A 72,089-nucleotide genomic window follows, 5' to 3' on the forward strand; every position below is an offset into this window, starting at 1 on the left:
CACAACAGAGAAGATCTCACAGGATTTTCCGCCTCATATTCTGTGCTATTCAGGTTCCACATAAACTGCCCAGAGGCAGATAAACATCTAAGACAGACAGTGGCTGGCCAGCAAAGCAGGGAGCTGCCTGAGGTTGAAAAGAATAGCAAGAAAGCAGCTGCATGCACAAAAAAAATCGAGGTTCCTGAGGCCTTGAGAAGGCAACACAAGTAAGTATGCTGTGCTGCAGCCTAGCAGTCAGGGCACCTAGTGAAGGTGGATGAAAGGTCTCTTCTTCCCACCACTGTTGGTCCCTGCCAAGGGCTGTAAAGATGGTCCAATACTCTCTCTGTGCTGGTCGACTACGGAGTGCCAGGGATCCTCTAGGGAAACTGTAATTCAGTTGTGTGCACTTTTAAATCATCCAAATGTTTCCTGGAAACTTTTTTGGCTCGTGCCACCTCTTGGTCTGCCAAAGTGCATCTAGTCACAACCTGGGAGCAGGAATGGTCCAGAGCCTCTCCGATGAGGCAGTCTGCATGTGGCTTCCTGCCTCTGTGAAAGCTTCAGTGCCAGCCAGCCCTTGTGCCAGCATGCTTCTGGGTATGTTTAATTTACCAGGATGGCTGTGATCTCTGTATTCCCGCTCTTATTTTGGGTTCTGCACCAGGGAGGTCTAAAAGCTAGGTGTTGTGGTGCCTCAGTTGTCGTTGCATGAGTCTTGCTCTTAACTGGCAAATACATGAATATCACTGAAAGCTTGGCACCCTTGAAGATCCATCTGGGCCTTGGATTTTAGATTGCACAGATATTAAGCACCTAAGGACCTAAACAGATATTTAGCACTTGCAGATATAAATGCAACATCACAGCATTTATTGAAAAATTGCTGATGAAGATTTAGCAAACATCAATGTTGCGCACTTTGGTACTTTCTAAACTTGCACTTGGTGTCATACATCTACCCAGGTATCCTTGAAAACCCATCTTTGGTTCCCAGTAGGATCAGATTTGGAATGAGTTTTGGTGTCTGAAAAGATATCTAAGTCCATTCTGAGGACATTCCCAAGATCCTCCAGCTCAGGCACTGGGCAACCTCCAGTCTCCACCAGTCAGACCGTTTGTGAGCCATGGTGTGGCTCAGCCAGCGCCCCTGGGGAGGGCCAGCAAAGCCCAAGGGACTGGCCGTGCTCCCTGTAGCTGCAGCACCAATGGTCTGAACACCACCAAGGAGAGAAGACACAGAGCACCAAAACAAGCAAGAATGAAGAACAACTTTCCAAGTTGTGCTGAGTGCATCAGAGCAATGCCGCTCGTATTTCTTTCTCTGATCAAGCCATGTGGACAGTCTTTTTTGCTTCCTTCCAGGATCAGGGTTGGAAACAGGCTCCTCAGCTGGAGGGGGTGTTAGTCTCTGAGCCCGAGCCCGCTCAGGCAGTCCCAGCTCTACCCTGGCTTTACCTGCTGTATGTCCCACCCTCCAGCTTTTTAATCAGAGGCCCTCTGCTTGCCTCAGACAAGCCAGCTTTGCCTGTGTGCCCCTTGTGCACATACAGTTATGTGTTTTCCTTGCTTTCCTTACACCGGGAAACTACAGCACACAATATAATGGCATAATGTGCTAAAATGAGATGCCAGGGCTGTCTTTTCAGAGGACTAGGCTGCCAAACATTACACCCACTGGATGTTAAATGAAGGCGATGACTAAGTGTTCACACAGCGGCTTGCTTTTGCTGAAGAGTTTGGCAGACTGACGTAAATTGAAAGTCTGCTGCAGGCAGATTTCCTCCTACTGTATTTGATTTCATGCAAATAAGAACTGCAGGACGCCAGGCAATTTCTACCTGTGACTGACATCTTCAGTGTTGACAGTCCCACACTGTTTTTATATCTAAAAGTGCAGATTTAATAATGCATGTGGGGCAGTTGCAGATTGCAACATCTCAGCCCAGATCCATCTCCAGTTTCCCTCCCTTCCCTACTCCCAGCAGGCTGCATCCAGCCTCGCGGCATGGCTTGCTTTGACATACGCATGTCTATAAAGTGTTGCAGTCTGCCGCTGAGCTGCCAAAGAAAACACAACGGTGCAATATTTTCTGCTAACAAGCCTTTGTCCTGTGTGTTTCACTCCCCGGTTATGCCAGATAAAAGCTTCCTGTTAAAGGATTAAGGGGTAGCTTAGTGAAACAAGCATTCCCCGTCTTCCGACTGATTTAAGCAAGGAAGCATCTACTGCCCAAAAGCATTTAGGCTAATCTAAAGGAGTCTGGGAGGGAGGCTTAACAGGTGCAGGGCTGCTGGGAGAGGAGCAGGGGCATCAGCTTTTGGAGTGATGGGGAGGCAGTAGGAAGCAGCTGCACATTGGCAGCAGTGAGCCCCACCAGAGCAAAAACCAGGACGTGTGTCTGAAACGTCTAAAGCACCAAGTGTGCATGTGGTTACATCCTGTCAGCTTTGGGCTGTGTGTGCATGCCACAAAAAGTGCTGGGAAAGGACCACAGTAACATCCTGGATATGAAGAGCCCTGCCACCTGTGAGCAGCAGTGCTGCCCCCAAAGCCAGGATGCCCTGCCTGGGGATGGAAGCTGGCTGCAAAGACCTTCAGTAAAGCTACTTTTGGGTAAGTAGCCTGAGAGGTTCTTTCTGCTTGTCCCTGCCAGCCCAGAAATCTTCCTCCATGTGTTTTAGCACACTGTCCAGCCACCATGAAATATGATGGTTTCACAACCTCTTTTCCCCGACAGCCATGAAACCAAAATCTTGAGGAGGAAAGAAGACTAGGGAGTCAGGTTGCTGATCAGAGTAGGCATCAGAGGATAATGTTTCAGCTCCCATCACTACCTCATTCAGATCCAGACCTTGCACCCCAGCAACTGCCCGTTTGGAGGTGTGTGCCCTCCCCTTGCAGCTATTCTGCAGTAGATACCGGCCTTTCCCCATCATGTTTTAAACTAGGCTTAGGCTGCACCTACCTGCCTACAGGCATTTGCAACAGGGAACACACAACCTGGCCAGTGGCATGGTGTGGACTACAGCCCAACAGCTCAGGGCTTGTCCTGCAGGCATCTGGCAATCCATAAGTCTAGCATACAGCCTCAGTTTCCCCCAGGCTCCCCGTGGAGTATCTAATGCATAATGGTTTTTGGTGGTTTTCATCCCAAACATTTTGAACTGATGTGAGACTGTTTTTCACAGTGCTGTTTTGGTATGGTGTGGTCTGTGGCTTGAGGAGAAGGGAAGCTTCAAGGCTTTCTGGGACAGTGGTAATGAATGGATGATGGACAGATCTAAACTTCAGGGAATCTTGTCCACACTGCCTGCAGAAAAGTGTCTCTGAATGAACTATCCTTAGATAGCTATTTAGTAGTGCACATACGTCTGTGGGAAGCTGACTGGAAAGGGACCTGCGGGTCACACTTCCAGCAGAATGTGCATCCTGGGTACCTAACCTCTTACTCCATAATTTACACAGGCTCTTGAGGTATCTCATCCCTCCAGGAATGGGAAAGCAGGTCCCAAAGCAGGCTAAAGGTGTCAGTCTCAATTTTTGTGCTTCAGAAATAGCCCTGGCATTAACCTTGTAGTTAGCATAACGGCCCATGATGCTGTATTCACAGTGATATGCTCACAAGACTACCCTTTTCCGTGAACTTTCCAGCTCCACTAGGGGAAAACAAGTAGAACAAAAGCGAGAAAACTCATGAGTTGAAATAAAGATAGTTTAACAGGTGAGGGAAAGAGAGAAAAAACCAAGTGGGACAAAGGAGATCACTCACACTCTCCCACAGGCAGAGCAGCTGAGCAATGGCCGCCTTGGAAGCTGAAACTCCACTGTCTTCTTCCTCTACCCAGCTGTTATTCCTGAGCATGGCATGCATTATACAGTGAGGAATATCCCTTTCCCCAGAGCTGAGCCTGCTTCACCTAAAGCCAGCCAGCTCTGAGCACTGGAGTTCAGCTCATGGATGCAGGACTTCAGCGATCAACACCCCGTGTGTGAAAGAAAAGGGCAAACCAACTAATGGTCAAACTACCTCTGCCTGGGCGCTGGCTACAGCGTCTTATTCATGGCTTCATATTTCATAGGATAGTTTTTTCTTATATGTTTGAGCTGTTCAACCTACAACAGTGACTCAGGGCTATGATACTGAGGCCAAAGACCTTCAGTAAGTGTTTGTGTTTACAGTCCAGCTTCTGTGCATTCTTTCTTTCAGCAGCTGACATCTAAGTGGGAAAGAGAAATGGGTGGCCTGTCATGAGGCTGGTACTAATTATTGCAATTAGGAAGCTTCATAAGAATACATCCAACATTCAAATAGAGCATCCAGTGTTTTGTAGCTTTACTAAGGAATTTTGAGTGTTAATTTAACTAAAAATGCTTGACCTGTCTTTTATCACAAACATCCAGTTGGTTTAGGACTTTGTGGATTTTCAAGAGCTCGTGAACAACAACCACCACCACCCCCCCAAAAAAGGTGCATTGGATCTATCATGTTCATTATTTCTTCTAATCCACCGATTTTAAGTTTCTTCAAGAAAACAGAACATCATTTGAGCCCATTGCATGCATCACACCAGTGAGAAAACACAGCTGCATTCTGCCATTGTGCCTCTGCCTGTTTGTGCAAACTGCCTCCCTCTTTATTGACATTCAAAGCATCAACAGGAATCAGCCCACCTTGCCTCAGCTGTGCCCACTAGTTCATAAACTTCATTCTTTAGTATCTCTTCTAGTGCCTGCTGCTTATTTTCCATGCTCCTTGCATCCATGTATAGACATTTCAGTACATTAATATTCTTCATCTTCTCTTGCTGAACTACTCCAGCTTCAGTCTTATTTGTAGGCTGGCAGTACATGTCAGATTATTTGAGTTAGGTGAAAATTTCTCCTCTTTCCTTCACACTGAGTTTTATAGCTATCCAATAAACTTGCCTGGTTCTGAAACCGGGAGTTTGGTACCCTGTTTTGGCAGAGAAACATTAACCACAAATTGCTTGCATCTAAAAATAATCCACGATAATTTTGTTCTCTTTCAGAAACTGGCGCACTGCATTCTCTAAAGGGAGATAATGAATATGTGAAAACATTTCTGGAACAGTTGGTTGTCTATAGCAAGTCAATATGAAATCAAGATAGAATTTATATTTTATCTCTTCGTAAAGGTTTATTGAGCTATGTTTCAGACATCATTCAGAGCAAACCCTCTGGAGGCCCAAGAAACAAGGACTTGATCTTTCTAGAGCTTTCTATCCATAGGGAGACAACAGATCTGAATATTCATCACCTGGACAGCAAGCACAGATTACCACTCTTGCAGAATTTCTTTTTGAAATCAGGGAATCGTGATCATCATTCATTTTGCTTTCTATTTCTTGAGAAACTTCTGGGCATAGCAACACTTAGCAATTTCCTACAGGGAGTCCTGCATGTTAATTAAACCTCCTGAGACTCATCTCTCCCAGTCTGACACAAGAGCCAAAGATTTGCCAAATTACCCCATTTCACCATGTGCAACTTCTCTAAAGGTCACCCTTGTCAGCCATGCAACAAAAATTGTGGTCATGCCCTGATCATTTCTCCTCAAGACTACTAGAGCCTCCTCTTCATTTTCATCTTTTTCCTTTGCAATGTACTCCAAATGCTTCAGTAAATCATCTGCCTCAACAGCAGCACCTCTGAATTCTTCCATCATTTTCCTTTGGCCTCCTGCATTAAATTTCAACTACTTGTGCTTCCTTTCAAGGCTCCCCAGAACACTGCTCCCACCTACAGCATCAGCTGCAATATTTTCTGCTCCTGTTCCCACTCATCCAGTCCATCACACCTTGGTGATGCCTTTTTCATCTCCTCCATGCTCCAGACCACCCTCAACAACTGAAAGCTTCTTTTATGCAATTTAGATAGGAATGCACCTCTGTTTCCATACATCATTTCTCAAGGCACACCTTCCTCTGATGATCAGTGCTCCTACAGCCCTCCCTGCTCCAATACAACATTGCCATTCAGACAAGGCCAAGCATTGCCAATGTTATGGAGGTTATCACACTTTGGCCACTGATGAGCTCCAGGCTTGTGTTTATAACTCATTGGTTAAAAGCCCCTGGAGGCAGTAGCATTTGTCATGCCTTGCACAGTGCCAACCTTCTTCTAGACATCAATAACTAATAAAGCTAAGAGGCCTGCAACTAAGTTTTATTACCCTAGTCATTTTACAGGTAGAGAGGAGTTACATTTTTCAAATTACAGCCCCTTCGCAGGTACAAAAAAAGTCAGAGTGAAGATCCGGGTTTCCTGAGAACTCCTCTATCCTTAACTGGCCGGCTGAGGCTAAGCCCAGGACACTTCTGTTCTCCTGCCATAAAGTGCCTTCTCATATTCAGTCCTAACTATCATCCTCCTTACTTAGAGAAGACCTAGAAGTAGCACTGCAGGCTCACCGTTCCAAAGAGTGGTGTGGGATCTCACCTGGCTACTGGAGTGCCGTCAGGTGAGAAGCTTTTCAGATCTAGTGGCTTAGCCAAGAAATCTTATTGCCATCAGAAAAGGAATTTATTTCCATAAAAATGGGAATAATGGGAGCTTAGGTTTGCAATTTTATGTGTGCAGCTGGTGGTTTACAGGTGTGTTTGTAGTGAGAAGAATTACGGGACTCTTTCTTATGTACCATTTACAAGTGCTTGAAGAGAGCATAAGGAAGAGGGTGTATTATGCATTTTCTCTAATGGAGTATTACCTTGCAATTTTGCAAAGATCTGGTGAGAAGGTATTGCAACCGTGTCTCACATTCAAGCCCATAACTGCAAATACACTGTTATCACAGAAGCAGCATTAGAGGATTAAATGCAATGCTAACGGATTTCCAAAGACTGCAGGAAAAGCCCCTGCTGCTGCTTGAGCTGTAACATATGTTTAAGGGCCAACACATCTGAACCATTCCTTGACCAGGGAAGCAGTTTGCTGTAGCTGGAGACATAACCTGATGGCAACAATACCACGTGCACCTTGCTTCAGTGGGCCTCCTTACACAATACTGCCACGCTCTTCATCCTTCATCCTTTGTTGCTGTAGCTAAGGGGAGTATGTGCTTGGTTCTCATTGTGTGACTGTGGTGGGCTGACCCCGGCTGGGTGCCAGGCGCCCACCAAGGCCGCTCCATCACTGCCCTCCTCAGCTGGGCAGGGGGAGAGAATGTATAACGGGAGGCGCATGGGTCGGGGTGAGGGCAGGGAGAGATCACTCACCACCTGCTGCCGTGGCCAGAACAGACCTGGCTTGGGGAAAACAGTTTAATTTATTTCCGATCGAATCAGAGTAGGATAATGAGAAATAAAGCTAAATCTTGCAACCTCCTTCCCCCCACCTCTCCCTTCTTCCCGCGCACAACGTCACTCCCCATTTTCTCTCCCCGCTCCCGCCAGTGACACAGGGGACAGGAACGGGGCTGGGCCAGTCCCTGACGCTGCCTCTGCCGCCCCTGCCCCTCAGGGGGAGGCTCCTCACACCCTGCCCCGCTCCCGCCTGGGGTCCCTCCCACGGGACACGGTCCCCCGTGGGCTTCTCCAACGGGAGCCCTGCCCAGGGGCTGCGGTTCTTCACAGACTGCCCCGGCGTGGGGCCCTGCACGGGCTGCAGGTGGGGATCTGCTCCCCCGCCACCCTCCATGGGCTGAGGGGCACAGCCTGCCTCAGCGGGGGCTGCACCACGGGCTGGGGGGGAACCTCTGCTCCGGCGCCTGGGGCACCTCCTGCCTCCTGCGCTGACCCGGCGGTCGGCAGGGCTGTTCCTCTCACACAGCCTCACTCCTCTCTCCAGCTGCAGTTGTGCAGGGCTTTTTCCCCCTTCTTAAATATGTTACCACAAAGGTGCTACCACCGTCACTGACGGGCTTGGCCTTGGCCAGTGGTGGGTCCGGCCTGGAGCTGGCTGGCATTGGCTCTGTCAGACATCAGGGAAGCTTCCAGGATCTTCTCACAGAAGCCACCCCTGTACTGCCCACTGATACCAAAATCTTGCCACAAACCCAATACAGTAATATTTTTCACTCATCCCTTTTCTGAACGCAGCTGTTTGATTTGTACTCAGGAGCTCCATCTTCCAACAAATGTAAGTTATGTACGTACTCTGTGTCATCTCTGTTTCCATGAAATACGTTTGCTTTCTCTTTCTGCAGTGAGGCTTCTATGTATGCAACAAAAGACTTGCATACGAGAGAGCACCTTGTTGCAACAAAGAGTTGCATACGAGAGAGACATAAAGTTGGCTCCTTTCAGGCCCGACTCATGGTGCTGAGTCTGATGTTCTACCAAAGGTTGAAGACCTGAATTTGGGACTTTGAAGGAAGTGCTTTAATCACCAGTGGGATGGGTGTTGCATCTCCTTGTGTAGTCCCTTGTGCCTCACTTACAAAATGCCTACTAGCCCCAGCCCTCAAGAGTGAGAAGTGATGAAAGGGTCAGTATGGGAGTTTTGCCAACACTTAGATGCTATCTAGGGATCACAGCAGCTGAGATGCATCAAGGCTTAAAAAGCCTGTGATTTCCTGTAAGCAAAACCTAGGCTTCATTACAGTAATACAGACCTCTACAGGTTGAGATGGGATTTGAACACAAGATTTGCAACAAGTACCAGTGTCACCTTAGTTACGGGACACAGCACTCAAAGCAGCAATAGCTCTTTGAGTACTCAGGGTTCCAAGTACCCAACAGTTTAACAACTAAGTAACTGCACGTGTAAATAGCCAGAATTACCCAGGCTTCATTACTTGCTGTGTTATGTACTGATGCAGCACAACATCACATCACAGTTACTGTATTTAATAAACTGGTCCCTTTACAGTTTCTCCAGTGAGATGCAGGTTAATGAAGCAACTTTCTTTCATGGACCCAAGAGGCAGAGACTTCTCTGTAGCTAGTAAAGAAGGCTCTTCCATGAAGGATTAATGTTTATAGAGTAAAATGAAGATCAGAACATGCCCTCTAGTCAAGGAACTCTTCCTATCACAGCTATCCTTTATAAATCATATATATGCTCCCTAAGCTGTGCCCTTCTAGAAATTTTGAGGAAATTTATGGGCCTTAAAAGTCGATGTTCTTAGACATTGTTAGACCCAGGAGGGAGGCAAAATCTGGAACAGAAGACTATTTCAATTAAACACTAAGTGTTCTAGTAACAAACTCCCTCATATTAAACTAGAAGGCAACTAACCAGGGCATTCCTGATGCTCTCAGGTGCTTTGATGCCACAAGCAGATCATGTCTAAAATGTACAAGATTCAGCTTACAAAGGCCACTTTGCACAGCCTCTCTGAAACAATTCTTTATAGTAAATATTTGGTAATTAAGTTCTACTGCATTTTCCATCAGCTTCAGTGGAACCAGCCTTTCACCCATTTCCTATCAGCTTTAGGGTTTCTTTTCTGGTTTCCCATTTCTGGTATAATCCAGTCCAGAGAGCAGCTGCAATCTGTCATATGGTAGTAGACACTGAAGGGGGTTGGGTGGGGTGGCGAGGAGCGGGCAGGGAAGACAAAAAAAACCAACAAAAAACAGCTTGCCAAGTCTTGCAGCCTTAAACCTTTGGTGCAGTACAAGGTTTACAAGATGATTTAAAATCTGCACGTGTAGGAAATAAGGAAGACGGGCTGACTCTACACAGAAAATGGGTTTGGGACAGACTGAATTGATGGCTTTGTGACAATGACAGTAAAGTTAATAGCTGATATAGGCAGACAAGAGACTCCATTTTAAATTTAAAATTGAAGTGTGTGTCACTGACAGCATCATACTGACCATTCATTGCTAGACCTAATTTCTCTCTGGTAATGACTATAAGAAGCTGAATAGATAATGATGTACATTGCAGAACATTTGGGAAATGGGATTTACTGCTTTGCAATATTTTTTTTTTGTTTTAAAAACAACTATTTAATGATTAGTAGAGGTGGCTATCCTTGAACACTCCTGAAGGGTAAAGATTAGTCACTCCTATGGGAACATCTCTGTTGCCTCTATTTCTTTTCCTCTTAGGAGACAGAAGGGGTGTAAATTGTGCTTGCAACAGACTGAGAAGGCTGACACTGTTAAAATATAAGACCTCGACAAAACCTCTGGAGATGATGTATCACCAGTCTCCTGGGCAGTTGCACTCCACATTCACATTTGCACACTGCAGATAATTCCTGCCTTTCAACAGCCTGAACCCAAACTTGAAATGCAAATGGTCTTGGAGCTGGAAATGGAAACCTGCATGCACTGAAAGGAGACAGTTTTTCACATATTCAATAAAAAACTGACAAACAAAAAAATGTGAAACAAAGGGAAAACAAAGTTTTCAGTCCTTGGGGAAGGAACCCTTTGCTCTCTATTTCTGTCATTACTCCCTCCTGTTTATCTAGCCAGCACTTCAGGCACAGAGATCCCCATTGGTTTTGTACATCTTCACCCATACAAACAGAGATCTTTATTGGCGTATCCATATAGGGTTGATCACCAGAGACTCGACTTCACTATGTGTCAGTGAAAGGCCTTTAAAAGTACACAAGCCATAACACAAAGGGCTTCAGAAATATTACACACATGGCACACAGAAGTAATCAATTTCAGGAATAAATAAACACTTGTGCCTCAAAGCTGAACGCTGCCAGCGCATGTGGGTGAGGGTGAATGTTGCTGGCCTTGTGCCATCAGTTTGGGCTGCCCCTGTAACAACCTTTTTTTGGTAGGTGTCATACTAAAGTATAGCAAAATGGTAGTAGCACATTCCATAATCTGCTCCATAACTGTAATGCAGAATATCAGCGGGCTGACATTTCCACCTGTTTTCCTTACTCCTGCCTGTGACAAGGGTTTGCACAACTGAAGGATTTATTGTTTCTCTGCTTGGTTTTGTGTCCAGCAGGAAAACTAGCTGAATTGTTCGAGTTCAAAAGCTCAAATCTGAAGGCCATATACTCTTTGCATGAATTAATTCCAACTCCACCCTGGCTTTGTAAAGCTAATTTAAATTACAGTGGTCTGCAACTTCACAAAGCTGTAAAATAAATAAATCTAATTGTATTTGGCTTAACTACCGTGAATCTGCTTATTACTTTCAAAGTGGTACAGGGAGGCTCATAGTTTTTATAAAATCTAAGCTACCAAATGATTATGATGAGAAATTGGGACTGTGGCGATAGTAATTAAACACACGTAAAAACCTATTTTCTTCTCTGTGAGAAAATGCAATGTCTATGTTCTATTTCCATTCCTTCCTTCTGTGATTGCTGGAGGGCATTTTAGATGTGGTTGCTCAGACTATTCAAGACCTTTAAAAAAGTTCACATTCCCTAGAAAGTAATTAAAAACTCCCACACTGAACAAAAATATATGTAATATATGCAAATGCAATAAAAGTAGCGTGGAGTTTACATAATAATTTTTAATGCTACTTTATATCCGAGGCAAAATACTACCAAGTTTTCCATACTTAGATCATCCCTCTGTGTCTATGCTGGAACAAACATGCTCCCTCAGTGCAGACTGTGACATGAGCTCATGCTGCAAGGCATGCAAGCACTGCGGTTGGTTTTAGTATCAGCTGGGGAAGGATGGATAAATAGCATCACGTTTCCCATTAGTAAAAGGCTTCCTAAATTCTACTGAGTCAACAGACAGTAATCAGGTATCAGCCAGTAGTTCAGCTTTGCAGCAAGATCACAGAGCAAGATCACAGAGCAGCTCTTCACTAGGAAATGAACCAAAACTAAGGGTAGGAGGCTGGGGACTGTGGAGTGGGGAGGCAGGGAGGGAGAAAAAACAAACTGCTTCATTTCCTTTTCTGCTCCGATTCCTCTGATAGAAATTCCATGAAGGCATATTAACCTGAAAAGGAATTTCAGCAGCAAATAATCAGAAACCATGAAACCTGCTTAATACTTGCAGGTGGCATCTAGTCCAGGTGCTCTCAGGAGCTCATTATCTGACAAATAGTCATCTGATAAACAGATGCTTTACAACCATAAAATCTAAAGGTGGAAAACAGTCAAGGCAGTTTAGTCCACCTCTTGGTCCACTAATGCAAGATAGGATTAATTTTTGCCTTTTCCCAATGCATTCGCCTAGCCTTTTCATGCTGTTTAGTTTTAAATTTTCCAAGTAACCCAAGAGACATCTAAACCGCTAGGGAAGTTAGCATTTCATATCTTAACATTAAGAGGTTTCCTCTACCCACACCCCTCTTCATTGCTGTTCTGTGAAATAAGTTCTTGCTTACCTTCTTTCACGGTCCTGTACTACAGCCACTTCAAATCACTCTAGTTACCTTCCTGGTGCATCTGCCCAAGAATTTCTACATTTAAGACTCATCTTTGCTTTCACAAGTTATCCTAATGATTATTCATATGGTAGCACATCAGTATTCTTCTCTTTCACTGTGTTAGCAACATGCTGAAGCCAAAACTAATGCAGTATTTCATGCAGAATTACTGTATCAGAATTACTGCTCTCGGAGCAAGAGCTCTCACACTTGTACTCCCTACTATGCAGTATTTGGTTGTGCACCCCAAAACTGCAGTGCCTTTTTTTCCTTCACTGCATCCCAATTATCTCTTTAATGCATGTTTAAAATGTGTTTTCCCAAATCGTCTTTCCTTGCCTCTATCTTATGGCCAGTTCATGCTCAATGAAGTTTTGATTGTTGCTGTTGTATTTCTTTGTATTTTCCCCTTACTGTTTGAAAGTCTTCCCACTTCAACAATGTATTTCAGTAATGGACTGTCTTCATGACCGTCTTCCTCCCTCTCCAGGACTGTAAATACCACTAAAATATCTACATGGCTATAAAAACAACTGCATTGCTGTCAATTGCTACTCAGACAACTTTAAAACCACATATCTTTCTTCCTATTTAGGCAAATCTGGATTTATTTTTCAAGCAAGACTTCATGAGAAAGCACATGCAGACCTAGGAAAGGATTTTATCACAGATGTGTATTTAGTTAATTCCTTTCAGACACTCATTTTCAATTCTATTCCAGAACATTGCTCCACAGCTTTGTAGCAGGGGCAGTCAGCTAAGAAGGGAAAGTGAGAAAACGAGAGGCCAAAGAGGGCATAGCAGCTCAGGCCTTATATAGGACTTGGACAGAAAAATCACAGAGTTTATACCTCAGCAGTGATTATCAGATACCATCAGCTGCTGGGAACATGTGCAGAAGCAGAACTCTAAGTAATTAGGTAGCTTACAAGTTGAACATGAACAAATACGAGCCGAGATGCTTCCAGATTAAGCGCAGGCTTGAAAATGTGCCTCTGCTTATTTGCCTCAAATACGCCTATGGTCTTTGCTGGGCATAGTCCAGTAAGAAGTGCTGTAAACCATGTATTCTGCAGCTGTATATTAAAACATGGTCTGAATATCAGAATCCAGATCTCCAGCTTTTCTTCATATCTACTCTTCTGCCTATGGCCGTTACTTCAATCATTTGTTTATTCCTATTAAACACCACTTATTTTGAGTCCCTGTAGCAACTTGAAAGATGACTTACCTACATTTTTCATTTACGTTTATTCGAGTGTGTCCAGAGGAGGGCAACCAAGATGGTGAAAGGTCTCCAGGGCAAGACTTACGAGGAGGGGCTGAGGTCACTCAGTTTGTTCAGCCTGGAGAACAGAAGGCTGAGAGGTGCCCTCATGATAGTCCACAGCTTCTTCAAGGGGAGCAGCAGAGCCAGAGGTGCTGATCTCCTCTGCCTGGTGACCAGCAATAGGACACGTGGAAATGGAATGAAGTTGTGTGAGGGGAAGTTCACATTAGGCATTAGGAAAAGGCGCTTTGCTGAGAGGGTGGTCAGTCACTGGAACAGGCTCCCCTGGGCAGTGGTCACAGCACCAACCCTGTCAGAGTACAAGGACCGTCTGGACAATGCTCTTAGTCACATGATTTCATTTTAGGCTCTCCTGAGAAGCAGGGAGTTGGAATCAATGGTTCTTATGGGTCCCTTCCAACTTGAAATGACTTGAAAAGAACTCCTATGATTCTATGACTACATTCACATCTACACAAACACTATTCCTGGCTTTTAGTAGTGTTATTTGTTGTGTAGTGTAACAGATGCTAGAATGCATCCCTTGTGCAATGCCAGTAAGAAAAATCCTTAAAATATACACAGAAGTTAGATTTAACAAGCCAAAAGTTTCACTATATTGCATTTATTTACCTCTTATGTTCCAGTTACCCATTTACATTTTCTTACGCAAAACCTGGCATTGGTACATATTTTTTGTCACTTTCATTAGTAACCTGCAATACATATCAGGCAGCTTGTTATTTTATGTATACAGTAACCTTCCATCTCAGCAAAAAATGTCCTCTTTTAAAGCCCTGATGCTCCACCATATCAGTCTTCTTTACTATTAAATAAGGAAAGTGAGCAAACTACTCATCTTCTTCCCCAAATATTTTTTTTCTGCACTGATGTATTTGTAATTCCTTTATAATTCCCCATGTCCTTTGTTAGCAAGAAGTAATTAAACTAATCCATCCTCTCTAAACCTCAGTTGACTCACAGCGTCCTTGGGTGTCATTGCATCTTGTTTTTGATTTCAGACCTTCAGACCTACATCTGCAGTTTACTGTTTTCCACAGCAGTTGTCAGTCATTCTTCAGCTGTGGTCTTTTTGGTTTGTGCAGCCATCTTGCACACCGATGAAATCTTGCTTCCTATGAGACCAGAATCCTTGTCCGACTGCACCTAAATCCATTCTTTACAGTGATTAATTTAAGTAGCACTTGTGCACAAGTTCCAGTTTCTCCAACAGTAAGAAATACTATAATTGGAGCAGGTTTTTTTCTTCAGGACAACAAAAACGGTCACGGTTTATTACAGCACTCATGATGTAGCCTTGCCGCCTCTATGGGTGACGAGGAAAGGTAAACTCCTTGTGTCTTTCCTCCTTACTTAGAGAAGACCTAGAATCTGCTCCCCGCTCTTGTCAATATAAAAAACCTTGGACCTTTGCATACTGACTAGCAGGCATCTCCAGCATTGTGACACTGCAAACATTCAGTATCTGTTACATTGTCCACAAAGGTGTTGGATTAATGGTTTCATTTTGAGAACGGGTGTTAACTTGGGGTGCCCCCACAAGCATGCTACAAAGTATTCAGTATCCCAGCTCCACTGCCGCAAGTCCTTTCCAAGCAAAATAGAGCCCTGAGAACCCAAAACCCCTCAAATATTTTTATATTCCAAAAATGGAACCATCCTAGGTTCTGGTATCAGCTGCTGGGAATGTCTGTATTTTTATCCAGCTTCTGCCTAATAATAAATACAGAAATAGTCAATGATATATAAACGAAACATTTAAACATCTCTGTTGGTACTGCTTTGCATATTTGTAAATACTTAATTTGGTGCCATTGCATTAACCAGCAGTTAAAGTTCTGTTAGCATTAACTAAAATACTAAATTTCAGCACATGCTGATGCCCAGTAATTCCTCTAAAAGTGTTTCACAGCTGAGGAATTGCCGCTTTTCTTAAAACTGTCATCTTCTTGGCTAAATCCTATACTTATTCATGGATCTGGTAGCATATGAATTATGTTCACTACCCCTGCTTTCATCTGTGTAACTCAAAGTGTATGGTTTTGGTCCAACATCTTGCAAAGTTCCTGTTTTGACGGTATTTACTGTGATAATTTACAATTCTGTCAGTTTCTGCACTTTGCAATTTAGCTACCGCGCCATCTACTCTGGTAGTGGTTTGAAGCGTTTTCTCTGCTCTCCCAGATGAAAAACTGTAGAATAAACCTTGGCTACTGCTAGCAGCTGCACAGAGTAAGCTGAATATTGTATCAGTCAGTTATCTACTTGCAATATTTGCACTCTTATTCACATTTCAGGTTACTTTTGTACTGTTTATATGCAATTAAAAAGTCAAAAAACTTTGAAGACATTTAGTAAGATTACATAGATAATATACAGGCAGTAAAGCAAAGTCTAGACTTATCTCCATGTTCTATAATTGTTCCAAAAATAAAACAAAATAGTAAGTACTGAGAATTTTACGCTCACAATTAAGATGTTGGTGCCATTTCAAAATCCACTTAAAATACTTCTTGGTTAGATCCATGCTTATACATACACTAAACAGAAAGCTGCCACTACACCTTGCAAATACAAAAATGCACCTGCATTTCAAACAAACAACAAAAGAAAAACCCTACTTGTAGTCTTCATCTCCTTTTTCAAAAGCTTTGTAAATAAAAGTTATCTCTCTCACAGCTGCAGAAACAGACCATTATTTCTGACTAACAAGTCTGCCATAGTGGTCAATCTAAATGGGAAACAAACAGTTCTGCTGCTAGCTTTACCACTGAGTAAACCAGCCATTTGTAACATGGCAGAAAAAGAGTCCAACTTCATTTGTAAGGTGTTTTGACATCTACTCATATTGAGGTATTGTCATAGTTCCATATGACTTTCAACACTGTGTAAACTAATAAAAATGAATGTTTTCTGTTTATTTGCAATTATAAGATTGGGCATCCCTTCATCTGTTAAGGTTTAAAACCTTCAAAAGGAGTAATACAAGACCATTATATTGTACCTAACTCAGGGGAAAGTCATATATTGTTAACCAGGTGTGATCAGATCTATTACATACCAGTGATTTTTGCCTCAAGGAGTAGACAAATGGATTGAAATTATTAAAAACCAAAATAAAACAGACTGACAGAACAACAAAACCAGTGTAACATTTTTTAAACCGCGTATCTCAAATCCATAAACATTCAGTATCAAACCCCTATATTGTAAAAAAGGTATCTTAAAAGGATACCATTTAACTGGACTCTTCAGAAGGTTCTGAGCAAATCTTTCACACAGAACTATTAAGGAATCTGACTGGGCATGGGACGAAAGTTAAAAGTAATACCCAAGAAGCAGATCGTGAGCATGGTCAGTTTTCAACTTGACAAATATTAACAGTAGAGTGCCCTAGGGATTTGTACTGAAACAGTGTTATTTTACATATTCTTTCATCTGGAAAAAGGTACACATAGTCAACTGGCAGCTTCTGTGGATAACAAAAATTATTAAGACTACTTTCAGAGCTAATAAAAATTGCGAGGAATACCAGAGGTAGAACAAAGAAAGATTAAGGTCGATGATTAACTCAAAATAATGAACTGCTTGCATACTCTGAAGTTTTCTAGGACTGACAGTCATAGGGAAAAAATTAATGAGCCATTTATTCAGTGCATTCTGGCAAACAAAACCAAAGTATTCCAACCACACACAATGCTACAGCAATACTACACCATACAATAGCTGCAGCAGTACTCAAGAAATTATAACGCATAGTTACAGGACAAGGTTATGTTGAGGATAAATGTATGCAGTCTTCACTTAAAAAATACTTAACTATGTCCATAGGGATATAGGAGTAATTTAATGCACATTTTGAATTTTGCTCCAATTTATCTAATATAACATATATCCAGAGGTACAATATGGAATAAGATGAACTTACATGGCACAGTAGCCTGTAGTATATATTCCCACAATGGGCAAACACTGCATTGTAATACGTGATCACTTATTTCAGTCCTGCAGCTTACTAGAGTGACTTTTCCTTATTGCAACTTTTCCAGCCTGTAGAGCTGTTTTGCACTGCAGAATCAGATGAAAATACTTATTTCTAACATGGTGTTAACTGTATTATAAAAAAAAATCATAATCCAGAAAGACTTCACTTATAAAAACCCCCATTTGCATAGCAAAGCCAATTATTACTGTAAGATACTTAGCCTGTATTATATTTAGGCTAAGCAAGTCACTCAGGTAAAACCTGTAGGATGAATCTTCTATAAGAACACAGCCAACACCATTTACATTATTACAAAAAACCTAACATTTTAATCTTGAAGAGTTTTAAAACATTATTACAATGGGGTTGTGGGAAAGCATGTTATTTCTTAGAAATTAAGTATATCCAAACAATTTTGTGTCTTTTCCAGCTACAAGGTTTGATTTTCCTTGTTCAGTTCCGCATTGCCAACATGGCATTTATGTCCCAGATAAGATTCCGTAACTGATCCATGATCTGCTTCAGCTGCTGATTCTTCTGTTTCAGTTTCTGTGGGAAGAGTTTATTGTAAGATTTTTTAAAAAAATTGGTTCAAATAGTGCACTCAGAAATTCAACTAAAGTTACAGTGTTATCAAATGCTAGATCAATCTTTTTCTCAGTCACCTGTAAGCAGTATTAGTAGGATAATACATCCTCTTTAAAGCACACTCTAAAAATACAAGAAAGCCTCAAAAATTATGGATCATTGCTCTGTGTGTGTGTGTTTCTTTTCACAGCAGTCTTTCTATCAAAAAAGTGATCCCCTCAAAAAACAGAGGCTTGTGAGGATTGGTCCTCTCTTTCCCAAGTCCAAAATATAGCACTCTAAATAGGAAGAAAGAATTCAGGGAACAGGTAAATTTATGTGAATATATGTTGTATAACTTGGATGCACAGAAAAATGAGGGATTAACAGCAGAAATTTGAACAAAGCACAAGGTACAGGTGAAGCCAATCCAGCCCTTCAGGTCAACCCTGATGTGCTAAGGGGTCCCATCTTGAAACAGATAATCCCAAGCATGCTGTATTCTTTGCAATTATGTATTTGTTTTTGTGAACTGCAGAAGCATTTGAAGGAACAGAATAGCAAGCTCACTTTCATTTGGGTGCATAACCAAAAGAAGACTATGTCTTTAGAGAAGAAAGTTCAGCGTGTTAAGACAGGGGTCCTCAAACTGCAGCCCGTGGGCCGGATATGGCACCCCAGGGTCCTCAATCCGGCCCCCAGTATTTACAGACACACACACACCTGGCTGGGGTTGGGGGGGAGAAACCAAGCAGCCGCAGATGACTGCTTGCCACTGCATCCGCGCGCTGGCCCCCTGGTTAAAAAGTTTGAGGACCCCTGTGTTAAGACGTTACACAATCTTCCTAATCTTCCATGTTTCAGAATAATACATGTACTTATTGTCTAATTAATTCATTTTCCTGCTCAAATCAAAGCTGTCAAAAACTAAAGTTACTGTGTATTGTTAGCAGCAACCTACGTCCTTCCGATTTGATAAGATGTCCATCTTCTCACATTAAGAGATCAAACTACTTATTCGTTAGGCAAGTCCCGAGTTCCAAGTAAGGTGAAAGCACAGGGAAGACTTACTACCATCAAAAGAGGACAAATTATTCAAAATGTTTCAGGTTTGACATAACTTTGTTATTTGCACTACACAAATGGCAATACATTTAAAAAGTGACTCAGATCAGTAACATGACCAAAGTAACTGGAACAGTGATAAAAGCAAGCAACAAAAGCAGCAATATCCTAAAAATCAGTCTTCTGAGTTTTGATGCCAACAACACACCAACATTTTTGTCTAGCTGGTCAGCGGGGAAAGGAGTCCAGAGGAAAGCCTGTTCACTTCAGACCCGAAAAAATGGTCTGAAGTAAAATGGTAATTAGGCTTACATTACATGGGAGCATAGTATTTTGAGTAAGGGAAATACTCCTGAACACAGACTTTGGTGGACACATTCCCTGAAGCAGAGACAACACTCAATTCCAGACTCCTGAGAAGGATGGAAAAACAGGTGTAGGACAGTTCACATGCATCTGTAAAGACAAGTAGTATACGATTGTTACTTTATCTGAAGATAATTTTAGATCCTTGTCTTCAGTGAAGAGCTATTTTCTTAGCTCTTCTATTCTACTTTTTCTAGAGACAGAAAAAACATCTAAGTACTATCTCTGGATTGCTAGGCTGAAAAAAGAATAAAGAGAGGGGGAAAATACCCACTTCAGAGAGCATGGTCTCCTAATTGAAATGCATATAGTGATCTCTGTTACCAATCTTTGACAGGCAGTGGTCCACACCACAAAGTACTACATAATTAATATGTTCTGCACCACTGGCAGTGCTGGCCTCTCCTTAAGACTTTGCTGAGCCAGTAAGAACATCTCAACTCAGGTCTAACCTTGGAAAGGTAAGTGAAATGGTCTTCTTGGGAAACGGGCAAGTTCTGTAAGCAGCTTCTGCAGCAACAACAAATTTTCATTTGAACAGATTGCTTGCAAGTTGTCTCCCACTCTTTCCTCCTTTTACTGAAATGACTTGGTTGAACTCTGGACTGCTTCTCAGGATTGACAGTTGTATGAAACAAGAAAAGGTACTTCAACCTACATATATGCTACCGTTTCTGACTATCTGTTCTATGACAGCACAGGAAAATTATCTTATATGAGGCAGTTTATAATGAATTTAAGAGACCTAAATTCACCTTAGATGTGACAGGCATGTTTCTGTTAGTCCCTCTTTGTCAGAAAAATGTTCTGACTGAAAACCAATCCCAAGGGGTCTTTGGTGATATTAATTTTCAATGTGACTAACTATCCATTTTGCCTGACACTGCAAGTACTATGACCAGCATGATGGAGTCAGCAAGGACTGCACCTTCCAGTAACAGACCTTAGCAGGCTTAGGTCAGGTAGGACATTTATAAAAACATGTACAGAAGTACAAAACCTGCATAAATGAAACAGAGTGGGAGAACCATAACATATATCCAGAAAACAGCTGTGTTCCAAGGAACGTCCCATAAAGAACTTGACATGTTTCATACAGATTTGGGTTCAGTAGGACACAGTAACTTCAACTTTGACTGAAAGCAATTTTTTACCTAAACTCATTTTTGGTTCACTTTCATTTCATTTGAAGTCAGTGCTGTCTAGACCAATCCACAACTTTCTATCAGAAACGTGTAAGAACTTTACTTTGCATGCTGCTCCCATCTCTCTCCTCATCTTAAGCCCATCTATCTTTCACATTTTAAAATCGAAACATGACTATGAGTCATTATCCTGCATTCAATCCATTTGTTAAAAGTCCCTTCTTCAGGCAAAGGTAATAGTGTAAATCCTGTGGAAGAGTAAGATTACATTCCAACTGATGCCTGTAAAACCATCCAGAGTACTTGCCTATGTTGACACTCAAGACATTTCTACAGAAACACAATGCTTGTGATAGGCAAGAAAAAATCAAGCCTGCCCCGGCAATTTATACTGTTCTTTTTTAAAGTAAGTCCTTCATAATGAAATCTCTGAAGTAAGAAGGTAGAAAATCCCTTTTTCCTCCTTCAGTTTTACAGTCAAAGGACTTACAACATTACATGCACACAGCAGGAAAAAAAAATTTAGGAAAAATGCCAGGTGATGTTCTAACTTATGGCTACTCAATTGATACCAATGCACAACTTTTGTCATAGTAAATTCACACATCCATCTATTTATAATATTTTTTCAAATTGATAAAAAGTATTCATCACTAATACATTAACTGCTGTGCAATTGAACATTAACAGACTTACTGTTCAGTAACTACAGGTTTTCCTGATGTCCTTCACATGCATAACTGTTCTACCCCTTACTCTGAGATTTTATGAGTTTTCTGCCTCCCTCCTCACCTGACAGCTGAAAGAAAACCCGCTCCTTCTGCGTACGTAACTGTTTGTTCCTGAAACAAGCAGAGACACCAGCGACAGCCTGTGCTCCACTGCACGCTCAATACTTTTCACACACTGAACCAGACAGCAATTGCACGTATCCACTGCTCTTTTGTTCAAAGAGAATAAGCACGTTCATTAAAATAGATGGATGTTTGCTTCATACCGCTTATATACCATTCAACAATGAAGTCTGAGGTCATATTTACTGCGCATCCTCTATGCTATGTAGCTTGTAATGGCATTATCCGTTCCCCAAGGTGCTTCTCCACCAGGCTCCTCAGTGTTACATCCCCATTCTTAACATGAAAATCACACATGTATGATCCTCAGTTACAGATGGCAAACTAAGTCACAGGAACACTAGGGATAAAACCAGAATGCCTACCAACTTTGTTCAGAGATATCTAAGATTCAAGCCCACCCCTAAACTTCGCAAATTAATAGCTGCCCACATACTGAAAGGACAGCTATCACAAGCCATAAGGGGAAGAATAAACAACCACCACAGACATTTTGTGGCAAAGACAAGCATAAAAATCCAGTTCTCAAGAGCAGCTTTCAGTTACTTTCTCCCTACTCACATTAAATCCCTCCTTCTCATTCCCAAATTCTGTTCTTATTCAATACCCTCATGCAAGTTACACGACACATAAACCAGGATTCTTATAATTTTACTTATCGTAATACTGATTCAACATAAAGAGTGCTTATCTGCAACAAAAGCAGAATAGCTCAAGGACTCTTCCAGAAAAGAAAGGAGGAGGAGATGGGAGGAAGAGGAACCAAATGTGAATGTGATAATGTAATAAAGGTTGTATAATAGGCATTTATACAAGGACAAAAGGGGACAATTGGGGTAGCATGGACAGCTTTAAGTCAGTGCTCCCTAACATTTCTCAACTTTGTAACCATGATACTGTTTTGATACAAGAAGCAACATGAAAACTTTGCATGCAACATGTTATATGAAACTGAAAGGAATTATTTCATTATATAGAATAAAATGCATCTGAGTGCTGAGAGAGCTGGCTAATGACATTACAAGACCACTCTACGTAATTTTCTATTGAAGATGGGAAGAGGCTCCTGATGAAAAAAGAAACATCTGAACTCATCTTCAAGAAAGGCAAGGAGCGGGATCCAGAAAGATATAGAAATTACAGGCTGGTCAGCCTAACCCCTGACCCCAGAAAGACTATATACCAAATCCTTCTGCAAGTCATGTCCAGACACATGAATGATAAGGTGACTGGGAACAGTCATCTCTGATTTATCAAAGATGTGTTGTGCTTGACCAACATGACAGCCTTCTATCAAGAAATGACTGGCTCTGTGGCCAAGGGGAGAGCAGGGCATTTTCTTTACTTTCATGTTAGTCAGGCTTTTGACATAGGCTTTTGACACAGTTGCAGGGTTGATGGAAAGCTGACCAGACTATTGGATTCTAAATGTTGTGATCATCAGCATCAAGACCAAGCGGCAGCTGGTCACTCTTGATGTTTCTCAGGTCAATATTCTTAATATCCTCATTAATGACTTATCCATACTTAATGACCTATTCACTGTATCGAAGTATCAAATTTGTTGACATTATCAAATGGGGGGAAGTGGTCGATATACTCAGTGGTAGGATGTCCAACTCAGAGGGGCCTCAACAGGTGGGAAAGGCAGGCCAAAACCTATCCCAGGAACTTCAATTAAAGCAACATCCTACAACTGAAACCAGAATAAACTCACACAACAGCACAAGCAGAGGGCTGACTGAACAGAAAGCAGATTTGCAGAAAAGGACCTGAGATCCTTTTTGAAACTTTCTGACAAGTTGAATGTGAGTCAGCAGTGGACCTTTTTCCAACAATGAAGACAAACTGTACATTGTGCTATATTAGTAAGAGCATGCCTATCAGGTCAAGTGAAATTATTATTCTCCTCTATTTGGCTCTGGAGAACGATTGTCCAATTTGAGGCTCAACAGAAAACACTAACATACTAGAGAACGTCTAGTGGAAGGCCACCAAGATGATTAAAGCTGTATTTGTTCGGTCTCAGGCAGAGAAGGCTAAGGCAGGATCATGATGCTGTCTTCAGTTACCTGATGAAGATCATAGAAAAGACAAAGCTGGACTTCCCTTGAATGTACACAGCAAAAGGATGAGGGGCAGCTGACATGAGTTACAACAAAGAAAATTCCAATGTAACATAAGGAAAACTTTCATAGTGAAAGCTGACATTTAAGAAGGGCTCAGAAAGGGTGACATTTCCATCCTTACAGTTAATTCAAAATGCTACTGGATATAAGCCTGAGCAACTGGATCTAACCTTGCTCATCGGCCCTGCTTTGAGCTGGGGGTTGAATCAGATAATCTCCAGACCTGCCACTGAGCCTAAATTCCTCTATGATTCTATCATTGCAGACACCCAGTTTTGGTACCCAAAACAGGATAGAACTGCTCCCAGTGCAGATTAATTTGCTTAGAATGTGTCCAAATCAAAAACTCTTCCCCTCTTGTTAAAGTGTTCTTTGGTGCAAATTCATAGTTTAGGTGAAAAAGGACTCTACAAATAGAAAACAAATTAAAAATACGTGCAAATAGTTTGAAAAACAGTTTAAAAGGAATTTAGGTTTTCAGCATTGTCAAAAGTAGTTTCCAGGTGAATTTCCCTAAAGAGAAAGACTAATTGCAAATTGCTGTCATTTTAAGGACTACTTCACTAAACAACACCAGCTGCAGTGCACAATGCTTTTGCTATCAAAAAAGCCCAGAGCTAAACTCTTAAAACTAAACAGCTTAACTTAAAAGCCTGTCATGTAGATTGCCTTTTCCTCTCTTAGCAAGATTACTGTTAACCAGTTAGCAAAGATTAATTAAGAATATCAAACATGATTGTTTTCTAAAGAGTCACCTGGAACGTCCTAATGCTATTTCACATAGTTTCATTTTCACCCAAATGAGCTGAGATGGCTAATTATGTGATGATTTTCCTAAGTGCCTCATTTGAAATGAGACCTACAGCAACTGAAAAACCAAAGCTGTACTTGCTCCATTTCTAAAAACAAGTGGTAAAGAAAACTGCTGATATGGCAGCAACACAAGATTAAAGTGTTCTCAGTTTGTGATTTTATATGTTCTGTTGTAAGTTCTGTCACCATGGGCCCAAGGTGAGCCTGACATCTTGAAAATACTACAGATGATGCTATATTTAGAAGGTAAAAAGCCTGTAGACAGAATATTAAAAGACTCAAAAAACATGAAGACAAGCGAGTAAATTTTGGTAATGGCTTCCAAGTGTTGCAAATAGTAATTATGTTCAGTGGAAACTGTATTGGAACTTGTATTAGTAGACTAATGCAAATGCTAAACTGATTCTGGAACAGTAAATTATTTATCCCAGAGAAAGAGTTACCACCTCAACAATTTACCACCCCAGAAAACAAATAGAGATAAAAGCAATAAGCAACATTTTTTGGAACTGCAGGAGAGGATTGTTTGGTATGGAAGGTAGAAGTAGTCAGTGCTCAATAAATGGTTTGTTTGGTTATGTCATAGTAAGAATGCACTCTTCTTAGTGCTGGCAAAAATCCCTTTTGTTTTTAAGCTTAATAGGTTTCACTTAAACTTACAATTGCTAAACATTACTGAATTGCTAGAACATAAATTCATTACCTCATGAACTGATCTGTGTTTTAAATTAATGGGTAAGTACTTCTTAACCAAGGTGAGCACATTAAACTTTCTGACCTAGAAGATAAGTCTAATATAGCAGAATAAATAAATAAATAAGACCAGAAGACGTCACTGTAGTGTAAACTGACATCAAAGCCTACTGGTATTTGGGAACTCTGCTACATCAACAGGTTCTCCTGCCCCATGAGTGACATGGTGAGTATCAGAAGTACGTGATGTGACACTCCTCCACTGAGGATGCTCCCTTCCCAGACAACTGTGGTAGCAAAGCAGAGTTGCTATGTATTGAAATCAGCGGCTTCTGGAAGGAGGGGTGCTTTTCTGTGAGAATATATGATCCACAAGGTTTATATGATCTACTAGCTTCGGCTGTGCTCCACATGGCAGGGCAGTTAGTGTTTTTCACATACATTCAGAGCCACCGAAGAGGTCAGACTGGCTGGGTATCACAGCAAGAAGGGCGAAATTAAGAGACCCATGAAAGGTCTAAGAATCCAAATGTCTCAACAGCGTCAAAGTATTGGGTTATCGCAATACTGCTTTTTTGGCACCAGTAACATGCAAGACTGAAAAAATACTGCCTATCACAGCAAAAAGGACTAGGTGAGAGAAGGACAATCAGCTGAAGGAAGAAAAGATAGTGGGTCAAGAATCTTAATCTGTCATGTTGGCTTCACTGTCACAGCATTTTTGTCAACATTTTGTATTACTGAAATTTTGCTAAACTAAATTAAGCAAAACCGAGTTGGGAGGCGGACATTACATACTACAGAGGACTGAAAAGCTGTAGAACCATAGAGGGCTATTTGAGCCCAGCAGCCACTGTCAGAAATTAGACCAATTAATCTGTGTTTTTTTCTTTGCAAAAATAAGGATTTATTTATTTCTAGTCATAAAACCCAAAGCATTTCCTATTCTGCAATGTATTAAAATTTGCACTCTGAAAGTGGTAGTGGGTGTGCTTATACAGCTGGAGGGAAACAAAAGAAAAAAATTTTTTCAGAATTTTTTCGGATACAAGAAGTTTAAATTTCTTTTGCAGCAGTTACTAAGTATTTGTCCACAGAATACTAGAGAAAGTTCAACTACCTTGTGAAGATTTACTGTGGAAAATCTGGAAATTTGCTCTAGGCATTTAAGTGTAAATACAGGATTTCAGACCAGATTTAAGTGAAGGTTTTAACACATTCTTAATTACCAGTTTGCTACCAATGTTCCTGTAACACCATCAACCTTTTTAAGGTTCAGAACTCATCATAAACATTTATGAAATTCTTCTCACAAGATCACACCAAGGATGTTTAAAAACATATTAGCATACTAGTACAACAACAAGGGCAAAAACATGTCATAGAACTATTAAAAACACAGCAAATACGGACAGTTAAGCTTATTAACACTTAAAGACTGGAAATAAATGTGCATAAATTCACAGTATAGCATTACATATAATATAATATATACAACCGTGCCACATCAGCACTGAACAGAAAGATATAACAGGAAAGCTGGCAAGTGCTTTTTTCTAAATTCACAGAGTCCTAATTTTCTCCTGTAAAATATGCATGCATTTTTCTAAATAAATGGGTTATGAAAAATTCAGTACACCTGATTGTTGAAGACAAACTAAAATATCGGAAGTATTTAAAAGCTGAAAATCCACCAATTATTCTCTCCATAAAGAAATATTTTACTCATTTATTTCCTTTGTTCAGTTATTTTTGTAGATCGTGCCTCCTTTTTGCTAAGCATTTACAGAAATTACAGCAACAGAAATATTTAATTAATCCTATCTTTGCACTTTACAGATTGAAGAAACAATATTCAAAACTGTGGTCTGGTAAAACTACGTATTTTTAATCTCATTATATTAGCATTTACTACAGCACATTTATTTTAAAATTTGAATCCATCTTTAGTAATTGTACTCAATTGCATACTGCCACTCAAACTGAAAATTTAACAGCACCTTTATCATACATAGTATATTTTTTCTGAATGTGTCAAGATTCGCTAAATGCTACACTTAACAAATGGAACGGTCTTCCTCAAACTGTCAAAATACAGAAGGTAGCTCTGGAAATCCCTTACCAACTACATTACTGCAATAATATTTACAAATTTGATGTTGAATATCCATTTTTTTAACACCCTGAAGGTAAGTTTTGAAGAGAAGTAAGTTCCAACAGGCACCTTACCTCAACCTGTGCTGCCAATATCTAGTGGGTTAAGCATAAACATAATACACCATATTCAGAAGAATATGTGTTGGTTTAAAAAGAGGAACAAGTTTAAATTGTCAGGAAACCTAAACTCTACTGTACCACAGGTACAGCTAAAAAGACCCTGCTTACTAAAACTCTGAAATAGTTACATGCGAGAAGTATTTATTACCAGGTTTGATGGTAGTCATCACACATACTGCATTTAGTACAGCAATCTAGAAATTTAAGCTTTGTAATGACAAAGTGACAGTCTCAGTTTTAGGCAAATTAATTTCAACTTTGTTACCTTATTTACTTCCATGATTTCCCTTCTCTCTTCACTAGCAAAACGGAGCTGACTTGCAGCACCACGATCATCATGCTTGGAGCTGTCCTCTTCAACATATGGAATAAGTTGCTGTGAAGACAAGAAACATTAGCTTGGGGTGGGGAATAGAAGGGGAGGGGGAGAAAAAAAAAGAAAACAAAACCAGGAGATACATACGGTGCTACCATTTTCTCCGAAGGTTCAAACTTCCCAAGAGGAAGTGGAGACAAGATTACTTTGTCACCTCAACCCAAAGACCTTGGAATGATCTCAGTCAGTTCTCCAGGAAAACAGTGTGCTTCAAAAAGACACAACCCCACATATTACCATGCCCAGACCTAAGCAATTTCACAACTGTGGGCAGAACCCGGTCTTTACATTATAAGATGTTTATCATAGATAATCCTTTTATTCTTGAATTCTGCAGATTGCGATTTTAAAATTTACTATTCCACACTGTGAAATACCACAAACATGAAGTTATTATTATAAAGTATTTCAGTGATATGTGAAACACAATTATGACTGGCTTTATATAGCTACTTGGTTAATACCCTAATTATGACTATGGTAGTGAGCCTCTGATTGGCTGTTCTTACAGTCAGGCCCACAGTTACCTAATAGGAGTTTTTCCGTAAGAATTTCCCACTGTGATCTCCTCAGGGACACAGAATCATAGATTTGTTTTCGTTGGAAAAGATCATAGGGTACTCCTTCCCTGTAAGCTTCTACAAAACCCAAAATCTTTGATTTCTAAACAAATACTAATGCGTGTTCCCTTCCTAAAAAAAAATAAATTAAAAAGCATCAGTAATACTACATACAAAACAAATATTTGCTTCTGTGTCAGAATATTCCCAAGCTACTAGCATCTTATTAAAAAATAATTATAAGCTGTAGCATTTTATACATGTGTATCCAGAAAGTCTACAATAGTCTGTTGTAGATTTTTCTGTCCGAACTGAGAAAAGCTAAAGCTGACAGCAAAATTACATACTTGTTCACATACACATTACAGATAAATGAGCATATAGTAATTGATGTAATTGAGCAAGAAGACATTAAAAGTCTTGGAGCAAGTTGTTCATCGAATGCATGTTAACTTGTTACTTAGCTTGGGGTATGATCTTATGAAGCATGCAGCAGCATTCTTCAGCATTTTGATGGAAAACTTACTTCGGTTTAACCCCCTGAAAATTTAATTTCCTTCTATACGAAAACTTCCATAGGTCATTCTTATTAAGCTTATCAAAATGGACAAAAACTACCACACTAAACTCTTCCATGAAAACATAGTAAAGGTTAACAACTTACTACATTTGCATACCATAAAGACGCAGTAGTGTGGCTGCTAAATACTCTTGGAAAGAACTCCTCTCTGATGGAAAAATCAAGTACCACTCAAAGCAGAACATTTCCTTTTGAAACCTCCCATCTTTCAGAAAAGCTAGTAGAAAAATAAAAAAAAAAAAAGCAAAGAACTAAACCTAACACATAAATGAAGTAGGAAATTCAATCAGTTAGAGAACTCTGTAGCCAGATCTGCTTCACAATTATCTCAGGCCTTGATACGTTGCTTAACAGAAAGTTGGTAAGAATACCTATTACATTGCTAGTACACATTAACGAAAAAATATGAAAACATTTGTATCAATAATGATAGGCTAGGGAATTTTAGTAGATACTGACTTCTCTTGACTGTGTAAAAATAATAATTGATATTCTTTAAAGATATGGTTAGAATGTTCAGTCATTAAATGTCTGAGAATATTCCTGAAAAGCTGAAATAAGAATTTAAGATAACTGATCCAAAAGGAATGGTGTGCCACTCTCATTCACTCTAACCAATAAAACATGAGAAGGCAGGCATTCTATTAACTTCAGAGAAGAAAAGACTAAGTAAATGAAAGAAAAAGAATTCCAACTATCGATACAAAATTACGCTGTCCTTTAGGTATCAGTGAGACACTGAGTTAAAAAAAAAAAGCTTAAAGTGACTACTCCTTTCTCTATGGAAATTCTTTTTCCATCCTGATAACAAGAAAAAAAACTGTGAAAAGTGAAAAAAGAAAAAAAAAAACAAAACTACCAACGCTACCTCATCCCAACCCTATGGGAAAACCAGACACATCAAAAGCTTTTAAAGGGGACACAAGTATTCAACTACTGCAAACAACTCAACAAACCATGCAAAAAGTTTTATTTTTTTTAAAGGGAAAGTTCTCTTACTCCCTTGCTTGCTGTAAGGTTTCCAGGTACCTTTCTCTGAAATACATGGCAGTGACTGCTGTCAGAAGTAGATTAGTAGTTTAGAACGGACTATACAGAAAGGACTTCTTAATTTCTTTATTTTCAACTACTCAGTGAAGAGACTCAAATACAAAAGATAATGCTTATATTATTAAAACTCAATGGACAATCAGAAGTTCATTAATGGAGTTGCCTCAGAGGCAGTATTTAAAGAACTTCATAGTTCTGGTTAATATAGAACAGTAATAACTCAAACCATAACACAAAACAGGCTTTAAGGGTATTACTAGGAATTAGAAACAGCTTATGTGGGGGGAAAATAAACTTTTGACTTTACTAGGAATAGCATCTTTATTAGGCAAAAACTTTGGACGATCCTCCCTCCTGGAAGTCCTACACCGCTAACTTTTCCATCACCACTGCATGTTCAGGTTTGGTTCATCCTGGCTAAGCAGGTTACGAGTAGCTGACTGAGGGAACCATGGAGGCACAGACTGATGGCCAGAGCAACAGAATAAAGCATTATTACTCAGGGAGCCAGGCTGGAAGGTGAGAGCTTAAAGCAGACTTTTACCCACTGTAACTGCTTTTTTAAAAAAACTTGCCCTGACCCTTTTTTCCCTAGGGGAAACAAATCGGTGAATGTGCCAAGAAGCCTCAGGAAAAAGGCTAAAATTTTAGATGAAGTTTGATTTCAAAACTGGATCCCTCCCAGCTGGTAAGAATTGTTGATATTAGTGTGAAAATTTCAAAATCTTTCAACCAGCTCCACATAATAAACAGAATGAAGTCCACCAAATAATTCTAGTTTCATTTAAAACTTGTTATCAGTCTCTGACAACTCAGGAGAGTGGATGATATGCTAAGGAGAGTTCAGTTATTCTGATTTGTAATTTATATATGAATAAAGATACTTACTTCTATGGGAACAGGATCAAGCCCAGCACAGTTTTCATTGCATTTGTCATAAACTAATCTCAGTTTTCTGAAGAGTATTGATAGCTGACGGAGATGTTCCTGCAGCTTTCCCAGTCTGTCTTGATACGTTCCAGTATGGTAAGTAACACCATTCGGTAACTTAAGAGAACCAAAACCCCAAAACATTAAGAATATTATGTTCAAGTTTCTGTCACACAAAATAAATTAACTAAAATAAATCTGAGGGGGTGTGTGTACATTTAAAAATAAGACAATCACACTATCCCCACAGAAATCACTGAAACTTCTATCTTTTTTATCAGCAAAATTCTGTATTTTATCTGCTCATCTGATGTGCCAAATCACTTCTGTCAAACAGCTTCATGTATTCAACGCTTTAGTCATTCTCAATCCTTCTGTAACTCTTTTCAGTTAATGTCTTCAAAGTGCTTAAGCATGGTTCTGTTGTTATCTGAGTATTATACTTCCAGACTTTGTGTCTCAACCGCAGGTCACAATTCAGACACAAAGTGAATTCACTCAGCGTGAAAACACTTAAGAGTTGGCAAACTCTAACTACATATATATATATGTGTGTATATATATATATGTATATGTACACACACCTAAGATAACTACAGAAGGAAACTGTCAGAGCCATGAAAACACAGAGAAAATGGAAGTGATGATTTATTTTCTGCTCTCAACAGAGAAACACAACAAAAGTTTGTACATTTTCTCAGTAAGTAGACACAAATAAGGATTATGTCTGCTTTATTAACAAAAAGAAATGTCAAAAAGTCCTAGACTGAAAATATATAAGGAAAAGATCAATGAAAATTTCTCTGAAATTATGACCCAGATGCTATCAAAACCAGAGAAACATAACCAGCATTTAAACAGACCTCACTATTCATAAAGGAAAACACAGATACTAAGTGTATTTAGAGTATATTTATTGTGGGGGCAATAACAAATCAGCATTCTTTAATTTTTCCCATCTTCACTTAATATACAGGAGTAATCAAACATATTAAGAGTAGTATTCACTTCTCCAGTCAATCCCTCTTTTCAAAGCCGTTTGATCAAGTTATGTATTTAAATGTCCTAAGCTCCTATATCTCCCGTGCCCATATATATATTGGCAAAAACATGGCAAGTTGAGGACCATAAAAAGAAGTTATTTCTCACCTGCATGTTCCTCAGTAACTGGAAGATTTCCATCGTTCGAAACACAATATCCTGCACAGTCTCTTGGCCAATACGACAGAGTGAAGCTGTATTTACCTCCCGAGCTGCTTGAGCCTGTGCCCCTGAGAAGGCACCAGGCGGCATTCCTGTCCCAGCGAGAGGGGGAGTTGACATCCCTTGACATTAACTGGTCCCACTGAGTCAAGCTGCACAAAGAAGTTAAGATGAATGATTAAGTACTTGTTTGAGTGTATCATAACAACTTCCATATGGCGGTTATACCATCCCTTTTCCCCCTACGTGGCCCTATCCAAGATAAAACTGTTCGACTGAGGAGAAGATTGCTCAGCGCATCACCCTTTGGTTTGGACACCAGTCCCGTAACCACTGCAGCTTCGCTGGGCAGCTGAACAGGGGGTGCTTCTCGCACCCCTCCCCTCACAGCGCCCACCAGGAGGGCCCCTGCCCCGACCTGTCGTCAGGGGACACGAGAAGCTCTTTTGCCCGGCTCCAGCACGGAAAATCGCATCCCCGCTCCCGAGCTCCGGGCCCAGCACCTGCCCAGCGCTCCTCCCTCCGCTGCCGGGCACGGCCCGAGGCGCCGCTCGCCCGCCCCGCAGGCCGGGAGGGGCCAGGGCACAGGCGGTGTCCCGGGACCCCGCAGGCCGGCCCCCACGGCCCCGCCGGCCCGCTCCGGGGCTGCGGGCCCCCCAGACGAGCAGGCCCCCCGCTACCTCCCCACTTAGCGCGGCCGCCCGAGGAGCCGCGCCGCGCTGCCGGGACGGGGCGCGACCCGTCCTTCGCCTGCCGGGGGCCGCCCCGCGCTCCGCAGCCCCTCCCCGGGGACGCCCGGCTGGTAACGGGAGCACGGGAGGCAGCGAGACCCCCCGGGGGGAGGGCGAAGCACCCCCAGGCCTCCCCCGCGGGCGGTGGCCGGTACTCACGGGGCACCGGGGCGCCGCGTCGCCCTGGAAACGCGCAGGCGGAAGCGCTCGGGCTTCCCGGGCGGAAGGCGGGCGCCCCGGCGGCGGAAGGGACGTCACGGGAGGCGCCGGGAGCGGCGGCGGCGGTAGGGGTTAGCGCCGCGGGCCGCATGGATATGTGTAGGTTGAGCAGTCAGGGCAGAGTCGCAGCAGGTGTCTGCGAAGTGACACCCCCCCGTAATGAAGGTGGGGATTGAGACATACCAGTTTTGTAATTTATTTTTTTTTTTAGATCATGCTGATAAATTGCTGAGTATCTGTTTTCGGGTGTGCGTGTACACATGCACGCCTATATTAATTTTATAGCTTTATAGGTGTACTACTACTACGGCTACTGATTGCATAGAAGCATTTTTGCCAGTATAGACGAGCCTTCCGCTTTGGCCTTCCGATATCACTGGACTGGCGTGGGTTTGAAGCGCTTTGGTGTTCCCCACCCCGAGTGCTTGTGCTAACACCATTCAGCTGGTGCTGTTCCGAAGTACAGAGAAGGCCTCCTGTGTGATGGAGAAGGAATATCCTCAGAAAGAAACCACACAGCGTCTGTGAGGGCCGATAGATAACAGACTGTACAATAGTTTGTGCTTACTGGCTGGCTGTATAAAGAAAAAATTATTCATATGCAAAAACTAAAAAAAAAAATTTTTCCAGTTGGTGGTGTACTGTGAGTGATTTTGACAATTAAGTACCTGAAAATACAGAAGAGGACATTTATATACTTGCAGCTTCTTACGCATTCTTAGGAAGTACGGTCTTCAGGTAGTTGTGCTGTATTAAAACTCATCTTTTGTACAAAATGCGTCGTGTTTGTAATGCTGTAAAAATAAATCAGAAGTTTGACACATCGTATACAGCCTTTATTAAAGAAGAAAGGAGTCAAGGAACATTCAGAACCATACAAACTTGCTGTCAGAGGCATCATGCTGTAGAAAACATTTTTTACTTGAGATTAATGAGGGGAAACACCACCCCTTTACCTAAATTGAAGCTTTTTGCTAACTGGCTGAATTCTCTCTAGCAGGCTGCTTTTGCCAAGGCGCAGGGTAAATAATTACGTTTTAACAAAGACCTTAGAAACCACTTTTGTATCTTTTATACTTAAACAGATAGAAAAAAGTGTTTATGAAAGCAAGAGAGGGATATTTTCAGACCATAAAAGAACATCCCATGGTGTCTGGCTAGAGAAAGCTTGGGAATAAAAGCTCCCAAAGATTTTCTAAGGGCTTTTTTGAAGGCTTACATCTTGGTTCACTGTTCATTAAGGAAATGATGCAACTGTTCGAGAGTTGAACACAAAGGATAACGTTTTCCTTTTCTGATTGCATGCCCATGAGCTGTGTTCACACTGCTTGACTTGCTGCCCCAAATCTGATGACTTGAGAGTAATGAGTGATTCAGACCACATACTGTTCAGGGCTGCCAGACACGGACTCCATATACAGTCATATCCTGAAGTGTATGACTGCCACGTACAGTAGGCAGTTGAAATACAGAGCCAAGTCTGCATGTGAAGGGTGCTGAAGAATGTTGCTAGGAGGCCTGATGTTATTCATTGCCAATCTGTGGAACCATCTAAATCTGATTTTTTGCTCCTAGACAAAGGAATCTCCTCTTTTTAGATAAGGAATGTTTTCTTGGTTGAATGGGAAAATGATGAATATAGGTTTTGCTTTTTAAAAGCAATCCGTTAAGCAGCCATTGTCTGACTTCAGTTTGGGCCAAGTGCTTTCATCTGGAAGGTGTCCAAATCAGAGTTCATCTCTCACATCCATTTCAATTTCTGTGGCATCAGTTCAAGCAGTGTGATAGGATGCTGCAGCCTTTGTTGCTGGGTTGTAGAGAAGCTACCAAAAAACTAACAAAGCCTGTGTCTACACGTAGTATTCTAGTCCAACCAACTGTAACCCAGATTGGAAATCGGGACTGAGTAGCTACTTCAATGATTATAATTTTCACAGTAATAATGATTATTGTGATTTTTATGTGATTTATTTTGTATTTCGAGAAGTTCTCACTCATATATGCTGAGCAGCTCCAAAGATGGTATGGCTATCCTCTATCAGGAAAGCAAAAATCCTCAGAAGTGAGGCAAGAGGATAATTGTTACTTTTGTTTAAACAATTTTCTGTAAATCGGTTGATATGCTTGCAAGGCAATATGAATCATTGTATTTAAAAATAAACAACTGGTGGAATTCCTGAATCACCCTCTGTTTTCCTTGAATAGAAGAGCGTACTCCCTCCCAAGCCTCCTCAGGCTATTCCTTAGCAGCGATGCTTTGATACTGCTCGGAGGGTAACAGATGGGCTTAGGGGAAATGCGTTAACCAGGAAAGGACTTTCATTCTCAGTCCTGTCCCATTCAGTGTTTATGTGTGGATTCAAGGAGAAATAATGGGACTTGGTGGAACCTCTGCCAACAATAAACAGACAAGGCACAATTTTACTGTTACCAAGCTGTGATAGATAACAGCACAGCAGGTAACTTTTTTAGTATGTGGCCAACACAGACAGTTAAGCTGGGTGGAGTTTAATTCAGCAGAGATTACATTTATAGGCCAGAGGAAACAGTTAATGACTGTGTTTAGGTGAGGCAGATTGTGGGTTTGGGTTTTTTTCTGCGGTGTGGTTTTTTTGTGAGTGTTTTCCCCATCCAGACAGGTATTTTCATGAATTATGAAGGCAGCCATTTAAAGGCAAGCAGGATCATCCATAGTAATGCTAGATAAAATGTTATAAGTTAGATAGGATTGGAGCCCAAAGCATCAGAGCAGAGGGCAGTACTCCATGCCTTTGCTCGGCTAAGGATGGATACAGCTGTTTTCTGGACCAAGAGGAAGCTGGGGTTGAGCAATTATAACCTCTCTGTCATTACATGATTGTCTTGCACAGCCCTTTGGTGCTGCAGGTAGAAGGACAGCAAGAGAGCAAGACAGAAGAGGTTCAGCTTTCCACCTTGCTGCTTTTCTCCTTCATCCTCTATATACCCATAAGCAAACTTGTCTGTACTTGCTGTGTGTTACTGACAGCTTCTGCTGGGGCACAGAGGAGCAGGCTAAGCAGGTAGTAACCAGCTGCAGTGGTTTACCATAGCCCAGCCTCTGAATGTTCACAGAGTAGTCAGAAAAAATAATCTGTACAACTAATTTCAGAAAGGCCTTATCTGGTGGGGTGGCTGCCAGGTGCCCACCAAGCCACTCCCTCACCCCCCCTCCTCAGCAGGACAGGGGGAGAAAATATGATGGAAAACTCATGGGTTGAGATAAAAGCAGTTTAATGAAAGAAAGCAAAGGCTGCATGTGGAAGCACAGTCCTGCCATAGACTGATCCAAACGGCACTGGAACAAGTGTCTTCTTACAGTATAGGTACTGTTGGGACCTGCGTTGCCTGCCTAACGTGGAGGCATGTTATTCATGCTGAGTCACATCCATTTCCCATAATATGAAAACAAGCATTAACAGATGATAGGGAGGTAGTTCAGTGTACATTTGGGGGGCTTAAAGCGTGTTGTAGCTTTTCATTTCTTGTTTTGAAGTGGGTTCTATGTACCCATTTCTTGATCTTGACAGCTTTTTTACATCATCAGTTCTCTACTTCTCTAAAGTTTGCTTCTTGACCTTCAGCTCAGAAATGTTGTACTTGGCCCATTTTGTGTTCCTTTAAATGCCAAAGAACTAGTTTCACTGCTTTCTGGCATAAAGATTGCTTGAAATGTCCTTCCTCACGTTTTGCATGATGGGCCATTATGCCCAGCAGTTGGTGCTCTCACTGTAACTGTTACAGAAGAAAAAGGAAGAAATAACGAGTCCCCAGACTTCTACTAGGGTGTCCAAATGCAGAAGTCTTATCCTTATAATCTTTCTGCTTTTGCAGTCATTCAGTTTCTTGTCTCCAAAGAGACATCTGGGAGTCCCAACATAATCTCAACACTGTGACATTAGACCCAAGCCCACAAGCAGAGGTATCGTGTTTCCTTTTGGTCTCTCGCTATCCAGTCCCTCTCCTGCAGCGTCCCACTGTACTGTGTTCCAAATGCCGACACTGAAAATTATTCAAACACAACAGCACCAAGTTTTTCTTCTTACCCCAAAATAGCTGTGGGCAGTCTGTGACTTGTTGTACTGGACATTCAGATATTTCCCCTGGTCCTGTTTTTCCTGAGCAAATGGTATCTTGTGGGACTAGCTCTTTGGAAGAGGAGGCATTCCACATTGCAGTTTACATGAACTATACGTCTTCATCAGACAGATGTGCGTTAATGATGCCTGTGGATAAATTTTCAGCGTGCTTGTCTGATGGCTTCTCCTGGGGCTTGCACAAAAATGGCTTGGAAATGGAACATTTGCAAGGAAGCGGATGCTGGCAAAAGAAAGCATTACAATGAGATGTAAAATATGTGCACTGTAATTTATACAGGCAACTAGCTTCTGGAAAACTTGACCTCTGGCCAGTAGAGGACAGAAGCATATCCAAAGAGACCACCGAAGCAGCGACTGCTACCCGGTGGGACAGAGATGGAGGGACTAATTATATTTTTGCAGCTGTTATACCAGTGCTGGAAGCATGTTGGTGATAAATGACTTTATGGTGGACAGCACAGTAGTTAATACTGGAGAAAAGCTAGTCTGCCCTGTGGTTTGCCTGCTTATGTGCTATTAGCTTTATAAGCAAGAGTGCAAGGGTGGGTTTTCCCTTCAGGGGTCAATGCTGGTATGCAGTTTCTCACTGTTGATCCACAGTTGGAGACACAGTTCTCATTAAGGTGTTGACAGATGATATTCCTGTGACTCACTCTATAGTAGGGGAGAGAGAGAGATGTCCTGTGCTCTTTTCCAAAACATGTCGTAGTTGTGTGAGGGGATCCATGCTGTGCTCTGTAGTATGTGGGGTTTTGTCCTAGATCCTGATCCTGAAAGGCACAGCAGCCTGGGGTTTCTCTCTTCATCTGCCTCTATTAATGTTTTATTTCTCTCTCTAACTATAAATCCCCAGTAGCTGATGAAAACTTTGACTTTAAAGGAAGAATCCCACTGCTCTCATTGGAGGGGCACTGGCCAGCTGTCAGCTGACTGCAAAGAATATCTGTATTCTTGAAGTATTGTAAGCCTCATTGTTGTTTCTTATATCTGTGGCAAGAGATGTTTTCTTTCACTTTACTTTCATTATTAGGAGCAAAATTAATTGTGATTTATTCAGTGTCAATCAATTTACATTCTCTAGTCTCCTTTCTTATTTACATGTTCCACAACCCTTCCTGCATTTGAATCAGATATTGCATGCAAACATGGATGGCATGTAAAACAGGTACTAACAAGGTGGTAAGATTAGCCCTTCTGGTGCTACAGATCTGGTCCTGGGCATTTTTTGCATTCTGGTCAGTATCTCCCCTATGCGTGTAGCTATTCATTGACTCATTCTGTCTCCTTCACTCCCTCATTTGGACATTCATTCACATAATCTATTCATCCCAAGGTGCATTTTGCTCGTCTTATTTTCTTGTTGGTAGCTTTAGAATGATTTAACAAAACTGGAAATACATATTTTAGTAGTGTCAGATACATTATGGTAGCAGCAGAAGACTCCAGGCAAGAGTATAACCTCATTCTGCAGTGTGAATGCAGAGGAAAACAGTCCTTGCCCTGGATGGTTTACAATTCAGAGATTGTATGTTTCACAGCAAAGAAGAAGATAGATTAAAAAGGGACCTAATAGTTTCTGGGTAAGGAGTTTGGAGTGTCCTAATTTACCATGAAAGTCATCAGCAGTATAGATGGTAATGCAGGAAAAGTTATAAGGGCATGAAAGATATATAGTGTAGATCCTGTCCACAAAAGCCATCATCTCTCGACGCGAGTCAAATGCCACTTGTGTCTTCCCAATGATATAAGACTGTGAACTAGGGAATGGAATAATAGACAGGAAAGAAGCATAGCTGGAGGCAGCTGTTTGAACACAAATCATCCCTCTAGGCTGAAGCATTATTGCGGGGTTCCTAGATTGACTCATTGACATTATTTATGCAAAACTTCTGGCCACATTCCCTCTGTGCAATATTATAAGCAATACATTACAGGATAGAGGATGTCCTCTATTTCCCCAGAGTTTTCCATCCTGTTCATATATAACCTTCTAGATGTATATCACAATTACTCAAAGCAGTATAGTTCTCATTATAACCTGGAATCTATATACAACATCTGGTCATTTTTACTGGCCACATTCCCATTAGTGCAGGCTTGGATGATGGCAAAATTCATCATCTTGCCTAATCTGCACTAATTGCACGTTAGATTTTAGGCTTTATTTCTTAAACATCGTGTATCCTGATTTTGTTATGGAGTGTTGGAAAGTGTTTTGTAACTTGTAGGGTACGCTGTGTATGAAACAGATGTTCAGTAGACTTTGTATGGCTGCAACTGTGCTAATAAATTAAATGTTCATCAGGCTGTTTTTCGGGTGCAAGGCCAGTTGGCGTGGAACAGCCCACATGCATACTATTTGACTCTTCTAAACTTTGAAAAAGGGTAGCAACACACATGCTGCCTAGTGGAAATGGTTTCTGTCTCATGTTAACTCCCAGACTGTTGGTGGCAGAGTGCTAGCTGACCAAGGGTAGTCTACTCTACTTTTTGCAATGCGGTCTTACCAGTGAGCACTTCCATAATAACTGCATTTTTTAATTTGTTCTTATGACCAGTGTCTTTGAAATCCCCCCAAATGGGATGGAAAGAAAGAGAGCTACTAAAGGAGAAACCTCATAATCTTGTAAACCATGTCATTTTTAAGAGGATAATGGAATTTGGTGGAGTAGTTAGGTTTTTTAAATTGTTATAAGGGCTTTTTTAACATGAAATGTGGCATGAGCAAGTGCTGTCTTCATGAGCTGTGTGAAGTGAGTGAGAAGTCTGGTGTTATTTCAGTTTCACAAGTTTGTCAGTATCTGGAACAAGGCTTTTCCTGGAGTGAAGATGATAATTAGTGATCTGAGATCTAAGCATGTTCTGAGGTTACAACTCAAAAAGGCTTATTAGCAGAGTGAGCATACTGTCGGATGTGGTGTGACAGCACAACGGTCTCTGAACATGGTAATGCTTGGAGAAGTCGAAGAATTCCTGATTGAGATGGAAAAAGTATACTTCCAGTCATCTGTGACTAGAGATTTGACCACAGCTAGTAGCAAAAAACCAATGACAACAAAAGGAAGAAAGGAACGTTAGCCACAAAGAACTCAAATATCAGTCTCTGCTGCTGTATCAGGCTGTTACAGATGAGAAGTACAATGATGTTCCTTTGAAAGGGGCTGCCATAGGCTTGCTGTTGGTGGTGCTTTAACAGGGACAGCAGAGGAGCTCTCTCAGCCCTAAGAAAACTCTCATGGCTGCCTCTGTCTTTACAGCTATGTGAAGAGCAAGGGTGCAGGCAGACAAATTGTAAGGGTAGAGAGGCAGAATACTTCAAAATTACATTACCGTAATTACTACAAACCGTAGCAAAGGATTCTGAGATAATGCAACTGTTTTAAGCCAACGCAGTGAATTCTCAAAGAAATGGAAAACCAGCAAAGTACAAGTTCTCGTTCATCTAAAGCCTTACTTACCAAGTCCTTCAAGTGGGTCTTCAGCTCCTCTGCAGAGCTAGCTGAAATCTTGCTGCATTACCGGGTGGCATGATACTGGTTTTATTTGCACTGGAGGTGCTGACTAATCACCTTGGCTCCATCACTGAATACTGTGACTGTTGCAGCACTGTGTTACCGTGGTGTACCTCCATTCTCGAGCTCAAAGCAACCATTGTGGGGCTCTTCAGCTACAATTGCCTGCTCTGTAGTGCAGGAAGGTTTGAACTGCATTTTAAAAGACCTTATTAAAAAGTAATTTTAAAAGGCCATAAGTTTAGGTCTTAAAACCCCAAACTTTATGCTAAAAGTCAGTGAGGATGTTTCCACCACATATTTTCAGTATTCAGAGGGAACTGCACATGTGGTGATACCAAACAGAATTGGTTAAAAACCATATTCTCCTCATTCCCACCTCCTTCCACCTCATCTCTAGTGACTCAAAAAAAGTGATGAACATGATTTTTGTTTGCTTTTCATTGATTTTTTACACCTGAAATGTGCAGGGGGCAGTTTTCTTTTTGAAAGTGCTCATCTTTTGATATACAATGTGCAGAGTAGCTACAGATGTTTTCATTTAACTGAATAGAAGCTTTTCATTAAATGAAAGGTTTTGATGGAAAATTTCTGGCCAGCACTATCTGAATGACATGTGACATAGCTTTGTGATAATAATAAGAGGAAAAACCTGAAATGAAACAGACCAGAAAGTGGCAGTGTGAAAAGAAGGTGACTAATCAGTTTGATTGCTCAAGCAAAAAAAAACCCAACAAAGCAAGATAACTGAGCCCCTTCAAGCTTATTATTTATTGTTCAACTAAACATTTGAAAACTCTTCCATTTTAATGCTAAAAGGGCATTGTTGGCACATGAGACAAGTATTGTAGCTTTGGGGGTAGGAAGTGGGACTTCTAAAAAGTGTTATTTTAACCAGTATTAACCCTTTAAAAGACTCCTTTAAAAAGCATTAGCAAATACCATCCACGTTGTTATCAACAAAAGGAAGACTCGGACATGAAAGCAGGTGCGCTCTCTTGGTATGATGCTGGTAACAACAATAATCCACGCGTCACTGTAAAACAGAGAATATGAAAGAAATGTACACCTAAAAGAGCAGAAGATACTCTGCAAAGAGCAGTACTTTATTGTCAACTTCTTTTTCTGTTTTTAATTTCTGGAGGTATTATCTTTAGCTCTCATTTCTTGAGCTGAGGATCTTCAGGCCCATATGTCTTTATTTCTCACGTGCAGGTGCCAAATTACTGTACAGAAAAAAGGCATATATAAATAATACAGAAAAGGATTATATTTTTTTAATTCAGAAAAATCTGTGAAATCCTTTTTGCAGCCTTTACAGAACAAAAGTCTGGATCTAGAAAGAGTGCTTATAGATAAAATCTGCGCCCTGTTGCTACTTCTGCAGCTGAGGTTAAATAAGTTCTTAGTTTGATTTAGAAAGGTTATGATTTACTAGCATGTGTTCCACACACCATAGAAAGGTCCTTCTCTTGGACCAGTAAATACATGTCTTTCAAATATTCCTTTTTGTTCTGTCAGCCTGTGCACATCTTCCCACCAGAGATGCAACACTGCCATCCCATCTTTCTTCTTAATATTTGATGATGGAAATGTATTTAGTGATGCTCCTTCCATTAGTGCCAAAAGTGATAGAGCAAACACGGTATTAAGAGGGCGTGAGAAGAGCTCCTTCAGCAGCTGATATCTGCTGAGTAATAGCTGCAGGCATGAGGAGAATTAAAAGCTTATCCTCAAGCATGAAAAGAAGAAAACTACAGTGCAAAGGTCAAGTCAGTGTTTCATCATTTGTCATTTAAGTTGAACTGGTTTTTCAAATCCATATCCTCTGATAGCATGAAATACGAAGTTTTCTAAGTGACATCTTTTGACTATATGGCACTATATGACAGCAATGGCAGCATCTAGTGATTCATGTCTTTCGAAAGTGGGTAACAGGAGGATAAAAACGTGTATGGGGTCGATGGAAGTTGTCATGGTTCCACTGATGTCAAAGATCCAGCTATCAAGTGGCAGGGCAAAATTACGTGAGTTGAGGATCTGTGCCATTCTGTATTTTGTTAATGGACAATCCTGACTGAAAACTAGTGAGGGCAAAATGTAAAAAAAAATTATTCATACAAATTAAAAATGTGAACTGCAGAATCTAAGTCTTGATTTGGGAGACTTCAGAATGTGGGATTGATGAACTTGGTCCAGTTCTCAGTAAATAAAGGGCCATTTGTAATACGCATATCTTTTCTGGAATAACTATTTGAAACCTGGACGGAGAGCACATTCTTCCTGTATGATCTAGCTAACACAAGTTTTGTGGGAGAATTGTGGCTTCTGCTAGGACTGGTGAGATCCTAATTAAGTATGATAAAGAAAAGTCTCTAATTTAAATATTTTTGTTTATGGTTCAAATTCTGCAGAATGAATTAACCCCATAGTTCAGCCTTCCATGACCAATAGGGTTTAAAAGTTGTAATATATTGGCTAAATTAATTAATACCAGCCCAAGTTATATATTTCAGATGTTATTCCCATCAAATCCGCAGGCTAAATGGGAAAAAATTACATTAGGGACAGGACTACAGCTACTGAAGTAAAGGAAAAGGCTGTATTGAATCATTAATGGCCTAAACATCAGGTCTGAAATAACAGTGCTTCTCAGACTCATAATCCCAGAGGGACCAGCAATCTTTCATCCTTCTAGAGTAAATATATTAGGAGTCTGTAGTTTGCTGGGCCTCAGTCTTGAGCATTAGAATTTAAGTATCAAGAACCTGTGTTGTATATGAACAGTACAGATCTTATGGGAAGAGCACAGTTTAGTTCATCCGATTTGCCAACGTTTTCACCAGTTTTTAATCTACATATCCTTCATCCAACTTTGGATTTTTCAGTGGCACAGTAAATTTACAACAGGAAGGACATGGGAACTCTTAAGCACAAAGCAGGAATTCAGGCTAAGGGCAGTGTTGGCAACTATTGTACTGAAAACACTGAAATACTGCTGCATACAAACAGAGGTTTAAATCTGTTAAACCACCTTAGAGAACATGCTGATATTTTTAAACTGTGCATATACAAAATCCTTTATATTGATTAATAGGTGATACTGTTGCATCACTCCAGCTGCACATCCGCAGCATGTTTTTGTTTTTTGAGGAAACTCCAAACCCTGTTTCCATCAACATGCAAATGTTTTGCAGTGCCTTATTATGGACATAAATGATGGATGCAAACCCATATGCAGTCTCCAATACCCAGGACTGCACCTGAATCTCCTGGCTTGGCACCTTTCCCTGTTCTTTAGGGCCATATTAAGGTCAGTGGAAAGCTGCAGCAGTCTTTTACACATGGTCCAAGGGAACAGAGTCAGGTTCTTCCTGGGATGCTTTTGGCAGATCCTTCTCCTGACTGCAGCTCGCTGCCATGTCCAACAGAGACAGTTATTAGTGTCTCTTCCGTTCTCTTTGTTTGTATCCAGACTCTTTACTTAATCTACTTAAAAAGGTTCAGTGACCGTTCCCATGCTAATGATTTGTAAGTCTACCTTTAATGAATCCCTCATCTCAGTTGGTTTTATTGGCTCTGATCCAGGGAAGTACTTAAGCATGTGCTTAGCTTTGAGTTTATTGACATTCCAAACTCAGGCCAACATCACACTTTGGAGAGCTGTCAAAATAGCAACTAATTTTATTATTGAAGTTGCTGTGCTTTGTGTGTAAAGTTGACGCAAAAATCGGATTAGTATTGACCCTTCTAAACAAGGGATGTTAGAAAGTCATTCAGCACATAAGTGATTTCTGAAAAATTGAAGAAACAGACAATGTAAATAAATTTAAAATTAGTTATATGCAGCAGAATGTCACATCTTAATAATATGTCCAATACACAAATCTACATTTAGAAGAGTATGTTTAAATATATGAACCCTATAAGCTGACATTATATATTCTGTATTGCATGTTAAATGTGCACGTGTATGTACACCTGTATCTGTTTGTATGTAACTGTGTATCCATATGAAACGTATACATCTACCCAGTCATCTTTGTGTTGTGAACCATAATATCAAAAATGTAGGTGAAGAAAATAATTCTTTCTGACCCCTTATGTATTTTAACTGCTTGACTAAAATTCTGAGAATTGTCTGAACAAGACTGTTTGCCCATCTGTCTTCACACCAGGAGAACGATAGCAGCTCATGTCTTATCTTGTCGGTTGGTTATTTAGTAAATGTCAGCAGTATAATTGATCTATAGGAATTGTGTTACTGCTGGTAATGTTCCGTGCACTGATATGTATGCCACGAGAAGATGCCAGCGTATGCAGGTGTGTTTATAACGAGCAGAACATTTTCAGAATGAACTTAACTGAAGTGTTCCTTAGCTAAAGGAGAAAGGAAAAGTAGAAAATAACTTCAGACGAAATGTTCCTTAGGCACAGATATACCATATAAGGCAAGACCTAAATCTGAACACAGCCTTCATATGAGTGTGAGAGCCAGGAACAGATTGGCTTCCTGGCGAAAAGTGAGTGAAGCAGCCTCTCCTCATTATGTTGTTCCTGATGCCATAAACTTCGTTATAGTGATAATTGCTGCTTCTGGATTTGTAAGTCTTCTCAACACTGGATCAAGGATGGAGATCAGCTCAGGCTGAGCTGCCTGGGGCTTCTGGTCCTTGGAATATTAACAGGTCACAAGATTTGCACCAGAGTACCTTCTTCCTTACCATCTGATTCCAAGGGAGAACCAAAACCTAGTGAGGAGTTCTAAGCTATGGTGGATAAATCCAAACCGTTTTGGATCTGTTCCTAGGAACTAACACTTGACTAACTTAATAATGTGTTATATGGGTGTTTCTGAAATCTGGGTATTCACAACCAGATACTTGGTGTGGATGTGAATTTCATATTTAACCTTAGTTTTCATAATCCTTGGAATCAACAAACTCAATTCCAGATGCCTCTGAACATTCAGAGCTTTGTGGTTTTCTTCTGCTCAAAATCTTAATATGTCAAGATGAGGAAGTACGAGGTTGGAAGGTGAAAATGATCAGAGTGACAGCTGAACATAGCAGGCCAAACAACTGAATGTATTTGAATGCTGAATCTATACTGTGGTACTAACAAATTCAGCAAATATGAAGTATTTGCAGAGTATAAGCTGAATATAGGCCAAACTGAAAGGATATTGAAAATCATTCTTAAGTAATCTTCCTACCGGCTAACAGAAAAAAGCTGGATGGATATGGTCTTCTGCTGGCAGAGCTCTCCACCTGCCCTTGGAGGATGGTTGTGTCTTCCTCTGTTTGGCCTGATGTTTAACAGCGGCTGGAGTGGTGCTGCAACCTTTCAGCCATGGAGGCACATGTAGTCCCTCTTGTATCTAACTGGCCACTCTTCAAACACAGAATATGAGTGTTATAACATTTTATATCCTGGTAGCAGATGGAAGAAGGTTGTGGTTGTTATTACCATGTTAGAGATCTAGGATGGAGAGTAGGTAGTGATAGAATTTTCTTGTAAATATTGGTCATCTGAAAGCTATGGTGTGGAGACTAACCCTGTTGTCCAGACTTTCCCGTTAGTCAAAGGAGAGTAAAAGATACCTGCAGAGAATGATGTTCCCAGAACTGCTGGGGATGCCTCTCTCTTGGCTGTAGAGAACAGCTTAGACTGGACAGCTGAGTCAGGGAAGGCAAGACGCATTCCCAATGACAGTGGCAAACCTCCTGGAGAAGTCTGCGGCATAGTTAAAAATTGGGAGCAGGTGTCCAGAATTCAGTGTCTTGAGTGCAATGCTGTTCTTTATTGTTAAAGATGAATGACTGGTGGCAAAGAAGGATGGAAGAAAGGAAACTTCCTGGTGAGCCAAAACTGAGGGTCATCAGTGTAGATCTGAGATTATTCTTGAGAAATCATATCCATTTCATAGATCTGAAATTAATCTGAAGGCTGTATGGAAAGTGAAGAGGTGAAAATGTGGCTGTGAGGCAGATGAAGTGTGATTAGTTAGCAGACAAGCAGGTTCTAATTGCGGGAGAGAGCTGAATGTGACAAAACAAACTGTCCCACTCATCTTGCAAAGATGACCTACTGTGCTGTGTGACAATGACAGATGAGGGAGTATCATTTAAAATAATAATAAAGTGAGAAACAGTAACTTTAGGGGTCTGACTGATGAAGCCACCCAGAAAGGAAGACCTCCTCCAAAGTGGATTTGTGATTTAAACACAAGACTTGGTGTCCTCCAAAGGATCACAAAGGTGAAAGGCCATCATACCAAAGGAAGAATGGCACTTTGCTACTTAGTCTCTGTTCTCAGGATAAATTGCAGGCAAGGGAGTGGAGAGTAGAGATGTCAAAAAATAAAATGTCAGTAAAAGAGTAAGAAAATGAGAAGAATTGTCAAACCATGTTAAGTTCATTTGTGATAAAATAGAACCTGTTTACAGAAATGTCTACAGCAACCTTCTTTAATCTGAAAAAACCTTATACTCCTGCATCAGCTGAAGTTAACAGGATTCATATCTGAGTAAGATTTGATTTTTATATAGGAGCAGTTTCATTGATATAATTTTATTTGTTTTCTAGCACTGTCTGCCCTGCTATGTACTTAGATTTGGTTGTTTTCTGTGAAGCAACTTGTACTGCAGATATTTCCTTGTAGAAAAAATCTGACAGTCCCTATGCATGATACAGATATGTGCATGAGTACTCTGGTTCAGTCCAGTGAGGGTCCTTAAATGCAACATTCCCTTTACAGTGTGTCACTAGCAGTTCTTTTAAACTCTGCAGCTTATCACGGGAATGGGGACTTCACATCGAGCTGCCCACTGTGGTCTTCACAGCCACGGTAGGTCCTTCACTTTTCTTGCACCATAAGAAGAGGAGGGTGTGTAGGTAATTCTACATTACTGTGACCAAAAAGCTAGTATTTTCTGATAGGTGATCAAGGAGACAGTGGAATTCACACTAGAGTCCACATGCATACAAGAGGAAAGCAGTATGCCAACAAAGCTGCCTCAATACAACCATCTAGTGTAGATGAGATGCAGAGACTAGTGACCTGAATTACCTCATTCAGTGTGGGGACATGTCCAGCCTTTGTTTCGCTTTTCCCCATCTCATCCCATAAAATGCTTAATCTGTCTCAAGGATATCTTAAGGGGACTGATGATATCGTTTGATTCACTTACAACACACCCAGCCTCAAATCTCTTTCAGGAGGTGCCAGGTGCTCCTCTCTAAATGTACCAGCTTTTTGTATGCCATACAAAAGTGGTTGGAGATCCTTAAATCCAGTAATTCTAAAAGCTGAGCCAACTCTGAGAGTTCTGGCCTTATTCTGACGGCTTTTGAAGTCTGAAACATGATCTCTGAGTTTAGTTCATCTGGTGCTAAACAAAGGACACAGTTTGTGTTGTTTAACATGTTTGCATTATTTAACAGATGCACCTGGCAAAATCCCGCACACCCCTTGCATCTCCTGCCCCTTTCCTCTCCCAGCAGTGCACTTTCAGTCCTGGTTAGGTAAGGGATTCAGTTTCCATTCCCATGCTCCTTGTATTGACAGATTATTTCAGATGAAAGAGACAAAGCAAAGGGAACAGGAATTCAGACAAGCAGCTTGGAATGACAAGAGATGCATATTGCCAAATGCCCAATCTATCACCATCAGCATCATTGAATCCAACATCTTTCTGCACTTTTGAATCATCACGGGTTTTATACATCCCCCCTCCCCCAGTTTCTAAATCTCTTTGTCAACCTGTATCATTTTTCTTTCTGGTGGATATTATTTTCTTGGGGTTTTCTTTGCTTCCACACGTATTTTTATGCAAGTCAGAAAAGATATTTTGTCACCTGCAGCTAAGCTGCCAACTGAAACTGGCTGTGGTGTGCACGTTAGGCCAGGAATCTGCAAGCTTCACTGGCTGCTAATAAAGTGGCAGATTGATGTTAAGATCGTCTGACTTTTAAGTCCCTATACATAGAGTCAACCTTGTTAGCCTTATTATTTATTTATATAGTACTAAAAGTATATGTGGCACTTTACTAACAAATGAGATGAAGTCCCTACACAGAGCCACTTGTTTAGATTGCTGTGATGTATAAAAGATTAGCAGACGCATGCAGGAGTAGGGGCAAATAACACTTGAGAAGGAGCCGAGTCATGTAAGGCTCCATGAAAGCAGCAAAGATTTAACACCAATGGCTTTAAAAACATCCTTCATGGTGACTGCGGGTAAAGTCTTTAGACTGCAGCTCCAGAGAGCTGGATTTAACAGCTGAGTCTTCAACAGATCTCCTGTTCAAACCTTTGCATAGTGTGAACTGCTCTTGTATTTCAGAATAAGGTCTTAACTATGTGCTTAGTTTTAACTTTTGGCATCTTAACTTTAGTAGACCTGTGCCAGTTTACATCAGCTGAGGATCTGTCCCTAAAAATAGAAAACCACAAACTACCTCCCTTAGCTGAGTTCTGAAGAGACATTTACAAACATTTGTGCTGTTTTGTCTGAGATCACTAGGGTTTATTTGTAATTTATCTGGCAGTAGAAGGTGGAATACGCTTCGCATACCATTTCCAGGACAGGTATGTTAGAAAGCAAATCAGTGTTAACATGCTTTATTTTTTTCAGGCTTAATGTGCATTTTCTTCTGCTACTGTACAAGACACACAAACCATTTCAAGGTTTTGGTTTTTTTCTCTTGACTTGTTGACAAAGCAATGAGCCAGCTCTAACGCTGATCTCTAAGGTATGCAGACATTCTTTTCAGCAGGCAAAGGATTTGCCTGTTATTCTTATCCCATTGTTCCACTTTCTGCCTTATCTGTTGATGCTTCTTTCTTCACGTTAGACATTTGTTGCTGGTGGGCTGCGCTATCAAGTGCTCTAGGACATCTTAGCTAAGGGATGCATCTCTCTTGAGTAGCGTGTCAGAGGGATCTTCAAAGAAGTCTTAACAAAGGATGCATTTGAAGGCAAGAGAAGTCTGGCTATTTTAACTATTCTTCCTTTTGATCTTTGAAAGTAGATTGTGAATGTGACTGCTCTGTATTTTCCTGTCAGATCCCTTGACTCTTTTTATAAAAGGTTATGTTAGTTACTTTCTAGTCCAAAGGGACTTTTCCCTGTACTAAATGCATTTCTGAAAATGTCAGCTGAAACTCCTCCACCTTCTAGTCTTGTTTTTCTCAGTTTCATATTGCCTGAATCTTAGAGCACCATCAATTTTCAGATCTTTTCAAACTTTTCAGAGAAGTTTGGTGCTATTGAATGTCTTGTTTATGCTTATCACTTTGCTGTCTGACAACAAAAGTGATTCACCTTTTCCATTTCAGGACGCAGCTTATCATTTTATTAATACTGTTATTGTCTTCTCCTCTGCAGCCTCCCCTGCCCTTCTGCAACAAACAGGTTTGAAAATCTGTTTGCCAAGTGTTCATTCTCTTACTGATTCTTTGCTTTAATTGTCACTGCTTTAATTAAAAAGCAACAACAACCCATTGCTTTAACTCTGTCTCAAGGTAAACTGTAACAGAACTTAGTGTTTAAGACACATAAGCAGAATCAGCTTCCTTTCAGTTTTAGTGGGTTATGTCTATAAATTGCCTGCTGTTGTTGAATTGGCATAGGTAGAGCTGTACAGGAACTGAGTTACTGTGGCTCATAATTTTTCTTTCAAAAATGGAATAAAAATGGCAAATTAAGAAAAATTTCAATGAATAAAAATATTTTGTTCTGGTCAGCTGACACATTTCTTTTCACTAAAATCAGAAATTTAATGTCAGTTTTGACAATCTTAATTCTCCAGAATTTGAAGAAAAAATGCATTTAAAGATCAACATAATTTGAAAAGTTAAACTAATGCATTTATTACTCCAAATGGGAGAAGTTCAATTTTTACATTGTATCCAGGCTTCTCTTTTTCCTTAATTGCACCATCTGGTCTAATAAAATATGTTACATCTCCTTGCAAACTGATTCAGTGATGGATATGGGTAACTTTTGCATATTTAAAGATCGTAACTGGTATGCTGCTTATAAAATTGTTGTAGTTTTATCTGTGTGATAATCAGAATGACTATTCTTAAGAAAGGTGAGAGAGACAAATTTCTGAAAAGATGCAGGAGTGCTAGTGAGGGAGGCTGTACCAGAATGTGGGAACTTCAGAATTAAGACCAAAACCTGTAGACATACATGCAAATGTGTTTGCTTCTCTGAAATCTAAATACTAATGTGGATTTCTTGTCAAGTCTTTTTATTAACCATATTCAAGATGGCTAGTTATAGCATCTGATGGGGAAAATCTCCTGATGGTGTAATCTGCCACTTTACTGTAGTCAAGTGCTTCCCTGGGACTGCTCAATTCCATTTCCTCCCGCTTCAGACATCAGAGACAACATATCAGCAATCTATGTGGGTGACATGGTTAATCAATCCAGAAGAGAACTGAGAGAGAGAGGAGGAATTTTAATGGAAGATTTATTATTCATAATAAAAGCAAATGCTCTTCTCTCTCTCTCTCTTTTTTTTTTTTTTTAAATTTATTACGGCTTTCCAGTCAACCTGGAGCTGATTCCTAGTCTAGTAAGCTATAACAGTGATCAGTTTATGCAGGTGAAATTAGAGATACACAAGCAAATCAATGTGTAAAACTGAAAGTTTTAGTATGAGACATGGCATCTTCAATAGGAGACAGTTCTACCTTGTGCTTCCTTGCATACATACGCTCATACGGAAAGAAATGATGAAGAGGAACAGAGATTGTTCCCCTTCACCATGGAGAGTCTGACATACTCCCAAAATGACAGCAGAGATGAAAGGTGGACAGATACAGGCACGATTTCTAGTACTCACTGTAGCTCTACATAGTGTAACCAGAGCACATAGAGCCTGGAGTGACTGTTTTAATCCAGGTAGCCTTGGGCTTACAACTTGTAAATCACAGTCCCTACTGTGTCACGTACTTTGCTGTGAATTAGTTAATATCTTGAAGGCATTTTCAAGTACCAGCATTCCCAGTGCCTTAAATTAGGCACGATTTTGCTACTTGCAGCTTCACATTATAACATTTGGTCTCATTCCTGTTCAGTCATTTCAAAAGAGAAGATGGTCCCAAACAGAAATACTCAACAGCAGGTTCATTCCTGCGTGTGTGTGGCAGCAATTTCATGTACCACAGAGCAGTGACACAGAGAAGGGGTATCACAGGAACTGGAAGTTTCTGCGTGAGGAAGACCCGCACACTGAAAGGTCACTGTGCTAAAAGAGAGAAGACTCTCCGCTGAAAGCAAATTTAGGCTATTATTTAACAAAAGGTACCAAGAGTGTGAAAAAGCTAGCGAGGATCTCAATTTGAAAGGCTCTGCCAAGTTTCAAGAGGATACACACACACACCCCCTTGTAAAATAAGGTCAAAAATAAGTAGTCCTGAATTTCTATCCAATCCAGAAACATCATGTTCGTCTAGAAAAATGAAGATATGTTTACCTCATCCATCTCAGAAAATGATCTTACTATTTCCATGTTTGTTATTCTATGAAATACGTTCACATATGTGATATGTAGGAATCTTAGAATACATTGTTCATGAAATACGATTCTTTTCTTTTTTAATTCAAGTGTGAGTTTTATCCTTATGGCCCACAGCGCGGGAAACTGCTACACACATACACAACAAAGTCTGTTTCCAAGCTTGAAGGGCTTGAAGAAACAAACCAAGCCAACCAGGCAAGCGTCTTTTCAAATATTAAAAAGAAATGTCCCCCAAGGGAAAGGTAACTATTCTGTAAAGGAGGAGGAAGATGATGCTTCCTCATCCCTGATCTCTCCTTTGAACGTCAGATCTAACGGATGCAGTCCAAAGGGGCGATCACCGTGGGTATGGGTATACCCGACTCAGTCAGCTTTCAAGTGGCTTGTTGGGATCGGAAGAGCTCAGTCACCATGTGTTTACAGAGAATTTTATCTGACTTTGTACAGCCTGTACCTTTGGGCAAGGTGCTGCTCAGGTACCTGAGTACAGCCTTTTTATCTCACCTGACTAGAAAACAACCCTAGAAGGGACTCTGAGGGGTCGGTCCTCTGGCCCTTCCTAATGGATGCTCTTCATCTTAAACCCATCTCGCTCGTTCCTGAGAACCGGGGTGGTGTGCACTCCAGAGCCACCCTATGCAATCGCTGCCAGCGCTGCGCGCCCTTAGTCACAGCCTGTTACCTATTGTCTAACATAAATATGTCCTTTATGTCGGTCTGAGCCCGTCCCTTTCTGTCCCGTGCACAGCAAATGCAAAGGGCACCGTCTCCCTGCCGCTCCTAGTAGGAATTTCTGGCAGACCTGAGGGCTGTTGGCGTGTCCCTTCTCCCGCCCGCAGAGCCGAGGCTCCAACAGCCGCACCGAGAGCAGCGGCCCCGCGGGCAGCGCCCTGCGAGCGGGCACGGCTGCCCCGGCCGCCCGCACCCCCCCCGGCAGCGCCCGCCGGCGGCGCGTGGGCCGCGAGCGCCACCTGCTGGTGAGCGGCTGCGGCTGCCGGTGCTGCGGGAGGGCGCGGCCAAACCCCGCCGCTGCGCGTCGCCGGCCGGGCCGAGAAGAATCGGTTCGGAAAACAGCGCCTAAGGAAAAATCTCGTTGCTGTCAGGAAGTCCAAACCCTCCGAGTTCGGGATTTTTTTCCCCTTTTGTTGTCTTTTTTTCTCCTCCCCTTCCCCCCCCCCCCCCCCCAGTAGCAGCAGCTACTGCTTCTTCATGACCCAAGCTACAAAAAGCTTTTCAGAGCCAAACATTTTCCTAATTCATCTAAAGTCAGTATGAGACACCGCCGTGTAAGCCTTGAAACAAAGCAAATCTGCGGGTATCATCTCTGCCTCCCACTCTCTGATGGCAAGATCTTATTTTAAACAAAGCCTACTCAACAGCAATTAAGTAAACAAACAGCTGAGGGAAATAAGGTTTGTTCAGAACCTTTGTCATCTGCCCCAAGTAGAGCAGAAAACTTCTGAGAGGTTTGATTTGGCCTGGAAAATTACAGAACGTCCATGTTTTCCACCTTCACCTGGTGGGTCATGGCATGTCAGGCTTCACACCTGGCGTTCAGGTTCCAGTCAGTTACTAAAAGAAGATAAATGACTGTTGGTATTGACCACACTCCAACGGGGGAATAATAAACATAACTAGAACTGGCCAATAACATCTATTAGAAAATGCTGATGTAAGGAAATAAAAATGCTAATTGGATGTATTGGTTGCTCAAAGTTTTAATGACAAAATATTGAAATGTCGTGTTCTGGCAGAGGCAAATTATAAATAAATATGCTTATTTTATATATAGTTATATATTAGAAAAGGTTAAGAAGAAGGAGAGAAGACTACTTCAGCAATATTGAAACAATTGGCTGAAAAATCTTCTTAGTGATTTTCTTTCAATATTTCTAAATATTGCATGGTCGTACTGGCATTTCCTTGCAGTGAGAGCAAGAAATGTATTCCCAGTTTTTTTAATATTTTCATCTATCTATGGAAAATCCACATTCTATATGGCAGAAAACTGAGGCAGGGGGAACGGTAATTACTGAAGTTAACAGGAAGAACTGGGAATAGAATTGTGTAAAGGCAAAAGGGAAGACCACAAGAAATTAAAATGCTGGTTCAGAGGGATAAATAACTGAACTAGCAAAGGAAGGAAGAATGAACAAGATAATCTTTAAAAGGCCATGGACGTTACTATTGTATTACAGAGTAACTCAAACCTTTTCATGTATTACAGTGTATACATTTCACATTAGATTTACTCAAGTACGCCTCTTTTTTTTTCTTTTTTTTTCTTTTTTTTTTTTTCCTGACAGACTCACCCTGCACAGCAGCAATCAATTGTATTCTTGCTATGAATAAATATATGTATTTTTGCTAGGTGTATGGAGCAACAGGCTGGGAGGGGAGGTGAGCCTTAAAGGTTTCATATCCAGCTGTTCATGTCATCTATGTTCTGTCCCCCAGAAACTACACAGTACCCCCTTGCCTTAGCACTGGCCATCTACAGCATCCCTGACACAGTAAGACTAGCATACAAGAATCTAGGGAACAACAGGGTTTTAGTCATGAGCAAGAAAATACCAGATTAGCTGCATCAGGAAAATTAACTGGAACATCAGCTTAGACTTGATGTGCCAGGTCATTGTCGCTGCTGTGCTTGCTGTTTACCTTCACAACTATGAAGAATGAGCAACAGCTGGACATGGCTTCATAGAAGAAACTGATGTTGCTCATCCTGCTGTCAGCAATTAAGTAAGATTCATTAGTAGGTACTGCCACAGAAAGTGATTTTTGTTATGGAGTGTGCAGAGATGCACCTGTGTGAAGGGGGTTCCATGAAGATAAATGGAACTAGTGGAAGTTTGATTGGCTTTGGGTAAGATAGATTTTGTCATGTATTGAAATAACTTGTGACATTTTAGGAGTATCAGAAAGTAAATTACCTAAAGATAAAGTTATGAAGTAACCCATGAGTTTAAGACATGACATGTTTGACAAAGGATGATCCATTGCTGTCCGACATTGCTGACAGTACCAATCATTCAGATTGTCTGACTTGAGGCAGGTGCAGTAGGTAGCAAGCTCACCCTCTCACTGAAGAACCTTTCCCTAATGTCCAGTCTGAACTTCCCCTGACACAACTTCGTTCCATTGTGCCCTATCACTGGTCACCAGGCAGAGGAGATCAGCACCTCCTGCTCCGCTGCCCCCCTTGGAAGAAGCTGTGTATCGCAATGAGGGCACCTCAGCCTTCTCCAGGTTGAACAAACCAAGTCACCTCAGCCTCTCCTCATAGTCTTGCCCTTAAGGCCTTTCAGAATCTTGGTTGCCCTCCTCTGGACACACTTGAATAGTCTGACATCCTTCTTATACTGAGGTGCCCAGAACTGCACACAGTACTTGAGGTGAGGCTGCACCAGTGCAGTGTAGGGTGGGACAATCACCTCCCTTGACCAGCTAGCTATGTTGTGCTTGATGCACCCCAGGACATGGTTGGCCCTTTTGGCTGCCAGGACACACTGTTGACTCATACTCAACTTGCCATCAACCCAAACACCCAGATCTCTTTCTGCGGGACCGCCCTGCAGCCTCTTGTCCCTTACTCTGTATGTATAACCAGGATTACCCTGTCCCAAGTGTCTGGCACTTGATCATGTTAAATTCCATATGGTTGGGGATCACCCGGCTCTCTAGTCTATCCAGATTTCTCTGTAAGGCCTCTACCCTCGAGGGAGTCCACAGCTGTGTCATGGGCAAACTCACTTAATATACATTTGAGTCCTGCATACAGATAATTTATAAGAATACTAAAGAGAACTGGCCCTAAAATTCTGCCCTGGGGCACCCCACTGGTGACTGGCCACCAGCCTTATATAAATCAAACTACTCTAACCCTTTGACCCTGATCTATCAGCCAATGTTCCCCCAATGTATTATGGATGTGTCTAGCTATGTGATGGACAGTTTATCCAGAAGGATACTGTGAGAAACAGTATCAAAAGCTTGCTAAAATCCCAAAACATCACATCTACCAGCTTCCCTTAGTCAACTAGATGGGTGACCTTGTCATAAAAGGAAATTTAGTTAAGCGGGACTTTTCCCTCCTGAATGCATGCTGACTATCACCAATGACTGGGTTGTGTCTCAAGTGTTTTTCAATAACTCCCAGGGTAACCTTCTCCATAATTTCACCAGGCACTGAATTGAGACGCACAGGCCTGTAATTACCAGGGCCTTCCTTTTTACCCTTCTTGAAAACTGGGACATTTGCCAGCTTCCAGTTGCCTGGGACCTCTCTAAACTCCCAAGACAGCTGAAAAATAATGGAGAGAGGTTCTGTGATGACATTGGCCAGCTCTTTCAATTCCCTGGGATGAATCCCATTGGGCCCCATGGATTTATGTGCATCCAGATGGAGCAGCAAGTCTTGAACAAGTTCAGAGTTGGCTAGGAGTTTATCATCCCTCCAGTTATGGTCTTCCAACACAGGGCTCCGGGGGTCCCAGGGCCCATCAGCGGTGTTGAAGACAGGTGAAGGTGGCATTAATATCACGTAGGAAGTTCTTAACACTCAGTCTTGAGATATTTGCTTAAGTCTGCTTTGATTTACCTACATTAGCTACCTAAAAGATAGGTAGCTACTCTGTGCTACTCATTCAGCTTCCCTCTGTAGCAAAAGAGGCACTTGAAGAGGCAAATCAGAGCATCTGTGTTGTGTTTCTGCTGAATCCCTCAGGACAACTCCATCTCCATTAGCTACATGACAGAACTGGAGATTAGTCCTCCAGTCGCCACTGGCACCTGCACTTAAGCAGTGAGAACTCTCACATGTGCTTTTATGACATTATTTCTATGATAGAAACTGTTAGACCAGAATTTTTGAATTTTATATGCAAATGGCTGGGACATCTCAGATAAGAACTCTGAGGGATATCCAGCCCAGGTGCCCTCCAAACAATAACTACTTCAAACTGCCTCCAACAAGCACCCCTGTGTGAACTCCTCATTGTGGGGAATCCCCTGATACTAATGATGCCATTTCAGATCTGTTTCTTTCTCCAACCTCCACGACTTTCCATTTCTCCAGGTTAACCTCCTCTTAAAATTCCAAACCCATAGTGTTATGTCCAAAATTAATTCCTCCTTTCCAATGTAAACCCTATCCTAGCTGCTGATCCTTATTTCATCTCTTACTTTTAAAGTATTTTCTGTGGTATCATGTTACCAAAGCCTTGTCTCATGCAAAGTTCATTTGCCCAAGGAATGTAGTACAAAGCACACTCCTACTTAATTATCAGCTGGCTTCTCTTCCCCAGTCTCTGCTTCTCCATTTCAATGCCTGTGGCAAAACCAGAGATGGGACGGAAAAAAATGGTCTCATTACAGGGCAGGGGCTGTTTTCAGTTGAACTCTTCCTTCCACACCATCACACCAAGTGCACCCATTCCTACCCAAGCATACAGGGAGTGAAGCACCCTCAGCCCTGTGTATCTTCCTTCCTCGGTTCTTACTGCACCATGCCATTGTCGGCAATGTCACTAGCTATTCTGGTTCTGAACATGAACATTCAAGTGCTTTACTTGTACGAGTAATTGCAGCAAACAGATTTCTTTCATCTTCCTCCCCCTCTTGCCTTTTTCTGGCCCTTGGTATCTCATTCAGTGTTTGGCTGTGCTTTTGGCAGCTGGTAACCCCTGAGTCCCAGTGGCTGAGAAGGTGAAACCTGCAGGACTGGAAGGAAGATGTTGTGTTTTTAATTGATCCCTGAAGCAATGTGCAGGAATCCAGAGGAGGATATTCTGGTGATTACACAGCTTAAATATTTGATACCCACGGTAGGTTTTGGAAGATTCTTTGATTTTGTTTGTTTTAAATGATAAGCAGAGAAGTCTGCAAAGTGAAGTCTGGCTCTGAGAGGTGGCTGAGCTGTTATCCCTTATTCCACGTTTTTGTATCTCTGTGGGGCTTCCTTATTGAATTTGCACCTGCTTACAAGTGTTTATCCACCCACAGTGTTATACTTGAAATCTGGGGCTTTCCTGCTTTCTCAGCAACAAAGTTTATAGGAATCAGTTATTTATGGCTTGGTTTCTCTTTGCTGGACATATATGTATGGTTGCAGATGGATCACAGCTAGTTTTGACCCATAGCAGCTGTCAGCTGGAAAGTCTTTTCCTTTCTTAGGTATGTCCTTGGGCACACACGCAGAGCTGATTTCTAAATAAATGTGCGTGCCCAGGTTTTTAATTTTGTGCTTAATTTTTATGGGTCCTTTTTTTTCTTGCACTCCCAGTTTTACTACATTAACTTTGAAAGTGTGTTTCTTGATGTGAGAATGGTCAACCTGTGTGTTTCTAATGACCTTAATATTAAGGAAAAGATGCTACTGAGCCTATGACATAAAGATGTCAAATAGGTATTAAATGTAGTCAGTAACATTTTATTGTCTGCGTTACTCAGCTGGAACAGAAAGTTACTTGCTTCTTTGTAATTAATCAAAATTCATGGAATAAGCTTTCAGGTCTTTTAAAAGCCCTAACAGATCACATGTGAGCCTAGGAATTAAAAAAGCAACAAAATGTAATAGTTTTAAGTCTTAGGCAATGTGCTGCACAGTAAGAGCACTCCTGGAAGCATTTAAGATTAAATAATATTTATTCTGAAGTGACAGATTACATATCCCATACACATAGTAGCTCACATTGTTTGAAATTAATTATTCTTTCAAAAAATTGAAAAATATTTTCTAAATTATTTGATATTTTTTATTTCATCTTCCCTGTATTCCACACATCTTCCCACCCTCTTGGAGAGTCTCAAAGCAGTTTGCAGAATACTTTGAAGTTTAAGCCAAGGCAGCAGCAAAACTACACTGACAACAGTCTGAGGAGTTAGTGTCCCTGAAATATTAGTAATGAATTAAAAACAGTCATAATGAAATAAAAATATTAATGAAATCTGAAAATTCTGTACATAATTTTTCATGAAACAGAAATATTCATTTCATATCAAAAGAAGGAGAGACAAATAAATTTGGAGTCTGATTGCTTTTTATCCCATTTGATTCAGAAACTGGAATAAAAATTTAAATATTCTTTTAAATAAGTAAATACATTATTAATAATCTGTAATTATTTTATTATTGCATTTTATAATTCAATGTTAAATTTATGTTAATTTATATTAATTTAAATTTTCATACCAATATTGTCCCAAATAAAAGACATTTTATCAAATAAATATTTACTAGATGCAAATAGAGATTTCTATATATCTATATGGCATGTAAAACTATATAAAAATCTACTAGTTGCAGGTATATGTGTATATATTTTTAAATTTTTACAGCAACCCTCCTGAGCAAACAAAGAGAGAGCATTTTAGCAGCAACACGCACACATCCCTCGAAAGTCCTTTGAATGAAAAAGTAAGCTCCGTGGTGGAGGTGAGCCTTTGCTAGGTGAATCATTACTGCTCCACCTCGTCTGCTCTTGCTTGTGCTTACAGATGCAGGCTGTGAGCTGGGGCATGCAGAAGATTTCAGTTACTATGGTAATGGATTTGTGGCAGACAGAGCAGCTGTTGTCGCTCAGGGCTCATGGTTTCCCATTGTGGAGCCAGAAGGATGAGCCAGCAATGGGACACCAGTCCGGGAATGGTAGCATAGAAGTTACCCCTGGCCGCCTCCCCCATGGCAGTGTGCAGGTGTGCAGAGCTGTGCTTCCTCCCCAGTGACACCCCTGGCCACCTGCGGGGGTCCCATGGCATTCAGCATCTTGTCATGGGTATTTGACATGGCAGCTGGAGGCTTTAGGTCCATGCAGTGCCAGTTCATTTGCCATCCACCAAAGGCTCTGAGCTCGTTGTCCATCGTGACAGTCGCTGAAGAGTTAAATTCTGCAACAGTGGTATAGAAATAGTAATTCCAATTAAGGTAATCACCAGGGAGCAATTGAAGGAGAAATAAAAACGTGGTGTTCTCATTTCCATAAGCAAATGAAAATAATTTAGATGACTTGTATCTAGATGAAGGAGAACGCCTATGTAAAAACTAATTACCCTCCGTGCTAATTACGACAAAGAGGATAAAGGACAAACCTTTTGAAAAATATCCAAGGATATTAAATGGAGTTTTATTAATAGATGAAATAAGCTGAAAATGAGAGTTGTGATATATGGTGTTTGGGCCTAGATTCAATAAAAACTCTCTCTGGCTTCCGCTTCACAGCAGCCCCATAAAACCAATTTATTATATCAAGCCAGATGGGTCTTTTATTGAACCTGGACCTTATTCATTAAATAAAAGTAATTATCATCAGACTTAAAAGAAACAATACCTACTGCTTCATGAATCAGTCAGGATCCCATACATTTAAGTGACAATGAGAAAGAAAAATATATTTCTAAATCAATAGATATATAGTTCATCAAATACAAGAGCAGGGCCTGTAATATATTTTCTGGTGTAATTTGTTCCTAAGCACAGGGTTCATTTAAATCATAATATCTGTTTTGGCTGTTGAACTTGGATCAACCAGTGGCACTGGCCACATGGAGCGTGATGCTCTTGATCTTTTCCCTGGACCTCCAGTTTCAAACATGGGAGGAAGAACTGGGTCAGAGATAAGCAATGTGAAAAACAACCCGCAGTACCAAACACCGTTGACCTTTCTTTGCACCGCTCTGTTTGACATGAGCTTTGTTCCAACTCCTGTGCTGGCAGTGCTTTACCTCAAAGACCAGCCTCCCTTGAATTTTCAAATCATCCTGATACCTCTAACATTGTGCCAGGCAGGGCCTAGCATGAGATGGAAAGAGGTTGTATTGCATTAGTGTGGCAAGGTTTTGGTAGTGGGAGGGCTACAGGGGTGGCTTCTGTGAGAAGATCCTGGAAGCTTCCCTGATGTCTGACAGAGCCAATGCCAGCCAGCTCCAGGCCGGACCCACCACTGGCCAAGGCCAAGCCCGTCAGTGACGGTGGTAGCACCTTTGTGGTAACATATTTAAGAAGGGGGAAAAAGCCCTGCACAACTGCAGCTGGAGAGAGGAGTGAGGCTGTGTGAGAGGAACAGCCCTGCCGACCGCCGGGTCAGCGCAGGAGGCAGGAGGTGCCCCAGGCGCCGGAGCAGAGGTTCCCCCCCAGCCCGTGGTGCAGCCCCCGCTGAGGCAGGCTGTGCCCCTCAGCCCATGGAGGGTGGCGGGGGAGCAGATCCCCACCTGCAGCCTGTGCAGGGCCCCACGCCGGGGCAGTCTGTGAAGAACTGCAGCCCCTGGGCAGGGCTCCCGTTGGAGAAGCCCACGGGGGACCGTGTCCCGTGGGAGGGACCCCAGGCGGGAGCGGGGCAGGGTGTGAGGAGCCTCCCCCTGAGGGGCAGGGGCGGCAGAGGCAGCGTCAGGGACTGGCCCAGCCCCGTTCCTGTCCCCTGTGTCACTGGCGGGAGCGGGGAGAGAAAATGGGGAGTGACGTTGTGCGCGGGAAGAAGGGAGAGGGGGGGGGAAGGAGGCTGTAAGATTTAGCTTTATTTCTCATTATCCTACTCTGATTCGATCGGAAATAAATAAAACTGTTTTCCCCAGGCCAGGTCTGTTCTGCCCACGGCAGCAGGTGGTGAGTGATCTCTCCCTGCCCTCACCCCGACCCATGCGCCTCCCGTTATACATTCTCTCCCCCTGCCCAGCTGAGGAGGGCAGTGATGGAGCGGCCTTGGTGGGCGCCTGGCACCCAGCCGGGGTCAGCCCACCACAGGGATGCAAAAGTAGGCATCTAATTTATCTCAGGGAGATCTCAGGTAGGACATTAGTAGATGCCAAGGCTTAATAGCAGAAGGGCTGTAGGATGAACGTAGAGGCATCTTATACTACCTAACCTAAGGTAGCATTTTGATAGTGAATGAGAAATGGCCACACGTGGTGGGACTTTTCCTTCATTTAACTAGAAATGGCACAGTATGGAGGGAATCAGAGGAAGGCACAGGGAAGAGTGACCCATCCCAAGGGACTGACTAGGAACATAATGTTTCAATAGGACTGGGAACACAATTAAAACTGCACTGAAGTCAGACAAGGAAGAGCCTTCAGCAGGGTTTTGTCAGCGGTGTTTGCACAGACATCATGAACAGATTTTTATACAGGTAACCAAATGGAGTCGGTAGACCCAGATTTCAGTATTTTTTAATATTTGGTGTTTGTAATACTACCATATTGAATTATGTCATTATCACCAATCAATCACTTTCATGAAAGCTGTCAATTCAAATCAATACTAGCAACAACAGCATAATTCTATATATTAATACTTAAAAACCAGAACTTAGAACTTGAAATACAATTCATTGTCTTCAACTGCTGTTTCTAGTACAGTGCCTTTCTCCTGCTCCCCTGGAGATGTTTGTATTTGGGTTATATCTATCTATTCACATCTTGCTGTGTATTCCCTCAGTTAAATCACAACACACTCGAGTGCAGCTTCTGGTTTAAATGCTGACCTGGAAAGTATGCTTTGCTTTTCGATTTTGTTTCTTTAGGTATTTTTCCCTCCATCTTTCAAGATGATAATGATGATTTGTGTTGCTGCTATCCCACTGTGTTAGCCGCTCTGTAAGCACTGAACAAAAAGGTTTCTCTGCAGGACGTTTCTACTGCTTGTTTATGGCCTTTATTCCTGGGACACCAGTAGTGGGATCCCTGCTTGGCAGAAGAGCTGAAGTGTTTACCTAGTCGAGATGCAAGTTGATTTTTCCTAAAACTTTAAAGCACTTGGTAGGGTCAGACCCTGAGTACTGGGAGGTATCCCCATACCACAGAGAATCCTTTAAAGGCTGATGAAGTAGATGAGTTTAACCACTCAGTGGAGGAGTCCCCGGTGTCTTCAAAAGAGGAAAATCTCAGGGACTCCAGTTCCTCGTGGCTGCTGGAACAGATGCGCTATGTGCTGGTAAACCTTTCCTAGACTGCACTATCACACAAAAACTGGCAGGGTCTTTCTCTGGAACTTTTGCTTCTTCCCTGACATGAGCTAGCTTGGGGCTAAGGCACAGGGATAGCAGAGCTGCAGGAGCAGCCTGGTAATTTGGACTCTGCTACCCTCATGCTTCTCTTCTCTCTCCCATGTTTTCCTCAGCTCTTTCCAGCGTTAGGGCACTGCTTATGCCTGATGGCTATATCTGTTTTTTGGGTGGCAGAAATAACTGAAAGGCTCAGAGTAATCCTTCAGGCCACCAAAAGACTTCATCTGGATCAACAGGTCCTGGATAGCAGGTGGTTATTTCGGACGTATGTAGCCTTTGGAGTTGAAGCCAATGTTCAGTATTAAGGAATATAAATCCTGTTTGTCCAGTTATTGAAAATTTATTGAAAGGGACATATGCAGAGCAGGGAGGAATGCAGAAAAAAACCAGCAGGAACTGGTAATACAGGGACATCCCTGAAATCTGCCCCTTTGGAGGCATGTTAGGAGGCATGCTGATGTCCAGGTCCTAGAATTCACTCTTGACAGCAAACACAGGCTTTGCTTCATTCAAAAGCAGAACAGAGCTTTCAAAGTGCAGGTGCTGAGGGGTTTTGTTCTTCAGTGCTCAGATCATGCCCCTGGAAAGATGTGCAATGAGCTGACATGGCTTCCCGAGCCTTCTCCCCACACCATGCATTTTACGTTAAACCAATACCACATTAAAAATGCCACAATCTCCTCCACTCATTCTATTAAGAAAAATTCTGCAACCATATGTTGTTCGCAGGCTGATCCTGTTGTTGTGCATTAGGTACCTGCCAAACACAGCTGTTGGCTGTGGTGGCTGAGGGGACTTGGACCCTGCTCTACACCAGCTTCAAGGTTCAAGCAGGGCTTCAGGAGGAGTAGGAGGTTTGCAAACAGAGAGCTGCAGGCAGATCCAGACCTTCCTAGTGAACTTTCAGGCTTTAAGTGAGTGGCAGCTGTTGAACATGAATTTTGGGGTTGTATTTTAAGCTGAGGCAGATGAAATTTTAATGAGTATACTGCATTGCATTTGATGGGTGGATGGGTTTGATGGATGCACAAGAGCAACTATGAGCATATTGGCTCATGATCCACCTGCCTTCAGACCACAGAGCTATCTCGCACATAGCCTGAACACGAGCTCTCTGAGTGTGCTTGACAACATCCCGCCAGATGTACTTGGCACACATACACTATACAGGACAGCTCTTAGCTGTCCCTGCAGCTCAGCTTTCCTATTTTCCATTAAAGCAGTGGAGAGTGGTGTTAAAGGCAACCTTGAGGCAGCCCTCACATTGCAGTGCAAACATACATCCTAAATCTTGATTTGCATCCCACCTTGGGCCTTTCACCTTGCCATGCTCACCTCTCCTGGTCTGTTTTCTCCCACATACCCTCTCTCCTGATGGAGCAGTGGGTAGTTCCTTACCAAGAGAGTAAGAAAAGACTCTGGCTTTTAAATACGAAGGCTGAGTATAGCAGGGACGTTTAAAGCTTACAGGGCAGTATGTAGCTGAGGTAAGGGGACTGTTTTTCCTCTTTCAATACATCTAAGACTGAGGTAAGGGGACTGTTTTTCCTCTTTCAATACATCTAAGACTCACATCAAGAGCTGAGGATGTTGAAAGATGTTCTAAGTATGTCTTGGGGGTCAGAGTTAGCCACGTGGGGTGGACTGCTGTGTGAGGAGTGGGTGGAGGGATTCGTTATGTAACCCCCCTTACTTTTATGTCCTTAAGGATAACTGCAGTGCTCCAGCAATGCAGCTTGTATTGATCACAGAACCAATCTTCATTATAAGTTAAATTATTTTATGGGTAATAAACATAAAGATTGTTCTTTTCCAGTCTCAGAGAACTTTAAAAATATCAGTGACTTGCACGGGGGTTTTTAGAATGGTTTATCTTAGATATTGATTCATGTCATCTGTAATACCCCCCTTGCTCCAAAATGTTTCATTTCAGAGAGATTATCATGAAATATAATTGTGTGAAAAAATCTGCAGTCTGCCAAAACGATGATCCGCAATAAAGCTCTTTCTTATTTCCAACTTACTCTTAATTCTAGTTCAGAAGTAAGTGATATCACTTAGCCTTGCCACCCTTTAATCACAGGTTTGATACCTGATTAGGAATGTTTGGGGTATAAAAGCGGAAAAATTCCTCCTGGTAGAGGAGATTTTTAGAAGGGTAAGAAAGCCTCTAGATGGCAGAAGTGCACTACAGAAAACTCCAAAACTTAATTAAGCAACAAGCTGCAGAAGGGTTGTGTGCCAGCTGTGGGGAAAAGGTGCACTGATTATTGACTGGTCCACTGACCTCTTCCTCCTCCTCCAACTTTAATTGCTGCTGCAGATGATCTGTGCTTTACAGCCACACAGACATGATGCCAAACTGGGTCTGAACAAGTTTGCTCATGGATGTAGTTTTTGCCTTTCTGCAAAATGACACTGCGGCTGGTTTTTTTTAAAGGTGAAGTGAAAGGCTTCTGGCAGCTGGCAGTATCTGGAGTTTGGGATGTTGTCTTTTAGCAGTCAATGCCATCCCTGAAACTTCAGAAGGAGCTGCATCCCTTATGAGGCTTTGTGACTGTCCCTTGGGACGCGATCAGCAGTCTGCAGTCCTTTCAACAATAAAAAACTCATCCTCTATGGAGGTGGGCAGTACATATTTTAAGATCTTTTTGACCTTAGAAATAGTGCAGAAAAGTTTCAAGTGCCCTTATCTGTCTGACAGAGCTGTCAGCAACTCCTGTTTAATCAGTTACACAAGAAGAACCCAGTGAATTTTGGCACCAAAGCACAGAGAAGAAAATCCTTCTGTAAATCTGAGGTTTAAGCAGTATTAATGGCTGACACATCGCTAACTTCTGTGCCTGTGAATACTGTTACAGCTTGGTCAGGATCCCTCTGCACAGTCACCTTGAGATAAAACCCAGATGCTTAGGTTTGTGTGATGCCAGAGTAACTGAATCTAGAAAAAAGTCCACTTTCTAGCTCTGCAGTATTACACCTTGGTCTGGGTATGATTCGAGATTTCAGAGCTTTCTGTTTCAAAAGAAGGCCTTTTGATGTTGCCTTTTGGTTGCTGATTAAAATCAATTAGATAGTACTTAAAATATTTGGATGGGTCTTCAGTCTGCCATATGGCAGGCATGTCCTAACCTCGAGGCAGCTGTAGGGATAAAACACAGCCTTTCCTGAGATTTCACTCAATATGAAATACATAAACCAAGGGCTTGAACCTTTGTCTCCCATACCTAGCGGGAGACATCTGGCCAGTTTTGCTTTGGCACTGACAGATACTCCTGCCTCGGGCCCTCGAATGGGTACCCCAGACTGCAGGAGCCCCAGAGTGTTCACATTATGCCTCCAGACATTTGTAATAGCCATGAGTCAGTCATCTGGGCTTCAGCTTATCTGCAACAGGGTGGCAAGAAAACAAGCACAGGAATATCTTTGATGCTTTCAGACCATTTGCTTTTGACGATACCTAAAAATTATAGGCATTTTATGACAGATTTTGCCCACCAGGTCTTCCTTCCTTCCTTCCTTCCATGGACTCCCCGTATGGGCCAGAAACCAGGCTACAGTCAATAATACTAATTGTAGATCACAGCCTCAGTGGTGTCTCAATGGAAATCTTGTAGTAAGCTATCAAGTGCTGTTAAGCTGTCTAAAAAGCAGTATAAGTTGTCCCAGGATATTCTGGAATTGTATTTTTTCTTGTAGCAAAAATGGGAGTTAGTAATTTCAGAGATACACGCCAGATCCAGTAAAGGGGGGTTCTTGGGCAGTCTCATGCAGTCAGTGGGACTGAAGCCAGTGGAACCTCCTGTATATCATCTTCATAACAGTGCTGGTAAACTTTTATGGGTTTGTCTGTATTTTTCCAGGAATGCTGGCCAATCGTTTACTTGGCCATCGCTTTTTAAGGTGCCATTTGTACTTCAAGCAGCAGATTTCACCTTTTAAGCAAAGGACCTCAGTACTTGATTTGGAGATTCCCAAAAGTATTGTAACAAGATGCGTGACACAGCAAAGACAGATATATCCAATGTAGCTGGCTAGGCAGCAGTGGAGATGTGGCAGCACAATTTTCAGTCGGTGACTCGCAAGTAGCTACTCAAGCTCCCCCATGGGCCTGTCTAGCACACACAGCAATCTGGGAGACTGCAACTTCACTGCTGTTATTAGCGTTACTGTCTAGATAGAAGTTACTGTCACTATTTCTGCCGGCTTCTGCAGCATTTGTCCTTGTTCTCAAGATACCGATGCTAATGACAGGAGACAGAATTGTTTTATCTATTGCATCTCATATTTTTTCATCCACAGTAGGCACTAAATCAATGCTTCATCACGAGGTTTGAGGGCTGCTAGCCAGTTCTTCAAGTAAGAAATAGAATCAAGATCTTTGCCATATTTTAGTAAAAAAACTAGATCCTTACATATTTTTAAACTGATCCAGACTTTAGGCCTGATTTGGCTAGAACTCGGTAATTGCAAGGCATATACCCGGTTTCAGATAGACTTGTTTTCATGGTTGGGTATCCATGATATTTTCTCCAGCCTTGCATTCCAAAACAACTGCATTTCAGACAAAAGCGAGCTTTTTTTTCCAGGCATGCTATGTGGGGCACAAATACTTTAGTTCCTTCCATAGATTCTCCATATTTTACTTAGATTCTCACAAAGCTGAAGGTAGACCCAGGAGTTTGTACTGTGTGTTCTGCTTCTGCTGGGGAAAGTTTTGCACTGCAGACAGCTTGGGCAATGTTTAATAAAATGCCTAGTGCTCTGTAGTGATAAAAATGAAATCCTCAATCCCATTCACATTTAGAGGACACTTGAATAGCTGTTACTTGAGACTTGAATTAATCTGAGAGTTTGTGAAAAGAAACAGAGACTGTATTTTTGGCAGCATTTGATAGTTTTAGAGTACTCTTCCCTTTGAGAGACTGTCAAAGCACATAACCACCTCAGTGAGCAAAACCCTTGAGGGGCTGGAGGGAGAGTTACCTCTCATTCCCCTGCTGTGAAAGTGAGCCGCAGCACTCATGGCGAGAGCAAAGCTGGGAATGGAAACACAGGGAGGATGCCCCCTTTGATCTGCTTCTCTGCTCTGAGGTCATCCTGGCCACCTGATGCCTTTCAAAAGGTTGTTCAGATCTATTGGTTTCAGTTGGGTATTTAGCCTCTGTGACTCCTCAAACTCACTCCTGTTAGGATTACAGTCTTCTAATATCATGCTTAAATATGTTGATTGTGTTGTTCTTACACTGTCTTTTGTCTTGTTCTCACACTGTCTTTGTTTGCTAACTTCAGCAGCTCTTCCCTGGTTGAGCCTCCCAAGGCGTATGTACCCAGGCAAACCCCACATCTCTAAGACTTCATTTTCTGGATTTGAACAAACCGATAAATTTGAACAAACAAAATAAATCCATTATTGTAATTTCCACAGAAGCAGCATTCCTTCCGAATCAGCACATCCCAGCGCATTAGGGATTGGAGGGAGGGAGTCTGAGGCTGGAGACAGTCACAAAAGTCTTTGGAAGCTACAGTCAGGTTCTGCATTTTCTGATGGGTGTCCTGGGGCTTTTGTGAAGCCACACAGAATGGCAGGTTTGCAGATTTAATGGCCTCTATAGAAACCTAGCCTGAGAAAAGAAATCTGAATAAAACTGTATTGTACTTCCAGGATTTCATCTCAGAGTCCAGAGACCAGTCAGTCTGAGCTTCCTGTTTTCTCACTGAGATCCTGCTGAGGAATTAGCTCTGGGTATCAGCAGATTGCTTCTGTGAACATGACCTGCAGTGCTGCTGCTCATTGTAGCAGCAGCAGGATGACAGCTTTCCTGGAGCTGGAGCAACGCAATGGTACTGAGCCCTGAAAGTGCATGCATATACATAGAGGCATCTCCTCAGCTCCCCAAAATCCAGCCCCCCAAACAGATGTATGAAATAAACAATTTGTTTATACATGGAGGAATTAATATTTTCTACTCTCTTAAAATTAAACTTTTGTATTAATTCACAGGTAAGCAAACATATCTCAGGAACAATATCACTCCACTGGTATGTTGTATTAGCAGAGGGATATTTAGACAGACAGAGGGATAGATGTCTTACATTATAAAAGCTGCATTACCTTCTTTAAGGTTGCAAATCTAAGTATTTCACAATTACAATAAAGTTAGCTTAGCTTTGGTCTCCTTGTGCATATAACTTATTATATATTATTTCCTATAAAATTATATAGTATATACAGATATTACCGTCCTAAAGCCTATCATCATGTACTGGTTTTCTGTAAAGCCTAGTCTTTATCTCCATGAAAAAGAAATGATGCTTACTTAATAGAAAAACGAACAATACTTCATCTTTCCTTTATAATCCAGTAAGTGATCTTATTCACTACAGAATATTACTATAATATTTTTGTTAAATTTTCTTTTTTTGTCCTCAGCTCTATAGTATGTGAATACTTTATAAAAGTTCATTAATTTTTGCCACACTTCTGTGTGGTTAGGAGATCCTGTATTTTTCATTTTCAAATGAGGAGAATCAAATCAGAGAGCTTCACACCAAATATATCAATGACTCTATATGCCAACTTGACCGACAGAATGATGTTTTTTCTTCATGGTGTGCAACAGCATGTTTTACTGAGTAGAGCTACTCACATGCCCACTGCTCTGTTGCAGAAAGACTTTTGACATTTTAAATTAATTTCTGATCTACACAGAGAGCTGAAAACTCTATAAGTTTTACTGCAAATTTGAAGCAGTAAAAATATTTCTTGGTCAGACCAGAAGCTTGGTGTGTTGGAGACCCTGGGTACATACACAGTTATGTTTCAGTTTTGGTCAAAGGAAGTTCTAGTGACTCTTTATCATCCTCATTAAATTAATTACTTTTGGGTGAAACTTAGCTAAAGGATGTGCTTTGGAGGATACCTGATGCTTTCCATCATGCTGATAGACATTCAGTCCAGCAAACCAGAGTAGTGCTGACCCTGGAAACACCTATAATTTGGGGTTTGGTGCCTCCGCACTAGCTGTTCTGCTCTACAGATTCATCCCCACCATGCTGCATCCCTTGTCGGTGTAGACATAGACTCAGGCTGATGTCCCTGTTCAACTGCCTGCTTTAAAGCAAAGGTTTTCAGGCATGTATGATTACCTTGAATCCGGCAGAGAGGGGACTTGACCTTCCTGTTACTGTGCTGTGCTTGTGCCCTTACCAACAGGTTCTATTCTTCCTCAAAATAAAGATCTTTAAAGCCACCTGTGCTATAGTTTGACTTGGATAAAGTGTCTTCATGCCAAAACCTTTTGAGCATCTCTAATTAATGTGCTCTGATCAGAGTTCCTGCTGATTTCAGCTGATGCGGCATGTACACAAATCAGTGCCCTGCTGCTGCAGGCTCAGCCAGCCAGAAAATGAAGAATACACCATTAGTGGCTCTGAAAGGTTTGGTCTGTGCAGTTTGCTTAGCAGGTGGCTGGAGCACCGTGTCTGGGTCAGCTGCTGATCTGGTTTCTCAGGGCAACAGTCTGCTGCTGTATCTATGAGTCCATCCTTGTATTCGGTGCACTCCGTTTGCAGATGCTGGGAGGTACTGACATGACACTTAACAGTTTCTGCCATTGCACAGTGTTGATCCATGGTCTGAATACATCCACCCTGTGTACTCCGTAGCTGTGCTCAGCAGTCTGTATCTTTAGGTTGAAGGCTGACTGCACCCAAATCTTCTTGGCGATTATGTTCAAATTTCAAGCAACCTCCTTCCTGATCCTGTGAAAATTATAATTTCCCAAAGTCTTATATTCCTTGATCAACTTTGTGTAAATATTCCCTAAGACAGGAAAGAACACCATCTGGATTAGCATCTCCACTCAGTTCTCTCCCTAGTTTTTCCTGGTCCTCCTTCCTAGATATGAAAGTCCAGAGGTTTTCAAAGGGAAAATTAACGGAATTTTTATTTATAGAGAAAAGGGTATGTGTTTCTTCCACTTAATGTTCAAAAGTGGTGTCACTGTTTCAGCTCACATTTTCCCTAAATATACAGGAATGTGTACTTTGGGGAGCTGATGTGGCTGGGTGCATTGGGAAGGTCCACAGTGAGTGGAAAGTGGTGGGCTCTTAAAGAAGGCAATGATGCTCTTCAGAACAGAAACCTGACGGAGGAACTCCAAATTAAGCTCTGGAGGTTTTTTTTCTTATACTCCTCTTTTTTTTAAGGAATTCAAATGGTGCCTCTAAATTAGGAGTTGCCTTGGACTGTCTTTGTGCTCAGAGATGGCACCTGTATAGGGGATTCAGACAAACTTTGAGATTTTTTTTCCCTCATGGATTAAAGTGTCAAAAATTACCTGGATGGGTTTATGTTGCTGGATTCAGTCCTGCTAAGCAAACTCTCCTCTATGATCTCAGCGAGTTTTGTAATATTCTAGCATAGTGGTGCATCGAAAAAAAATATTTTTTAATAAAGTTCCACTCCTATGATATTCTTTCCTTTTCTATCAGCTATAATAGGAATAAGCAGATGAATTAAAGTATACCTGTGCATCAATCTTTACGGTGGAACACAGGGAAAATCCTGTTTAAAGGGCACTTTTGATTTGAAATCACATTGTAGCCTTTAATAGACTGAATCTCTGGTACAACTTGTGAAACCCAGGAGCAGTAAATCACACTGACTGACTGATACTCATCCAAGGATTTGAAAACAAACAAAGCATTAAACAGGAGCAACATTGACAAGGATATATTACAGTCTTTACAGGAAGGAGGCCTGAAAACTTAAAACTCATTAGCATGATGCTTATCTCCAAAATGAGGCTC

The 72,089-nt window shown here is 41.5% G+C and overlaps 1 protein-coding gene across 1 annotated transcript; it reads right to left on the reverse strand.

Moving 5' to 3' along the window:
- Window positions 1–16,789: 16,789 nt before the first annotated feature.
- Window positions 16,790–33,122, reverse strand: MED30 (mediator complex subunit 30). Its single transcript, XM_055800130.1, has 5 exons — window positions 33,046–33,122; window positions 32,102–32,307; window positions 30,911–31,069; window positions 27,722–27,832; window positions 16,790–18,096 (listed from the first exon to the last, which is right to left on the reverse strand). Exons 2-5 carry the CDS (start codon window positions 32,273–32,275, stop codon window positions 18,001–18,003), a joined length of 540 nt encoding a protein of 179 aa, XP_055656105.1. The 5' UTR covers window positions 32,276–32,307; window positions 33,046–33,122; the 3' UTR covers window positions 16,790–18,000.
- Window positions 33,123–72,089: the final 38,967 nt, after the last annotated feature.

The sequence above is a fragment of the Falco peregrinus genome, chromosome 3, assembly GCF_023634155.1.
Source record: "Falco peregrinus isolate bFalPer1 chromosome 3, bFalPer1.pri, whole genome shotgun sequence".
NCBI classification, from domain to species: Eukaryota; Metazoa; Chordata; class Aves; order Falconiformes; family Falconidae; genus Falco; species Falco peregrinus.

Coding starts and splice junctions, on each gene's coding strand:
- MED30 (XM_055800130.1), bottom strand. CDS start 32,275: ATGTCAACTCCCCCTCTCGCTGGGACAGGAATGCCGCCTGGTGCCTTC. Junction 27,833..30,910: donor TTGATCCTGTTCCCATAGAA/GTAAGTATCTTT, acceptor TTGTCTTCACAG/CAACTTATTCCATATGTTGA. Junction 18,097..27,721: donor AAATCATGGAAGTAAATAAG/GTAACAAAGTTG, acceptor CTCTTCCCACAG/AAACTGAAACAGAAGAATCA.